This window comes from Vigna umbellata, chromosome 5 (genome assembly GCF_029865625.1).
Source record: "Vigna umbellata cultivar VRB3 chromosome 5, Vumbellata_1.0, whole genome shotgun sequence".
NCBI lineage: Eukaryota > Viridiplantae > Streptophyta > Magnoliopsida > Fabales > Fabaceae > Vigna > Vigna umbellata.
In genome coordinates, this window is record NC_142169.1 from 17,545,725 (window position 1) to 17,617,813 (window position 72,089).

The 72,089-nt window shown below is 32.6% G+C and overlaps 3 protein-coding genes and 1 pseudogene across 5 annotated transcripts in view; 2 read left to right on the top strand and 2 right to left on the bottom strand.

The window, feature by feature from the left end:
* The window catches only part of ACS (acetyl-CoA synthetase), a 7,555-nt gene extending 5,467 nt beyond the window's left edge, over positions 1-2,088 (top strand). The window contains exons 13-17 of the mRNA XM_047305532.2: positions 1-173; positions 351-407; positions 566-656; positions 795-893; positions 1,563-2,088. The exon at positions 1-173 is cut by the window's left edge and continues 3 nt beyond it. Coding sequence (XP_047161488.1) covers positions 1-173; positions 351-407; positions 566-656; positions 795-893; positions 1,563-1,748 — 606 coding nt within the window. The 3' untranslated portion in view covers positions 1,749-2,088. The remainder of the gene's footprint in view (positions 174-350; positions 408-565; positions 657-794; positions 894-1,562) is intronic.
* Positions 2,089-11,470: 9,382 nt separating this feature from the next.
* Positions 11,471-14,287, bottom strand: LOC124831521 (eukaryotic peptide chain release factor subunit 1-3 pseudogene; annotated as a pseudogene). Its single transcript, XR_015786988.1, has 2 exons — positions 13,960-14,287; positions 11,471-12,947 (listed from the first exon to the last, which is right to left on the bottom strand). The product of XR_015786988.1 is annotated as a eukaryotic peptide chain release factor subunit 1-3 pseudogene (transcript).
* A 5,439-nt stretch (positions 14,288-19,726) lies between these two features.
* On the bottom strand, positions 19,727-40,257 carry LOC124831516 (ARM repeat superfamily protein). Of its 2 annotated transcripts, none has more exons than XM_047305529.2 (24): positions 39,731-40,257; positions 39,040-39,138; positions 38,680-38,904; positions 38,458-38,577; positions 38,163-38,246; positions 38,027-38,086; positions 35,554-35,682; positions 35,231-35,292; positions 34,829-34,885; positions 30,991-31,111; positions 30,412-30,546; positions 26,767-26,847; positions 26,460-26,573; positions 26,279-26,358; positions 25,991-26,126; positions 25,535-25,684; positions 24,549-24,634; positions 23,745-23,932; positions 23,569-23,661; positions 23,043-23,230; positions 22,756-22,867; positions 22,190-22,347; positions 21,498-21,614; positions 19,727-20,427 (listed from the first exon to the last, which is right to left on the bottom strand). In XM_047305529.2, the coding sequence occupies exons 1-24, from the start codon at positions 39,944-39,946 to the stop codon at positions 20,203-20,205; spliced, it is 3,036 nt and encodes a 1,011-aa protein (XP_047161485.1). In that variant the 5' UTR covers positions 39,947-40,257; the 3' UTR covers positions 19,727-20,202. The 2 variants fall into 2 exon arrangements, with proteins under 2 accessions (XP_047161485.1, XP_047161484.1); XM_047305528.2 differs by having other exon boundaries at positions 30,400-30,546.
* A 12,581-nt stretch (positions 40,258-52,838) lies between these two features.
* On the top strand, positions 52,839-55,869 carry LOC124831523 (acyltransferase GLAUCE-like). Its single transcript, XM_047305537.2, has 2 exons — positions 52,839-53,290; positions 54,982-55,869. The coding sequence occupies exons 1-2, from the start codon at positions 52,853-52,855 to the stop codon at positions 55,861-55,863; spliced, it is 1,320 nt and encodes a 439-aa protein (XP_047161493.2). The 5' UTR covers positions 52,839-52,852; the 3' UTR covers positions 55,864-55,869.
* Positions 55,870-72,089: the final 16,220 nt, after the last annotated feature.

Consider the following 72,089-nt stretch of genomic DNA (forward strand, 5'->3'; position numbering starts at 1 on the left):
GTCATAGTGGATGAGAATGGTGTTGAAATAGAAGGTGAGTGCAGTGGATATTTGTGTGTTAAAAATTCGTGGCCTGGAGCTTTCAGAACGCTGTATGGTGATCATGAAAGATATGAAACAACATATTTCAAGCCATTTGCGGGATACTATTTCAGTGGTGATGGTTGCAGCAGGTTAGTGTTCTGGTAGCATTATATTCCAGTTTCCACGATTCTAGTCTAATAATCTTTGAATTTGAATTTAGCCTACATGAATTAAATGTCTGTAGTTTTAACTCAAATCAGAAAATACCACCAGAACACGAGACAATGTGTGGGATGATTATAATATGTCCTTTAACTTTGTTTCAGGGATAAAGATGGATACCATTGGCTCACTGGAAGAGTTGATGACGTCATCAATGTCAGGTATTCTTTCAATTTTGAAAGCTCTTTCTGATGATTCCTCGTTCTTACATTCTTCTTCTTTATAGATATAATCACGAAAACATAAATAGACAGGTCTATCCTCCATGAGATTCTAATCTTTTTAGTGTTCTAGTCTCATATAATCGTGTTATATGCAGTGGGCATCGGATTGGCACAGCAGAAGTGGAATCAGCTCTAGTTTCACATCCTAAATGTGCAGAGGCTGCTGTGGTTGGCGTTGAGCACGCGGTATGTATTGAATGTATCATATTCTTTCTGTGTGTGGGTCATCAAGTATGTTTTTGTATGAAAGAAATTAAGTTCAGTCTCTGCATAGCATGCTAATGATTGCTGTTGTATTTGAATCCACCACCGTTACTGCTGTAGGTGAAAGGACAGGGTATCTATGCATTTGTTACAGTGGTGGATGGTGTTCCTTACAGTGAGGAACTACGGAAGGACCTCATACTCATTGTTCGAAAGCAGGTCTGTACTCAAAACTGACAACATGAACTACTGTTGAGTTATTACTCTGTTTTTCTCACTCAATTTTTTGTGGAAAAAAGGATCACATTTGTGTGTACCACAACCAGGTAATGATGGCTTTTGCATAGTACTTTATAAGTGCAAATTTTACTTTATAAGCGCAAATTTTACTTTATAAGCTTGTTTAGTGATAGGTAGAGTTAGACAAGTTCACTTCCTAAGAGTTACATCATTTGAACTCCTTGTAGTATTATCAGTTGTTTAAAACATTTATAGGAATTTTATCATCTCACAATATGTTGTGAACCAAGCTTAAAATAATTAGGAAGTTTATGATTATATTTAAAACAACTTGAAAGATGTATTGAAATCTCCATTTTTTGTTGTTGGTGAGTAATTTGTGAATCCTGTAGTGCCTTAGACAACATTTCAAACCTCTGCTTGAGCTTAACGTGTTCTACGTTACAATTTATCAGCACCAATAATCATCATGCAGCTTTACACGTAGAATACTATTTTGCAGTGCCTGAACTGAATCTCAGTTAATTTTAACCTCTCTATATTTAATCAGGCTGACATGATAGGTCAACCATGAATTCTTACATTTACAGGTCAATTTGTATGAATATTTACAAATGAATGATCACATTCTTTTCTTTGACATTTCAGATAGGAGCCTTTGCAGCACCTGACAAAATCCATTGGGCACCTGGCCTCCCAAAAACAAGGAGTGGAAAGATAATGCGAAGAATTCTGAGAAAAATTGCTTCCAGGCAGTTGGATGAACTTGGAGATACAAGTACCCTTGCAGATCCAAACGTGGTCAATCAACTTATAGAAATTGCTGATTCTTAAAGCCAAAAACTTTGTATTATTATAGGTATGAGAAATGCTAGTATCACACCGTTGCGCACCCTTTATGATTAACTAAAATTTATTGGAAATCAGAACTCCACGAGTTGCCACTTTATTTAATAAACTTGACAAGATTTTGTACCTTCCAATAAATTTTTAACAATAGCAGAGTGTGTATTTGAAATAAGTGTTAGAGGGTGAGTTACTAGTGCTTATCGGAAAGGTACCCTAGCCAGGTGGGAATAGTAAAGGACAAATTTTGCTGTGTATGTGTATTTTTATGGGAACTGTTAGTGCTTGTGAAATAATAAATAAATCATCCATATTTATTTTCTTAAAATTCTCTTCTCTCTATTTATATAAAATAAACAGTTCCAACCTGCATTTTTTTTTCCATAAAGTAAATATTAAATTAGTTAATCGTGGGGGATGAGTAATCGAATTTTGTAATCCTACTCTTGAACCCGTTAAGCATGTTATACTCACCAACTTTACTTCGATTCAACAAATGATGGAGATAGTCAAACCACCTTACGTATAACTTCCTGCACCCTCATAACTACTGCTAAACCCTATACTAATAGCAAAAAGGGTAATTTATAACTTAATCTCAAACCCTAATTCTTCCTCCTACGTTTTCTGCTGGTTGTCACTTCTCTGCTGTTGCTGAGCCTTATTGAGTTGTGCAACTTCTCCATCAAATTTTTCATCTTTCTCTGAAACCACCTCACTATTGCAGGTGTATTTATTTTTCTTTTTTTTACCTTTTGGAGGGCTTAATCCGAAAACCTCTCAGATTTCTCAATTCACAACGTTTATGGATTATGTAATTCGAAAAAGGGAGGTGTTTGTTGAAACGTGTTTTCAATTTGGTCATTTCTGTATAAAACTTTTATAGATTGCTCAATTTAGAACAATGTTGCTTGCTAGCTATAGAATGGAGCTCGACCCATTCAAATGAACTCTCTGACTATTGTTTCTGACAAAGAGCCACTGCTGAAGTATTAAAAGAAACTCTTTTCTGTCACTGTGAAGTTGATGAAGGAGGACTTGATTATTGTGTCGACAACGATGGCAGGTGCCAACAATGGAACTACACCTGTAAAACCAGGAAAAAAAATATAGTTATGGAATAGTGTGTTGAATGATAATTAAGTTAACTATAATAAGAAATTACATATTTTTCAGAAGTGAAGTGTGACATGATTAGAGCTCCTTAACTTTTTCATTATTTACGGTGCAGATTTTCTTGACCATGCCATGCCCATGTGGCTGTGTTTTTTTTTTTCCTTTGTTTATTAAACCATACCTTTACTATGTGATGCAAACTTTTTCTTTGATCTCTTCCATTTTTTTGCTTTTGGCCATGTGGTGCAAGATATAGGTGTAATTCTAGAGCATGAATACAGTTCAGTGCAGTTTTTCTCTGATTCTCTTTCAATTTGCGGTGCAGCTTTGCTTCTTTCAATTACTAAGCTTTTAACATGCGGTGTATGTTGTAGTGTCCTACCTTATTGCTTTGTTGCTGTCATATTTTCTTTGGTTTATGCAGTGCTGCTGCGATGCCTCTTTTTGCTCATGCGGTGCATTATATTATATATTGTTTCGGCCACTGGATTTTGGATGCATGTCTCTGAAAACTTGATGCATTTTTTTCTTTATTTCTGGAAAACTGGTAAAAATTGACGCATGTATTTGTTTTAGCCAGTGCTGGAAATATCTTGTTGTGCAGGGATATTTTTTGGGATGTAGTTTTTCGTGCAGCTTGTATGTTTTCTTCATGCTGGAAAATTCTAAATCGAAATGTGGCACATGATTTTATAAAGTATATTAATCTATGTTGATTGTATTAATGTATATTGATACTTATATGGCATGCTTAGGGATGCAAAAGTAATTTTATTTACTTACTGATGGATATTTGTTATAACGGATAAGAATATTTAATTAGAAGTGAGTATAAGAATTATAATATATAATCTATAAATACTTTTTACTTATTAATTATTGTTATTGAAATTTACTTAAATATTTTAAAAAAATTAAGATAATAAAAAATATAAAATTATTAGTGAACAAAATGTTAATTATTAAATAATAATAAATTTAGAATATATATATATATATATATATATATATATATATATATAAAATATGTCTTAGCAAACATATAATACTTTATATTTTCTATATCCTCTTATGGAGAGTTATCACTTGTATATATAATTTTAATATTGTTTGGGTTATAAATGCTCAAGAAAATTAAAATACTTGTTTAGACGTGTTGTCTAGTGTAACATCCCAAAAATACAGTAATAAAACTATATAATAGAATTAATTACAGTTAATAATATATCAGTCCAGTCTTAACTAAACAACGAAGGGTTACGGCCAAACAGCCTTACATAAGTTACAAACTTAATCTGTTCTAGGTGAAAGGAAACATGACCGAACGATTTACAAAAAATCAAATACTGTACGGTCACATAGAAATAAAAGAGAGGAGGTGACCGAACGATCACCTCACATCAAAAACTACTATAAACTAGCCGAACGCTCCTATGGCTCGACATTCACTTCCACTTCTATCAAATTTTCCTCTTCCAGCGCATCCTCCAACAGCGCGTCTCCATCTGCTCACATCCACACGGATGATCATTGCAATGACAAGACGGACGTACAAGGACGAGACAACACAATAAAACACAGGGTAAGCTTATGTAATTTAATTCAAGCAATAACATACATTTCTCATATTCACACACATCAAGTGCATTTCAACATACGATTCAAACAAGGCCTACTACTAGACTGACTGTCCGGACTGTATGAATTCTGTGTAGCTACGACGTTCGTGCACCCGGGTGATGTAGTAACTGGAATACTCTCATCAGCTGCCACCCGAGGTTAGTCCGTTCCGTCCAAAGTACCCCTAAGGACTAGGACCTCCTGCCGTTCCCACACATGGCCTACCATCCTCTACGTGAGGACGAGTACTCACGGAACATCAGGATGAACCACCAGCTAAGCATTACCACATTCATACTTTACAATTTCAATAGTCATCCATGAGTCGTTCCTCCCCGGAACGCTCGTTCAAAAATCACAACGTTTCCTCCATCTCATATACTCTTCATCATTTATTATCCATCATTCTACTTTCATCTTTATCCTCAATGTTAAGACCATCAAATACCGAACGTTCAGTCCTCACTAAGAACGAGGATGAACACTGTGGGCGAGACCAAGAAGTCGCCCGTTCCATATCAGAATAAGACCGAGAGAATTACGATTAAGTTTAGAAATAAACCGAGTACTATCATATTTTATATGACAAACGTTATTCACTACGTAAATCAGTTGAATGAACTGACTCTCTTGAGTTCAAACCAATACTCAAAGAATAAAATCGAGTATTGAGGCTCTAGGCCGAATCCAATGAATGTAGACACGTCAAGACGTTAACGAATCATATTTAGAGTAATTCACATACAGAAATCCAATGCCAGTAAATGACCGAACATGGTAAAAGGAAAATTCTACTGAAGTTGGACGAACGCTATTTCACCAAGATTGATTTTAAAATAAATGAGTACGAGCGCTTGGTATAAGACCGAGCACTACTCAGCATGAGCGCTAGGTGTAAGACCGAGCACTAATAACTTCTAAAAAAAGGCTTGATAGATATATTAAGGTACTATTGAAGTGGTGTTTACGAACAACAGTAATATACAATTACATAAATATATATTTTGAGTTTATCACAGTAGACTCAGGCACAACTATGCTTGGTCGAACGCTCAATCATAGTATTACCACACGAGGGCACTCGTCCTACCCTAGGATTCTCTCCAAATGAAAGAATCTCATTTTAACTATGTTCACCAGAAAACCGAACGGTCAATGACCGTTCAGTAACGAACGTACTCTATCATAGTAAAAATTTCATATTAAGATCTCATTGATATTTAACTCATTTTTCAATACATCATTTTTGAACCTTATAACTTCACATAAAACATCAATTGACATACTTCGTAAAACCTATATCATGTTAATAAATCATACTCCAAACAATTACTCATATTTACATTCATATACTTCAAACATCTCAACCATCATGCATTATATTCATTCATTCCAATAACGTACGTTCATACAGTACAACAATCATACATATTAAATTAAATAAGCTTCCCTTACCTGGATACGTGATTGAACGTCCTAAGGGTAGGTTTTGGTTCGTCCGACTACAATCTTTCTACCCTCAACGATCAATAACTCTTCAAACTAAACCACACAATATGAAACCGAAAATATCTTAGATTACACGCCCGCATGCAACCAGAACTTGGTTTGCATGTAACAGAAGAACGAACGGCTAAGGAGAAGGAAACTTACTAGTTTCAGAACTCGGAATTGTTCGATTCAGAATGAAGCTTACGACGCCGGGAACGCTTCTACGGTCTCTGAATAATGATCGGAGAAGAGAAAGGGTGAGTTTTCTTAGAGAGAGGATAGAGTTTCTAGTGAGAAGGAGGAGAAAATGAAAAGTTCAGAGTTTGGGAAGGAGGGTGCATGCAGAGGAGAGTGGGACGGAAGTTTTAGAAACAATCATTTTCTTCCCACGTCCAAACGAGCGTCCGCTCTCCTGCCGACACCTGTCTTCCACTATCTGATTTTCTAATCTTCGGTGATTGACACCTGGCGTCCACGCAGAGGGTTTTAGGTGCGTTTTTAATGAGTTTGACAGGAGGGGTTTGGGTGTGTTTAACGAGGCCTGACATCTAGGATGAAACCAAAATTAGTAAGAATATTTATTGTAAATTAGGAGTGGTTAAACTTGGTTTAGTCATGTTGATTAGAAAACCATGAGTGATTAGAATACTTGTTGTAAACCAAGAGTGGTGAGAATACTCACTGAGATCTTAGAGAGACAAAACTCGTGAATATGAAAAGATCAGTTGAACCCTTTAAGAGTTCTTAAAAAAGAACTAGATGTAACTCGTGTTGAGTGGACTAGTATAAAAATTAGTGGTTTGTTGTTTTGCCATTCAAAACATTTTCCATTTACTTATCTCATAAAAATCAGCATCTAAATATCTTACAATTCATATACATTTTCTTTACAAGTCATTAGACACTGCTTTGTGAAAATAATTTCAAAAACAATATTCACCTCCCCTTTAGTGTTTTTTCCTGTGATTTCAGTTGGCATCAAAACTTACCTCACTAGTGAGTTCCTAACATAACTTCAGGAAACAATCCTAATGGACAATGGAAAATTAAGGATATGCTGTCAACATGTCTCCTCTATTCAAGGGGGAAGGTTTGACTATTGGAAGCAAATAATTATTGCATTCTTTGAATACATCGACATGTGTGATGTGGTTAAGAATGGTAACTATATACCTTTTAATAATAAAGGAGAGCCTTATAGAAAAGCTTGTGGTTTGATGAGAAAAAACACATGTATCTCCTTAACTCTAAAACTCAAAATTTGCTAATGTGCACTTTGTCTGAAGAAGAATATAGGAAAGTATATGCATTTAAAGGAGCAAAGGAGATGAGGGATGCTCTAGCTGTCACATATGAAGGCTCAAATGAAGTCAAAAGAAATAAGTTGAGTCTGTTAATGTGTGATTACAAGTTATTCAGCATGTAGACAACGAAAACATCCAAGCCAAGTTCAATTAGTTTCAAACAATCTTAAATGATTTAAGATCGTTGGGTAAGTAAGACTTATGATAATTTTGATAATATTGACAAAATTTTTCATAGTCTTCCCGCTTAATGGAGACCACAAGTCATCGTCCTAAAAACCTCAAAGAATCTTGATAGCATGAGCTTAAAGGTGCTTGTTGGAATCTTAAAAGCACATGAATATGAGTTTCAACAAGATAGAATCATAAATAAAGAAAAGAACATAATGTTGAAAGCTTAGAAGCCTGTCAGAAGGACTTCCACAAAAGTCGTGAAAGTAGAAGAATTTTCAAAAGAGTCAACTAATGAAGAAGACTCCTTGGAAGAAGGAGAAGAAGATGAACTATCGTTAATCTCTAGGAAGATCTACTCAATGTGTAGAAGAAAGAAAAAAGGATGCCCTGGATCAACTACCATAAATGATCAACGAAAAGAAAGTCCTCTCGTATGCTATGAATGTAAGAAATCAAGTCACTTCAAATCTGAGTCTCCTAATCTTGAGAAGAATAAAAGGAAACCTGATTTTTCTAAACAAGGAAAGAAAAAGGAGCTGATGGGTACTTGTGAGGATCTAGACTTCTCAGAATCAGATGAAGAAGACGAGGAAGCCAATCTATGTCTCATGGTAGATGATGAATAATGCTCGTCAAACTACTTTGACAATGAGGTAGATTTCATTGACCTACACTATGTTATTGAAGCTTATCACGTGTTATTTTCAAATTCTTCCAAATTGTCAGAAGCTTTTCCGTTCATAAAAAAAAGATTTCAAAAGAAAATGAAGTTTTAAAAAGTAAACTAACATTGTTTGATGATGATGTTAAGAATTTTCAAAAATAAATTATCCACCTAGAAGGGCAACTAAATGTTCTAAAAAGAGAAAATGAAAAGCTTATTTTAAAAATGAAAAGCTTGTGGAGAATATAATTATTGCTGGAGAAGCTAGGCGTATCGAGCTCCTCAAACATGAAAATGACATTTTTCATAAGGTGCTGAATATTTGAAGGAAATGAACGATTAGGATTTCTAGTAAAAGGAAATGATGTAGACATCCGTTTGACAAATGTGACTTAGAATTTAATGGCAACAACACCTATAGTGAATTCAAGGTTAAGACTGATTATTTTACTAAACCTAAAGAGGAAACTTATAACAATGCTCTAATTCTTGGAAGAAGAAAAATGAATAAGACTAACAAAGTAGGACCCAAAGCAATATGGGTACCAAAAGACAAAATCATCTCTTTTGCATATTTTCTTGATGACAGCAAAGAGACCTCATTCATGGTACCTGGACAGTGGATGCTCATGACGTATGACAGGTCAAAGGTCTATGTTCCAGGACCTCAGGAGCAAGAAGGGAGGAACAATCACATTTAGTGAAAATCAACAAGGTAAAATAATAGGCATTGGAGAGATAGGTATGAACACCTCCCCTTCTATTGATAATGTTTTATTTATAGATGGCCTAAAATATAATCTGCTGAGCATAAGTCAATTGTGTGACAGCGAATACAATGTTACCTTTGAAAATGACCAATGTAAAGTCCTAAACAATAAGGGTTTATTAATATTTATTGTAAATAGACAAGGAATCTTTTACAAGATAAATCTAGGATGAACTACATGCTCAAAGTGTCTCATGCCTGATGTCAATAAAAGAGAATGCAATCTTATGGAATAAGAAATGTGGACATGCAAGTATGAGATTAATCTTAGAACTACAATGCCATGACCTCGTGAGAGGATTACCCAAAGTATCATTCAAAGATACCATCTTTTGTAAAACTTGCACGGAGGTAGACATGTCAAAGAGTCTTTTAAAAGTGAAAACATTGTTTCTACAGAAAGACCTCTTGAGCTATTGCATATAGATTTATTTGGACCTATAAGGACAACATCTATGAGTAGTAAACGTTATAAAGTAGTAGTAGATAACTTTTCTAGATGATCATGGGTTCTACTCTTAGTCCTTAAGGATGAAGCATTTGAGGCCTTTTATAAACATTGTAAAAGGATTGAAAATTAAAAAGATTGTAAGATTATTTCAATCAAAAGTGATAATGGAAGAGAATTTTAAAATAAACAATTTCAAAAATTTTGTCAAAACTATGGCATTAAACATAACTTTTCAACTTCAAGGACATCGCAACAAAACAGAGTCGTTGAGAGAAACAACATATCTTTACAAGAAATGGCCAGATCTATGTTAAATGATTTTAACTCTCTTAAGCACTTTTGGGCTGAAGCAATTAATACGGCTTGTTACATTTAGAATAGAGTTTATATTAGACCTATCTTATGCAAGACGCCATATGAATTATGGAAAAATAGAAAACCTAACATATCTTATTTTCATCCTTTTAGTTGTGAATGTTCCATGCTAAATACCAAAAATAATTTAGAGAAATTTGATTCCAAAAGTGACAAAGGATTATTCTTGGATATTTTGAAACTTAAAGGCATTTAAAGTCTATAACTTGGATATTTTATTACTTTTACTATCTTTGATATTTATTGCTCTTTGATTTAATTGTTTTAATGTTTGCATTAGTTAGAATATCATAATTAAACGTTTAATTGTTGTTTTCATTTCATGATTTTATTATAAGAAAATTATGGTGGACATTAAAAGAATAGAATTCTGAAAAGTTTCATTAAAACTTGAACTAGAACGCGTTTAAAAAATCTGTCAAAGAGCCTACGGCTCAAGCGATAAAATTGGTACTCAAGCCGCCATTCGCGAGTAAGAAACAGTAGGTTTTAAAAATTTGAAACTTTATAAGTTAACCCTTATATTTCTCACCTATTTAAAACCCATTACCTTCTTTGCCACAGCCATCACTCTCAATACACTATAAATTCCATAATTTCTAATCCTTGAATCATAAACCTTCAAACCTTCCATTTTCATTCTCAAGCACTTTCTCTTTCTTTGCAATCACGAGTAAGTAACATCAACTTGTTCATTCATTTTTTTTCGACTTTTTTTTCACTTATTAGGGTTTGCTCAAGTCACATTTACGGCTTAATAATCTCTTTTGGTGAATCTTTGTTTAATTGCGAGATTGTTGTGATTGAATAAGTGATTTTGAATGCTACCTTCATTAATTTCGAGTGTGAGAAATAACCGATCTTGCTATTTTGACGTAAAAACCTTAACTTTGTTCTTGCATGTTTAAATCAAGGAATGTTTCGAAGGTTTTGATGATCTAACTTTGAGAAAAGACAATCAGATGAATGTTTTGCTGTTTAGATCATAGAAATTTATTGTTACATGATGAATTAACTGATAGAGAATAATTTGTTTGCTAAAATTGAAAATTAATGATGTAAATGCAGTTGCATGCGAAAATCTGAGTTTGTGTGCTTGATTGATTGTTACATGGAGGAAATTAATTTCTAGTTCATTGTTGATGTAGAATGGCACCAAAAAGAAAAGTTGTGTATGATATATCTTCTGCAAAGAAGGAAAAGGAGTAGCTGCTTCATCGAAACCGAAAGAAATTGAGCAAGTGGAAGAGCTATCTGATAGCTCTTCAAGCAGTCCTCCAATAACTCAATTGTGAAGAAGGGCGAAACATTTGGCACCTGTTAGAGGAAGGAGAATATTGAGGTCAAGCCATGTAGCATCATCAATTGGCAAAACTACACCCGTCCCTGCATTCACCACTCAATCAACTTCAGAATCCACACCGTAAGAATCATCTTCTACTACTCCACCAACTCAGAGGCAAGAGGTTAGAAAGAAGAAGGAGCTAGCACAACCATCCGCTCAATCGGACAAAATTAGGTTCCAGACCATTTATGCAAGTATGTTTCATCTATCTTAAATTCTACAATTTCTTGTGCAGGGTTGTCTACACTTAACATAACCAAGAACTACACTAAATGTAGATGCCTCCACCCTAAAGACAGGACAACTCATTGAAACATTCATATCTTTGAATTGAATAATGATTTCCAAATGAACATAAAATAATTAACCAAAGGAAGTTAATGAAACATATATGATGCATGTAACAACAAAGGACAAGTTTTAGTATCATAAAATCCAAGTAAATATCCAGGAATTTTTGAAGCGGAGGCTATAGTGCTTCATTCTATTATTGGAAAATCTGATGAAAGCACTACATACTGTATAACAGATGCTTATTCAGAATCCTGGCTCACTTCTCCATCATCAGATAACTCATCAAACGATCTGATGTCAAGCTGGTAGCGTAGGATACCACCAATACCACCAAATCCTCTGCAAAACTGTGATCCCTCTTGGGATTTGTTGGTCACAAATTCCAGTGAGCATCCAAATTTTTTGTACTCATTCGCAAACCACTCAAGCAACGGCATCTTCTCCTGAACTTCTAACTCTGCAGAGGTGACAGGATCTCTGAAATTGCTCTGATTAGCCTCTTGCTCCTTGTTGAAGTGCTTTATGAGAATCTCACCAGTAGAACTATCTTTTTGTACATATCTGTTAATATCCAAATTTTCCCACACAATAAGTATTTCCACAGCACCCATCTCCAGAGCCTTCAATGTGTCATCAACCCCAAACACGTATTTCCCAGTATCCTGGCTGATTTCCTCGAAGTATTTTCCTATCAATCGTTTTTCTTGAATGAATTTCACATTAGATAACAGTTCTGCAGATAACTCAATAGCTTGGTTAAAGCCATTTTCTCCACCATAGGAAACATCAACCACATTCAATATTTTGGCTTGCAATCGAGGATCAAACATATCTGACTGGCTAAGCTCTGTCTTGAAGTCAGCTGAACCAGCAAGTATAAGTCCAGAAACATTGGGTTGACTAGTAGCAGGATTGATGAAAAACTGAGTAGCAAGTTCTGCAGTCTTCCTGACATAATTGTGTCTCTTTTCCATGCGAAGACGAGCAAAACGCAAAGCAGATTGCCCTCCTCTACCGTGTTTCTTTGGTAGATCAACAGTAAATTTATGAAGCACTTCACGTGTATTTCCACTTAGAGTCCCAAAAAGGGTTCCATTTCCATCCATAATAATAAAACCAAACTTGTCATCAGATTCTAAAAGTTCATTAAGAGCTTCTGTGTGAAACTTGTTGTCACAGAGGTAAAGTGACGCATTTATAGGCTTGAAAGGTTCAAAATCAAATGTCACCTTTTTTTCCTTGCCATCGTCTGTGACAATGGTGCCAGTATACAGGACCAAACCATTGGGAGGAACCTTATTATACAGTTTCAACCTCTGTTGAGCAGAAGTAATGGCAGCCAACACTGACTGCCGGTTCACCCTACTTTTGATATTTGAAGCAGTTCCATATTCATCTCCCAACATCTTAGTGACACGAGAAATTTGATCACGAGGAGGCATAATCAGAGAAATCATGCTTGTACCATTTCCTCTTGCAGATTCCAATGCTTTGATCAATTTCTTGATCTTCCATATCTCAATATTCTTGTCTGATTCATGACCATCAGCCATTGTAGGCAATAATAGAAAGAATAGCCTAAAACTGTAACCAAATGGAAGGTGACAATCATATAACCATCACACAAAAACACTTCCAAAATCACAAATAAATTAGTATATTTACTTGTATTATTGAACAATATTAACATAATTAAGAAGGAATATTATTTATATCTGATACGTATGCATGCTTAGTGGATGCTGACAGAATCAAACACCAGTAAATTGATAAAGGATCTTCTTAAATGATTGTAGACCCAAATAAGCATTAGCAGTGAAGCACGTGAGAACAGCAGTGCCTAACCCAAGATCCAACAGAACTCTAGGCACAAGGTGCTCAAAATAATTTATAAATGATATCATAGCTTGAAGAATAATTACATAAGTTCATTACAGTAAACAACCACTTACAGTAAACAACCACCACAACAACTGAACATTACTTTAATACCTGCAAGCTACCATGATTTCATAATTGGTAAAGTAAAGCAAAGTTACAGAGGAACAGTGGTCCCACGAGTAACAAAAACTATGATTAGAACTGTATCAGGATACCGTTGACAGGTGAAAAAATTGAATCCAAAATAAATAAAAATAATTATTACACAAACAGAAATCCGTAAGATTGCCACTTCTGCAAAAAAAAAAAAGTTAACTGCAAACAAAGGAATTCCATTAGTATTGGTTTTAAAGCCTGAAACCTATTAGTCAACCAAAGTTCATATTTTCACACTTCCTTCTCCATTTTCGTTCAAAAGACCCAAACTTAGTTAGAGTCAACTTCAGTATTTTCATTATCTGTATTAACAAAATAAAAATAAAATATATTTTTTAAAGGGTCCAATTTTCAAGTCAAAGCCTGGGAATTTAAAGTCATACTGCAACCCCAGATGGATATCCTGCTATCAACAGTACCCAGAAACAAATCAAACCAAATAAGAAAACTTGCTTCTGAAAAACCATAAATAAATAGAAAAAAGTTGACGAGCAGAAGGTCCAAGTTGTGATTGGAGCAAATCTAGGAAAAAAAATGGAAGTGATGTGTATGTACTCACCTTTGTGTATGTTTGGGTGAGAAATGAGAATCTCTCCGGCTAGGGTTTTGGTGTGCGCTTCTGGAGCAGAAACGATGAAGAGAAGAAGGAGAATTTTTTATGGATTATTAAAACTAATCTTCTCTGCTTTGTTTTATCTTATTGATCGTTCTTTTCTTACATTAAGCTAAATTGTTCTGTTGTGTTGACGTGAATTTGTTAATTTCTTTTCCTAAACATCTATTAATTATTCATAAGATGTAATTAATGTAATAACTATTGTAAAAAACATCTATTGTGGAAAGGCTTGCATGGGTTTAAATGAACGTGAAGAAGAAATGAAACTCATCAAGGCTCACTTTCTAATATTTTTTTATGATAAATTAAAATTTATTAAAAATTACTACATTCATTTCCGTTAATTTACAGAAAAATGAACTTCACAAAAAAATTTAATTAATTAGTTAGTTACAATAAATTTCATTAATATTTTGATCTTATTTTTAAAATATTTTTGTAAAAATATAATTAAAGTAACACTAAATGTCAAACATTAATTAAAGTTAAGGTATTTTAGAAAAAAAAAAGCAAGTAAAAGTAACTAAATTCTTTTATATTTTTAAAAATAGTGATTTATTTTCTTAAAAATGAGGAAAGAGAAAACATAATTTTGATGAGTTTTTCTCATTTAATTATTCTCTTATAAGCAATCAATCGAAATCTAAATTGTTGTTTTTTAAATAATAGATTTCAGCAAATCATAAGACACGACTTAAATAATATAGAAAAATATAACTAACATTCCTCAAATGGAAGACACGACTTAAATAAAAAAAATATACGTGAAAATTATTATTTTATAAATTATTTAAGATATTAACTGTTAAGCAAATATGTATATTTTTGCTAAAGTTAATTATATGATTTCAATTATTGTTTTAATGAAATTATGATTGTAAACAAAAGAGATAGTTTAAACATTATAAAGGTAATAGTTAATTAAAATAATTTGTTAAATATTTTGTTGTTAAACATATTTTTATTCATAGGAATTCGATTGATAGACTCATTGATTGATTATTGAATAAACTTCTAATTTTTGTAAATTTCATACAATAAATAAATATAGTTACAGGAGATACAATTATTTAATATTACAAAGTAAACATTTAATAAATCAAATAACTCACATAATGATTTTGAATAATTAGAAAAAATTTATAACTTCAATTTATTTTATGATGTTTAAAATTAATAGAATTTTTTTTAATAATGGTAATTGATAAATTAGTAGATAATAATGTTAATAAGGTTAATAAGATTAAGAAACATAAATTTTCTTTCTAAACAATAATGAAGGACTCAATTTCAATTCATTTAATAAAATAGTTAATGTCAGTTAGGAAGAATTTAACTTGGTTTTTGTTGCAAACAAAGGGTCAAGAATGTCCATCCTCCACTTTGTAAAATGTTATAGGAAGTAGATATGATGCAACTTCTTCTACTTGCTATTTATAACGTTGTCATGCTTTTGGTAGGGTAACACTTATTAATTTAAGTAATCGACTTGTAGGACTCGTGTTACTTGTGTCCTTGCACCAAAATGGTACTTGCAAAGGCCCTCACGCAACTCACATATGGTGTAGTCAACTTGGTCTATGGTAACACATTTCAATACAAGTCGGTTGCAATCTCTTTTATACAACTCGCCACCTACCAATGTATAGCGAGCAGCTTTTCTAACCATATCTTTATCTTCATCCTTCAGGGTGACCTTCGTCTTGAGGTATCAGAAAAATATACCATCTAGGTTGACTCAGCCTCGTATATAAGCATACATCCATCCATCCTATTCGTGGATGGTGAGGACAATATTTGCTATAAAAGCAAGTGATATCGCTCATTCTTCTTCATACTCGCCAGTTTGGAGAATACATTGGCTCTCATGTTATTTCCTCTAGAGAAATGCTCAAGCTTCACCTCGGCTAAACTATCAATCATGTTTTTGACCAAGTAGTAGTATTACAACAATAAAGCGTCAGTGACTAAATAGTCCCTTGTCAGGTGTCCTATTGTTAGTCAGGAATTAGTTCTCTCCCACTTCTCTTACTAAATTAAGGTTGGTCATGATGTCTTCATATTCAACCTAGTTGTTGGATATCTTGAAGTTGATATGCGACGACTTCTTTATCAATGTAACACCCCAATTGTAAGACCCAAGAATTTATACAATTTTAGGTATAAGTTAATTATTGAAATATTGTATATTAATAAAAATAAGTTATATTTTATACAAATGTGATGAGTCACTATTTTGTCTTATTCACTTAGCTTTCTGTATCAATTTTAATTAGTAAATTGTGCTTAATTGTCGAATATTTTCTCAGTCTTTCTATTTAGGTTTAATTTGACCAATAATTCTTATTTTAATTAATTTGAATTATCTGAGCTTAATTATTTTCATTATTATTTTCAGGACAATTTTAGGAATTGTATTTTGGGATAGAAATTTTTTGTCATTTGAGAATAGGCCCAAAAAAGGGGGCGAGGGGGGGGGGGGTGGCTGACCTAGGTTTTAGTGCCTAGTAGCCACCACCCTTAGTTTTCCTCTCTCATTCTTCAATTTTCGTTTTAGCTTCTAAAGAGAGCTCCCATGAGGTTTTTATTTTGGTTTTATGTATTGAACTCATTTTCATTATAATTCATAGTTGAATTCGTTTCTGCACTTGTGTTTGTTCTCCATCAAGAGGATTGTATTCCCCTATTGCTGTGAGCTAGGAAGAGAACGTGTGTGTTCTAGTGATTAAAGTTGAGATTGTTCTAAGGTTATAGAAAGTTGGGATTGCTTTCTGGGTTGAGATTGTGAGGTGATTCACATATTGTACTATAAGGTATATCAAGTTGGGAAAGGAGAGTATATTGAGAGGGGAGTTCTCTGTATTCTTGCTTGTATAACTCTATCATTATAGTAGTTTCCTTCAACTCTAGATGTTGTAGGCTTGACCAAACCAGTATAAATTTTTATGTTGATCTTTCTATTCCTTATTTTTTATTATTGTTCATATACTTATTTGATTGCATTCCAAGAAAACTTCAAACATTTTGAAAAGCTTTTGAAAGAACAATTTTTTAAAGGGTAAACCAATTCACCTCCCTCTTGGTTGAGATTATTGGTATCACTTTTTCTACAATATTTAATACATGTACAATAAAGTGTTTCAATACCTGTATATCTTATTCTTGATATATGTGCAGATTTTACTAAAACAGAAAGATATGATCAGAATCACTACTTCAAAGAAAAAGATGTTGTGAGAGATGAAGAACATTCTAGAAATATTTTTTTAAGCCTTCTGCTACGTCATATCGTACAAGCTCGATTTTTCTTAAGGTTATGATAAAGTTTTGTACCGCTACAAAGTAGACTAATCTTTGACTTCCCACCTAAACACTTTCTTTATAATATCACCATAACTTGTATCTTTAGCTGAAATATCTTTTTCAAACTCTTCTTCGTTATCAAGCTTTGAAATACCTTTTATAAGGTATTTTTCTTTTTTTGTTATTCTTACATATCATAAATCTTTTTCTTTTTTTTATTCAAGATTCATAAAATATAATATGGATAGATATTCAATATTGAAACAATATTTTATTATACACATAAGTTCTACTAAATAAGAAATGTCTACAATTCTTTTGCATCAAAATTGTCAAGAGACACTTTTCCATTAATTATAACAAAGCATTTGCAGTCAAAGACTCATATATATAATATATTGGGTTTAAAGAGTTTCTTTATAAAATAGGTATAATTAGTACTCTAGAACATAACATTTGTATTTATATCATTCACCATATGTTTTGGAATATAAGATCCATTGACTATGATATCTCAAATATCTCTATCAATTAATTCAATGAAAATTTTCATTTACTTTTGAGAAAGTATAGTTAAGTTTAGAAAAACATTAGTAAGCTCTTAATGAAAAATCTTCAAAAAAAGGTTATTTTCCATTAGCCATTTAAAAAGAAAAAGCCTAAATAATTTTTAAGAACCAATTCTTGATACCAATTTTTGGATAAAAAACTTAATAATAGACAAAGTGCGATTGGATCAAACACTTATTAATAAAACAACACTATAACTAGTTGTCATCACGATTCGATTGTGACTAAATCCACTTAACCTACATTAACCTACATTACAAGATAAGATAATTGATGACACCACTTATGCTAAAACATTTTAGGACCTTCTAAAATGTATTCCCATTGATACTTAAAGAGCTTCTTTTGAGCATCATCTTGTCAAATCACTATTCTCGTATTTTGCCAACGACTCTCAACTCCTTCATCTAGCATTTACTTCTTAACCGTGAGTTTAGCTTCTAAATCTCCTCCTTATTCATAGACGCTATAATGATATTGTCTACTTACTACAAAAGATAAACTTGGGAATTTCCTCCGCCTTTTAACGATAAACAAGAATCATAAGGACTTTTATTATACCCTCAAAAGATGATGAACCCAAAGAATATCTTGTATTGTTAGCTTGGATATTGCTTAAAACCATACAACAATCTCCACAATCTGCAAATCCAATTTTTAGTCTCTCGAAACCTTCAAATTGAGACATTAGAATATCCTCCTAAATGCTCTCATGGCGATCTTAACATCAAGCTACTCTTACTATGACACAAGTACAAACAAAACTCTGATGGACAATTCACCACTCTCTTGGAGTAGATGCTCCATATGCATTTTGAGGTGACTCACTATTGAGGAGGGATCCATCTTTATGTTAGATGTAGACGAGATAACATATAACTTATATTAAGAATTATATAAGGTAAGGTGACTCGAAAAATTTAACTGAGTCTTACATTAAATAGGCATGAAATATTCTTATTGAAATGTGGAGAGTCAAAACATGAGATGTTCATAATGATGAAATCTTCTTAGTGAACTATAAACTCCTTATAGATTAACTTTAATAATAATATTTTTAGAAAATATTTCAAAGTTAATAAAAATTAAAAATAACAATATTATAAGGTGAGAAAAAAAACGATACTTCAATAAAAAAAATTACATATTTGTATGCCTTTCAATATCCCTATTAAGAGTTAAGAAACTGAAAGTATTTGTTAGTTACGCAATTAAGCTGGTGATTCTATTACATTACTAGGATCAATTTTGTTTTTCTATGAAATTCTAATATATTGATTTTTCTGAGAAGTTCAAGAATGAGTAGATACAATTGTAAGGGAAATAAAACTATATATTAAGAATGAAATTATTATTAATAAAATAGTTCATTTATTTTAAAAGAAACTATCATCTATGTCAATATCCGTAGTTACACCCACCATTATGCCATTGCTAGTACAAAAGCTATCAATCTATGCTTCATTTTCAATATTCATTACCACGCCGCCATGCTTGCTAATGAATTCTCAGCATAAATAAATCCCTATATCATAATGTCTTCTCAAAGAACTTTAAATCCCAAATTCTAGACCTCATAATGTTTATTTAATAACAGGGCTAATTAATTGCTTGTTGATTTTGAGTGCGGCCATGAAAAGTGAGAACTAGTGTGGGGAGTTGCTTGCTACTTGTACAGTGTTAAATGAAAAGCTTAAATTGTTCTTTATTACAGTGGGTCTTGAACCATGGAATTATGATTTTTTAATTGCAATACCATGTAATTAGATTTATGAACTTCCAGACACTAAGAAAGCAACTTTAGCAAATAAAAAAGCAATAGTTTAAAGAAAATATATGACAAAGCTTTCATAAATTAATTTATACATATACTAATTGTAAGAATATAAATGTATATCTATGAAGAAGTGTTTTCCTCATAGTACAATGAAATGACTGTAGAATATAAGTGTCATTAATTTTTTTTCCTTCAAAAACCTGCAGTTCCATATGCGGATGATCCTTAATGGATATCCTGTACAATTTGAAAAAAGGGGGCATCTATCCTAACCTGATTCTTAAGGGCCAAAATTGTGGGCATATACTGTACAGTGGACAAAATACAGAAAAATAGTAATGGAATATGGGAAGGCACTTTAGATGGTAGGGCACCACAGTTGACCATACGCGCATCTATACATATCTCATCAATTTACAACAAAATAATACAGGTACCCTTACCATTTGGGGAAGACCAAAGGTGCCTCATCAACTCTTAAACCTGCATGCTGAAACGCATCAGATAAATCCGAAACAAAAATGTTCATCCAGTGCTCAAGTTAAATTTGGAATATTTCGGTGAGCATCAGCAAATTCCCGAACCAGCCGCTTTAGAACTCTGCCACCCTTCCCTTGCATATGTCCGAAATCGCTCTTTAATCCATCAGAATTCTTGCTCTCAAGATAATCAGAGGCTGCATCAGCAAGTGCCTTTGACCAAAGTGGCACTATGGCCTCTGCTTCTCCATGGTTTAGGTATTCAGCAGGAAGAGCCTGAACCTGAAATCATAAATTGTCAATCGAGTAAGCAATTGTTGAAAAGAAATGAAAGTCACAAACTAATAAGACTACAAAGGTAAAATAGACAGTAACGATATACTGTGTATGATAGGTGAAAATATATTACAAAATTAGTTGTTAGTTGGGTTGTTAGGTTGAGTGAGTCTTTCTTTATATAGTGGGGGGTCTTTGCAGGCAGGAGATGTTTTTTGGATGTTTAGAGAATTGTTGACAGGACCATTACCATCCTGTGTGAAGGGAACTTTGTCCCTTGGAGGCATTCTTCCTATTCTGGGTGCCTAGAATCAATAATACCATATCTTTTCAGTGAGTTTTGGTGTTTTACAGTAGTTTGCTTGGGTTCCTCTACCTAGGAACCTAACAGTAACAGGTTTATACCACAATAAACCACTTAAGAAATAACTGGTACAATATACTAATCTAATTAATCCCACCTTCAAATTACATTAACCTATACTTCCAAAACAACACTTAACCACATACTTTTCCAGATTGTCCAAGAGTCCAACATGTTAAGTAATTGAGCTTGAACATTCTCCCATTCTTCCAAATTCAAACTTCATCCTTAACTTTTAGATTATACATTTAAAAAGAAGAATTTGCTTAAACTCGTAATTGAACATTACTAGGCTATATTGCTTGTTTGATGAACTAGAGTTTGGATGAAATAATCCATAAACACCTTATTGTTTGCAGCCAAATCAACTGGCTACAACCTGATGCACCCGGTTATCTTGACCATACGTCACGTGAGAATTTCACAGCCAATTCAAGTCAGATCAAAAGAAGTCAACAAGAACTTAAATTGACAATATGCTCGATCCAACCATTCATAGTCAAAATATAAAATGTTCTAAATGATGTAGGGAGAAAAGAAATCAATGATCACATAAAGCTTTTATAAGGCTCGTGAAAAGAAGAAATTTAAAAAGAAAATCAAACATTAACTACTGGTTTCTTTATATAAGGAAAAACAAACAAATTATCAAATCGTAAAGGTGACATGATAACTAAACATGCAAACAAAAAGGAATGGAAGAGAGAGAGACCGCGTACTGCAGCCAGCCATGAAGTGTTTGCCAGCAAAGTATAGCCTTCCATGTTGTTCTTTCAGATAGTGTGCAAATTGCTGCTAGTTGTTGCAAAATTGTTGCGCACTTATGAACCTATCATGTAAAAAACAATTCTTTTAGCCATGCATCGACCAAAGCTAAAAGCCTTCATGCATTAGGCTAAAAGAACAATTAGGGATTAAACAAACAAATGAAGTTAGGGTGAGGGAAAAGGAGAAACCAATATCAGAAAACTTTCAGATACTTTTAGGTTATTTACGAATATCCGAAGACACCAATACTGCAAGGAAAAAGTCAGTTATATTTTCAATTTTCAAGTGAGGGATGAACTGCAGAATAAAAACCTGACTAAAGCGACTGATGAATGGGGGTCTGAAAACCTATTTTTCAAATGTAAACAGCTTTGCTTAACCTATTACAGCTTTTGTGAATCATAGAAAAACCACAAGAAATTTTGTTTTTTTTCTTTAAAAAAAACAGATGTTTAGCCCATAGTTGACCAAGGTCCTGCACAAAAATGGTAGAACTAAAATAATTTGTGCAGGCAACAAAGACTCTTCTTTTTGCGACACCAAACTTCATCCTACCAGCATCAATTTCTCAAGATTTTGCCATATTTCCTGAGAATATGAAAAAAATTCACATACAAGGATAGTCTAGAAATTTACCCGAGACATTGCAGACACACCCAGTAAAGCATAAACCACATTAGATACAAGCCCCTCACCACTGTGAGATATAACGTGAATGGCTGTGATGTTGAATGATCCCTCAGTAATACAATTCATACATTCTAACAGAGAGAGAAGGCCCACATCTAAAAAACCTGAAGAGTAAGGAAAATGACAGTCAATGAACTACAAAGTACTGAGTAAAAGGAATGAGACATCATCATACACTAAACCATATATGGACAAATAAATCTAGTCAATAGTACACCAAGCTTCATAACACAGACAAATAAAACATCAAAAAATTTAAATTAACATATAAAAAGAAGGCAACTATAAAGTCAAATAAATATCAAAATCACTGTTCTAGAATTTACTAAAATGTTGCAATTTATTCCTAAAGTTGGTTTGGCTACATGATTTTTATAGACATTTCATGATATTTTTCATTTTCTTGCATTCTTATACTTCAATTTTAGTATCATTTCCCCTACACAGAAGAAATGGTTTTACATTTAAAATAAACAAGATCACAACAAAAAAGCAATATAAACTTTTCTTACAAGATAAATATGACATTGCAGCAAGCGCTGCACCACGGTGCATGGCTGTGCAACATATAGCTGCCTTTTGGATAGAAACTTCAAGAAGAGAAGCACATGCTGATAGGGCATCCTGTGATACATCCTCTATCAGGTAAGGACATGGAGAGTTCATTTTTACAACAGCAATTAAATCTAACCAAAATATTAGTAAAACAATTCAAAACAATTTCTTCAACCTCATTGAAAACTCTGGACCCCTACTTCCACGAAAGAAAAAAAAAACAAGCAAACAGAATGAAGAAGACCTTGTTACTGGATCGGATAAATGTTGATGCAAAATTGGTGTAGGCCTCCACTAAGTCAGGTTCTTGGTCACATATGTAGGAGGAAGTTAGGGCCATTACAGAAGCTGCATGAGTAAATCTTTCAAACAAAGTAACAAATAAAGGTCCATACTCCTCTAGGTGACCAAATTCTTCAATGACAATGGAAGCTGAAAATATTGTTTGCATAAGCAAATTAGTAAAGGCTCACTGCACCAACCCAGAAGGTGCCGCACAACATTATCAGAATATGGAAATACACACCAATAAGATTGTTACAGGATTACAGCATCCCAATCATGCTTTCTTGATTCAGAATCACAAAGATACAAGCCTTTAATGTAAATACCAGCTAAAAAAATTATTTTCACAAATTATTCATAAACAGTACTCTGCCAAAGCCATCAAAGATTTAACAAAAGCTTCAACCAGTAGAAAATGACAAAGTATATTGGTCCAGGCAAGATAGGTTATTAAAGAAAAAAGAGATATCATAAAAAATCCATACCAGTTCTTATATAACATTCATGACTTTGGAACAAAACAAAATTTGTTGAAAGCAAGTCCATCACCTTGGGCAGTAATGTCACAAAATGTTGACCTGCACAACATTTAAAAGAATAAATATATTTATCACAAGAGGAACTCTTGAACTCTTAAAATATCTGTCAAAGGTAGGTAAACCTGAAGATTGAACAGCTAGTGAAAGAGCTCGGCAAGCTGCTACAGATAAATTTCCATTCTCCATATGCTCAGAGCCAAAAATTTTCTCCAAGATTGGCCAGAAAACCCTTAGCAGTGAAAGTATTGAGTCATCTGCAGCAGGTTCAGTTGCCACGGATATGGAAAGATGACTGAATACAGTTCCAATTCTGAATTTAAGGGATTATATATGAGAGAAAGAACAAACACAACATTTTTATAGTTTCAAATACAAAAAGACCAAATATTAGTGACAATGGAACAGGTATAACAAGTTATGGAAAAAAATTTAAAGAAACTCAATCTTGCAAGCAAAACTCTCTTCTGTTTGCAAAATGTGGAGCAAAAGCAAGACTTGTAAGATTGACAAATTGATAGTCTCTAGACAAAAGATGTCAATGAAAATAATGTTTCTTCTTCTGCTTTTGCTGAAAGCTTGGAATTTGGAAACATAGAATTGGAAGTGTTTCTATTGACAGGTTGAAAATCATCACCGCACAACCAGAGGGTGAGGGACAGAGTTAATCATGTAGACAAACAATTAAAAAGTACAAGGGGATAGGGAGTGATATCCATAAAAATGAAAGACAAATTTAAAAAGAATAAATACTGATTGAGAACAAGATTTGATATACAAATTCTACACCAGAAACTTGCTTACAAGTCCAAATTTATTTTTTTTCAAAAACATGAGTAAGAAAACCTGAAAACAACCTGTCATCTAGTAAAATTAATTTAACTGGTTCAAGGGTTTAACAATTCTAGACACACTATTCATAAGCATACCTGTGCAACCCTCTAGAGGCAGCATTTAAAACCTGTGTATAAGAAGCAGGGTTCTGTTTAAGAGACAGGCTGATTTCGGGATCAACCTGAAAATGCAAAATGATATCCAAAAATTCAAAGTTCACATACACAGAAAATCCATCAAGAAATTTTATAATGGAAAAAGCCGTTACAGCAGATCATCAAGAAATTTCATTCCCAGAACTGTAATAGGTACAATTTCTTCAACTTGTGCCTATGGTGACAAAAACTTTTGCAGGGAAAGAGAAAGATACAGAAGGATGGGGCAAAAACAGGGTAAGAACAGAATAGAGACAAACAGGAGGTCAAAGAAACTGCACAGCACTTGCTTATCATTTCAATCTTACATACCGTTTTAATTCTGCTCCCTATGATAGAAGCAACCTACCTTATTTATAGACAGCTAACAATGAACAGAAGTTAACTAACATCCTTGCTTTATTTACACTTACATATTATATGGACAATTTAAATGTTCAGCTGGAGAAAGTATCATAATGCTCCTATTTGGCTTTGGAGCGTAAGTGTATAACTCCTTTGTATCAAATAAAACTCTTCCAGTAACTATAGTAGGGTGTTATCAGCTAGCTGTAACTGACTTGATTAGTTTAATCACTTGTACTATTCCATCTATAATAAACATACATTTTCTCTTCATCACTTTGATATCAATAAAAGCTATTTTTTTTTTAAATTTTTCTGTTTTATCAAACTTTATTTTTTCAACTTCATGGCCAAAGTAAAATTGGTTTTCTGCCATAGAAGAAACAGATAATCTGCTGTTAAAAGAGAGGCAAGAAAGTCATGGTTGTCTTCGAAAGCAAAAGTAGGATTGGAACAAAAAAGGTAGTGCTATTTCTTTATAATTATGTTTTTTATGAAAACAATTATCAATAGTGCTGGTAAAAGTAGGTTTCACACAATCAAAATCAATAAACAGACAAGATGGGAAAAGGAAAGCTCACAAGTTTCCCAATAGCTTCATAGCTAGATGAAAGCAATCTAGCCAATAAATTGTTCTTTAGTTCCCGATTGGACACAGAACCAAGAACCAGACTTATTGCATGCATAACTTCTTCCTCATCTTCCAAAGACAAATTCCATTTCTCTAAACCCTACAGCAACAAGATAACTTGAATGTCAATAGTTGAATCCATAGTTCAGCAAGTACGAAAAGGATTCTATGCACTGATCTTGGAAGTTAGAGAAATAGTATAAAACTAAATCCATTAATTTAATGTAAAACAAGATGCTGAGAATCTTTAGCCACATACATTATGCATATATGGTAACAGAAGTGTAACAATTGTAGAGACAAAAAAGGATATTGACAGAAACTCATGCAAACTATGCATCATTGAAGTTAAAACACGGTATCATCATCCATATATTTACTCTTCTGCAAGGACAGAGTAACATACCTCTCCTATCCACATTAAAATTTCTAAATTTGAAGGCTCATAAATTACTACAGAAGCATCTTCACAGACTTTTCGCAAGGCAGATGCACAAGCATTTGAAGATAGAGATTCTGAAATCCCAATAGCAAGAAATAATCTGAAAGTAGAAATGTTTGTAGCACATGAATATGCGAATACCGAATACTGAAAATTTTCCTTCAGCAGTTAGTTATCTAGTTTGACACAAAAAAAAACTTAACCCATTAATCATGAATACCATGGAAAAATGAAGTTTTGTGGTGTACTCACAGCAAGGATCTAAAATTTTCCTTAAAAGCAGATATCCACTTGGAATATGAACCAACAACATCTGCCAGAGATCTGTATACCTATAAATAGAACACCTTTGAACAAACATGAAAAGAGAGGAATACTGCTTAAAAATAAATGCCGCAAATAGAGAGAATGGAAGAGTTCATATATAACTCACAATGCAAATGAAACCCTTCAAGCCATCAGAAGGTTTAATGGATAACATGGTCACCAACTGCATAACTACAGAGAAATCATAACTTTGGCCATCCTGTATGATTACATCAGCCACCTGGAGTAAAGGAAGTGTTGCCTTAAATAACATGTGTATAGAACAACATATGACCACAAACAGTGTTATTTTCCAGGAAAGAAAAGTGTCAACAATGAGATCCAGAATTTATCACTTTCACATTATTTCATGCCAGATAAGTAGTTAAGAGGTCAATAAAGAAACCCAGGTAAATGCAGCAAGTGCTACTCACAGCATTAAGAGCAAATAGTTTGCTTTCCACTTCCTTCCAAGGGATTGATAGATTTTGAGATGCCCACCCACCAATAAAGAGCTGTAAAGACAAAGACATTATTATTGAGAATTGAGAGTTTAGTGACTAAATAAATTGACATGATGCACCAGTGATAATAACCATAATCAATAGTTGTTTGAGAATATAGCCTGAAACTAGGTAACAAACTATTTTCCATTTGAAAACTTAGATGAACAACTCTCTAGTAATTTGCAAATTTTTTCCACCAAATTACATAGGCAATGATTAAACTTTAACACTACTCATATAAAATATACTTTAAAGCTAACTTAACCCTATAAAACTAACAAAGTGAGGTGGGTTTGCACCTACTTATTATAACTTGACCATATTTCAAGTCAATGTTGGATTTCCAATAACTACTAACATGGAAGCACAAGTATTAAACTACGAATGAGTCAGAAGATAGGAACCTGGTTCTGCTTTTGTTGGAAGTCCTACATCGACTAGAGATAAGGCCAATTTAGAGTATATATATGGATGCAAACCTCACCTTACAAGCCGGTTTTGTAAGGTTAAGTTAGGCTTAAAGTCCACTTCTTAACATAGTATCAGAGCCACGGGTTAGAGTCTATCCTAGCGAAATTTATGTTTGTTAGGCATATCATTCCACCTACTATTGGGCCGCTATTGGACCACCCATTAATGTCTTGTTCCACGAACGAGATGTATATACCTCGACGTGAGGGGTGTGTTGGAAGTCCCACATCGACTAGAGATAAAGCCAATTTAGAATATATAAGTGGGTGCAAATCTCACCTTACAAGCACTGATTGGGAGTTTCAATTCAGGATGTTCGTGCAAGGGAAGGCATGTGAGGTCATGTTGATGGGTCCTCCTCTAAACCCACCACCATGGCTGAGTTGGCTACTTGGGAGATGAAGGATGCTCAGGTTCTTTCTTGGCTTTTGGGGCCCATTGAGCCTCTAATGGTCAATAACCTGCATTCATTTTCAACTGCCAAAGACATGTGGAATGATCTCAAATTCGTTTTCAATTAGGAACATTTTGCCAAATACTTTCAGTTGGAATTGGACATAGCCAATTATAGTCAGGCTAATTTCTCTATTCAAGAATATTATTTTGGTTTCCTAATAAGGGTTTCTTCTCAGCATGTCGCTGCCCTTGTTTCTTCTCCATGTCTTTGTCCTTGTTTCTTCTCCATGTCGCTGCCCCACCTTTTCCGCCAAGTCATTTTGCACTCGCGACCCATTATACAAAAAGCAGCCGCCATGGGCTGCCATGAGAAACCCCACATCACCATCGCCTTCTGGTGGCGAAAAGCTTCAAAATCGCCACCGATTTCTTATAACACTAGTTTTGAGAGATCCACATATATTACAGTCCACAGATCCCAAAATAAAACTGTGTTCAGAGTCTAACTTTTACCATTGGGCAATATTTAGATAAGATATCACTAACATCAATTTCCAACTGATCATGAAACCTTGGAGAAGAAACCAAAGTTCACCAGATGTTGCCCAAGCATAATTTTTTTCATTAAGCTAATTGAGAAAAATACAAAAGAATACAAAATGAATTTAAGATAGTGAATTTCCTTGTCTTTGGAAATCGTATTTATAATGACATTGGAGATTCCAGATACAATGAATGAGACGAAGGAGAAGAGATGAAAGATCATATTTATAAACTAGATATAGCACAATGCACACAAAAAGCTGCTCAAAACTATCTATTTAAGATGACTTATTCTAACACTCCCCTCAAGTTGGTGCATACAAATTATATGCGCTAAGTTCGAAACATATAAATTCAATCTGAGTTCCTCTTAGGATTTTGTTAAAACATCTCCAAGTTGATCATTTGATCCAAAAAACTTAGTAACAATTTCTTTGGACATCAATTTTTCTTGAATGAAATGACAATCAACTAATCAACTTCTATGTGTTTAGTCCTCTCCTCGAACACGGGATTGGAAGTAATGAAATAGCAACTTGGCTGTTACAATACATCTTCATTTGTTGAATCTCACAAAAATCTAATTCTTGGAGGCACTATTTTACTCATATAAGCTCGAAGTGAGAGATGTCATTGACCTATCTTCAGCAGTTGATCGGGCAACTTTATTTTTTTCTTGCTTTTGAAAGAGATAATATTCACCTGTCTTGCCATTAATTTCTAATTTAGATCCACAGGACGATCTACTAATTTACAATCAATAATATTTGTCTCTTCTAGAATATCAAGAGCATATTTTTTTTGAGAGGATTGTGAACCCAACCATGGTAGTGTGGAAACCCATGTGCAACACCCACTTCAGAAGTATGATAAAGAGGTTGTGTGGGGAGCATGAGGTAGTTTCTACCTACAAGGCTAGTGGGGTTGGTAGTCCCTTCAAGGGACGTTTGTGATCCAGTTGTCACCAAAACAAAATGTGATGAACAACAATGGAAGATGGCAACCAGTGGCCAAACAACAATTCTTCCTCATGCAACACAATCACAAGTATAGTAGGATTCACATGCTTTAATACCAACTTAAGAAAAATATATTTGAGACAATATTCATATATAGACAAATAGTATGGTTAGCCAGATCCTAAGAACCCCATGTAATAGTCAATGGAATGTTGTGGTATGCATCCTTTGATACAAAAAGAATGCACCAAGTCATAGTTGGTTTGTCATTCTGAAATAGATCGAGTGTATGATCACCATCAGATAGGAGATCTAGTTCAAGATATTATGTTCCATTGGTGGGAACTTCATTTCTTGGAGGAGCAAGAAGCGAAAAATAGTTGCTAAATCCAATGTTGAACCTGAGCATTGAGCTATGGCAAAAGTTCCAAGCATGCTGATATGGCTAGAAAACTTCTCCATTAGTTAATATTTGGATATACACAAGATACTCAAGTAATATATGACAATGAAGCTTGTCATTCACACATCAAGCCCAATCTTTCATGAGAGGACTAAACATTGAAATTTATTGTCATTTTGAGACAAGGTACTCTTTCAAGAAATCATCACTAACTTTGTCAACTGCAATGACCAGCTCGCAGACATGCTCACTAAATGCATGAAGACCTCATATTGAACACATTTGTAACAAGCTTGATTCATGACACATACACTCCAATTTGAGGGGACTAAAAGACATGATTTGGTCTTAGCAATTAAGGAAATATGTAGTACAGCTGATAATTAGGGATATTCTCCAACATTAGTCATTACTAACTTTGCTATATTATACTTTAAATGACTATAAATAAAGCGTTAACAAGTATGATCAAACACACAAAATTCAGAACAGCAAAGAAACTCTTTAGAATGAAATCTTCATTTTTATTTCTCAGTAATAGTAATGTTCATTGATGATATAAAATTTCAAATTTAAAAACACCAAAAGTTTAAATGAAATCTTATTTTATGACTTGTATCTATCACTATAAATAGTATCCATTCACAATCTTCCAATATGATCATACAAATTTAAAATTAGTGATTATCATTGTTATCGTATATTTAGATAATTGATACCAACAATAAGCCTATGACATAAAACCACGCCCAGGAAACCAAGTCAATAAAGAAAGAAAAGAAATCATACTTTCCAAAGCACCTTTTGCATAAACGTAGCAGATCCTAACAGGTGGCATATATCCACCAAAAGTTCTACTAGGTTCATCCTGAAATGGATAAGACCATCAGGCAAATCAACTACTCTTCCGTCATCATTGTATGTACAATCATCCACCTGTTAAGCACCCAGAGGAGAAGAAAAGGCAATTTACTCAAAAGACTCAATCAATACAGGGAAGCTAACAAAGGATAATTAGCGAAGAGATCAACAATTAATTTAAACACTTTAATAGGTTATGCTCACAAACAAGGGGAATACTATAGTAAATATTTGTTTCCATAAGTGGTACGTTGATCTTTTAACTGGGACAGAGATCCAACTTTCATAAAATATAGACTTTAGATTAGAACACAACCAATGTTAGGTGAATTTCCTTCACTCTCTTCTAATTGAAAAAAGAGACAGTTTGAAGATAATTTTTAAAGTAGAAAATCCCATGCTAGAAATGCAAATAGAATCCATCCCTACCCTGCAAGCCCAAAAGCAAGAACAGAAAAGAGAGTAACATTGAATTAATCCATGCCCGTATTGAAAACATGCAAATAGCCAGGAACAAACCTGAGAACGCAATAACAGTGAATCAAGTAATGTTGAGAAGACAGGAGAAAAAATGTCTTCCATATGTTTTCTACTTTTTGCACCATCTTCAATGCCAAGTATATAACCTGCAAGAGTAGACCTGTAACAAGATATGTTGTGCTCATGATAAGTGTGTTACTAAACAACAGCAAAGAAAGAATAAAAAAATAAAGGCTTCTAGTCTCTGCATATCAGCACACAACATAATACCCCATAGTTTTTAGCATAAATAATCAGTAAGAACAGTCTCATAAATCCTAAACATTCCAAAAATATCATTACGCTTAATGAAAGTATACCAACAAAGATGTTACAGAAACACTCGCAGAAAATCCTATAGGAATTGGAATTTACTATAGAAATAGTAGGAAATTCTAGAGAATAATCCTCTTATTACAATAAAATAGTGCAGGAACTTCAGAAACATCACAAATCGCGAATTCGTCCTTGCACCAGCCCCTTACGACCTAGGATGCATCAACCATGGCAAACAATAGGGAAATCCCAATTTCTTTGCAAAACCCTAAAATCGAAAAATCCCAATTTCGTTTTGCTTTTGTTTTGCAATTGTGGAACCACGGGCTGATTCTTCATCACCCACTTTGCGCCACTTAAGTACCACCCTTCGTTCAATCAAAGGCACAGCACAATCCAACCATGGTTCCTTGTGGTGTTCTGGATTTTGCCACCACCACTTGCTTTCATCTTCTATTTTCTTGTGCACAACCACTGGGTCTTTATGCTTTTTTTTTTTGAACCTTCACTATGACTAAACTGTTTAGACCTGTTTTCTCAAAAACTGTCCTAGCTGATTCGACCCTTTGTTCATGGTAGCTATAAAGAATCCCGAAAGTATGCAGGGCCTTCAGGAGTGGCAGTCAGAAATCACGTTTGGTAACAGTTTCCCACCCAAACATAATGAAGTTTTTGGGTTACTGCTATGATGATGTGGAGTTTCTCCTAGTGTATGAATTCAAGCCAAAGAGAAGCTTGGAGACTCATCTATTGTTGGAGAAATAATAACACAGAACCTTTGCCTTGGGACACTCGACTGAAAATAACTATTGGTGTAGCTCAGGGTTTGTCTTATCTTGTTACCAACTATTTGTATCAGTTTCCAGCTACTCAAGGAATTTCACCACCAAACCATGGGTTGAAGGTTGGTCATGGTGTGAGGGGAGTGTGTTTCTAGTGAGATTCAGAATTTCAATCAACAATCTCTCCAGCCCCTTTCAGATGTGTATTGGTTTGTTTTCTCTGAAAATATTGGACTCTTCATTCAGTTACTTTAATGGGTCAATTCCCAATAATTTGGGAAATCTATCAAGTCTTGGACATCCTTCATTATTTTGTCAATCAGTCACATTGTACAATGCAAATCAAAGTCTCTATTGTCACTCAGTAGCCATGTGTGTTACTCATAACAGCATCACTACCAGCACCATAGTCTTCTTCTTCCCTGCATATGGGTTCTCATTGCCTCTCCAATTTTTTCGAACCCTTGCATCTCTTGTGGAGAAGTCTTTTGAAGAACCAGATCTTCCACCTTCACAGTTTGTCATCGGCACGCCATCATTCCCATTGTTCGTAGTGAGGAGGAGTATGTTTCAACCATCACAAGCCCTCATCAGTTACTGATGACAATTTAGTCCCTGTAATTTATCGCTTTCAGTCATTGCAGGCCCCATCCGTTATTGATGGCGATTTAGTCCCTGTAATTTGTCGCTTTTAGCCCTTACTTGGTAGCAATCCAGTCCCTGCAATTTGTCGCTATCCACTAACCACTGTCATTTGTTTGATGCACACTCTTGAAGACATGTCATATATTTCAGGAGGAGTTTCTTTGGCTACGCAAGTTCGTGAGTCCAATTTGGTTTATAAACATTCTCTCTCAATTGTCTAACATGTTTTCTAATTGGCGGCAGGCAGCGATGGACGGTGGTGGGCAACAGCGGACTGTGGCGCCGGACAGATGCTACGAGACAGAAACCAAAGCGGGATCAACCCGTTCTGATACCAACTTGAGAATTGAACTATAAAATAATTCTATAGGGCTTAATTGATCCCTCTCATAATCTTCTATTTATAAGAATAAATTGATACAAGAGTACATGATAAATAAGGTAACCCTAGACACATTATAATCATGATAAATAGGATAACCCTTGACACAATATAATGATGATAAAATAGGATAAATATCCTAACAAGCTACGCAAGTTTGTGAGTCCAATTTGGTTTATAAACATTCTCTTTCAATTGTCTGAAGCATACGTGCATCTTGTTCTAAGTCGAAGTTCCCACTTCTATTGTCTCATTCAAGACAAGTTGATTTTGTTGGATCAAATGACCAACTTACATATGTATTGACCAAGTTCCTAAAGTGATCTCAGATTGAGTTTATCTATTCCAAGCTTGGTTCATTAAATGTTTATGCTCCAACTTGAGAGGGAGTGTTAGAATAATTACCTTGTGTGTGAGTTGTGTATTAGTTGGGTATGAGTTGTGTGTGAGTGTTTTCCATTTTAGTCTTATTTGTCTTCCATTGTCATAATCCAATAAATAAAGGATGAAAAAGAAGGGTGAAATAAGCTCTTCACTTGTCTAATACAGATCCACTTCTCTCTAGTTTTAATCTCAATACTTGGGAAAAAAGGATCTAACATAATTTCCAAGTTGATACGACTCACTCTAGAACTTGAATTTAACTAAGTTCAAGAACCATTTGCTTTAATTTTGACAAATGTGGATAACCCAAGAAATCATGCAAAAGTTTAGTAGGAGTGGCAAGGCATGACAAGATGATTTGGTCTCAATTACAATCCTTTACACTCATGTCCTTTGCCAATTAGTTGACCCATACTATGCTTCTGTATAACAAATGAATTAGCATCAAAGGTTACATATCAGTTTAATGAATTAGTTAATTGATTTAAAGAGATAAGGTTAAAGGGGCATGCACGAACAAACAAAATAGAATTTTAAGTTTAAAGAAGGAGAAAGGGGCATGCACGAACAAACCAAATAGAATTTTAAGTTTAAAGAAGGAGAAAGGGGCATGCACAAGGGATCACCTATGATTTAGGGGGTGTCATATCTAAATTTTTTACTGTTCAGGCATGGATAATAACAGCCAATGGATTCAAGGCAACAAAGGTAGAGACATGGTAGTGATTTCTCTAAAAAACCTAAGTACCAATTGAAGAACAGATGTTCATTTTAGACTAAAATTTGGACAAACTGTAAACCGCATGCATCACACCATTCATCTAGAATATGGTAGTGCTTTCGAAAATATTAGACCCATTATTAACCAAACCATGGCTTGAATTCCTTCAACCTTGTCTTCTGCTTCATCCTCATTTGTAGCTTCTTCGATTTTGCAACCACTAAAGCACAGGACCACACTTTTATTTACAAATTTTGGAGGGCAAACATACAAAACAACTGCTAACAGCACCTAACAAGTGGAACATGATCATTTTGATACTTGTATATACAACACAATATCACTGGTAAAAACTATTCAGAAAGAAGCTCCTTAAGTTTTCTATCCTTGAAGAGAAACACAGTGAACGAGAAAAGAGATGGTGCAGAGAGGGGTCCCACAGTATAATGGTGATCGTGGCAAGGTGAGCAACTCCAGTTAATGGACAGAGCTCAAGGGATATCAGGCGTAACCTAATCCCTAAACAAGGACAGTGAGTGTTCTACCACAAACTAGAGGGGGTGTGCATCATAAGAAAACCTCCTGGATACCTACCTAATGTATTTTTCCCAATAAACAAGTTGTAAAGCCTTACTAAAATTGCATTACCAAAACTGAAGTGTTGAGTCTGCAATCTCCCAATCTTCACTTGAAAATGCCACGCAGCTGTTAGCATATTAAAACAGGTTAATATCAACACCAACCAAATCTATAATAAAATACACACAAGCTGACTAGAAATATGCAAAAAACAATAACATCGTAAGAAAGCATCTTTCCAAGTATGTTAATACAAGATCCCAAATTTTAAATCTTAGTTTGAGTAATTACCAAACACTTGTATACTGTATATTATTGTATTTAAAGAAAGGACATCTTAGATCCACTAACTACACTGCATTAAGAGTTCATATCATATGTAATAAACCCTAAAATCCTAGATCTCTTCAAAACCAAAGAGGAGTAAATTCCTAAAGCAAGTAAAAATTCTAAACAGATTGTTGAGATTACCTCAAGAGGGCATCTGTAAGGGCCAGAGCTTCTGCACTTGCCTCAACAATCAGAGATGGAGCCTAGCATACATTTAACAACTTGTCAAATTGGCACATGAATTGTTTGGTTTGCACATAATGGAAAAATTTAATGAGTGATAATAAGTTAGCAACCATGTGTAATTGAGTTCTCCCTATCTATCAATCATGTAAAATCAAACAAACGATAGCCATCATTAGTATGAGTTTATGTTAACAAAGCCATTTAAATGGACAGGTAGACAGCACATAGAAAAATGTTTGCAGCAAGGATTTTGGAAATCCTAGAGAACTCATACTTACAGCCTGCCCAATTTCTGACAACAAGCACGCGAGGCCACCAATTACTTTCATGTCTCCCCTAGTAAGAGCTGGAAAAAGAAGTACTTCCTTTAAATATTGTACCCTGCATAACAAAATTTGGGGTACTCCCTAAAGAAAACCCAAAAGTCAGAATCAATGGATCGCCCATATAGAAACACTATGCATGGCAATATAAGGTGAGAAAAAATAAACTAGTTTAACTAAGTAAATTCTCCAAATTTAGTTAAATTTATGTAGAAAAAATTACACACATAAATCCAGAAAAGTTCTAGCCTCATGCAATAATAATAGTAATAAAATCATTGTTTTTGTGTGTAGTCTTTATCACCAATGGCATAAAGAAAGCATAGTGGGAACATAATTTTGAATATACCCCTAGCAACACTGAAAGGTGAAGAGAGGCTGGGAAGAGTGATTCAGAAAAGCACGGAAAAAAAAAATCTCAACCAGAGGTATTATCTTTGTAAAAGAAAAACCAACTGGCTGCTCAAAGCAAAGTCTTTTGCTCTCACTGTGTTTTCAGTTGTAAGCTAAAATAACAGTTAAATACACTAATGAAAAGGGCCTATAGTCCAACTGCCTCCCTTATATATGTCATACGATTTCCTGGAAGTTCAACTCAATAAAGAAAGAAAAAGGCATAAAAGTAGGACTCCATTAGCATCCCATTTGAGAGGCACATACATAAAGAGGGAATGAACGAGAGCCAAAATATGAGACTATGACCCAAAATCTAAAATCCCCAAAAAAGTAAGCCAAGAAAATAAAGGATATCCTAATTTTATATAAACCAAGCCTCTGAAATGTGTCAACTCTGTGCCATGATTAGTCAAATCCAATTTTAAATTCTTCCAATGCTACATTGATTATTTTATAGGTCATCACCATGTTTTGAATTTCAGTTCATAATATTGATATTGCATCGTTCATGCTTACACAGCTAATTTGTAAGCATGATCATAAGGTATGCAGTGTAATCTAGAAACTAGAAATGGCTATGAAGCTTCCATGGCAGATTTCAGTGGCAGACTTTCGCTGGCCTTTTCAACATGGTGGTGGCGAACCAGGTCTCACATGATGGCAAATAGCAGCCATGTTAGGTGATGCAGAGTGACAGTTCTGAAAGGCCATGACAGAAACTAAAGACCATGTGGCACTTGTCTGCCTAAGGAAGAGGAAGCCATATGTCAGCATGATGCAACCCAGTGCAAGGCACTTAAAACCCTAATCTTTCAAGAGTTGATTTTGCTGTGAGTTTGTAATTGTAAAGTGTTTTGTGCAAACTTGTTGATAGTGGATCGAGTTATTCTAAGATTAAATAACTGAGACTAGATGTAGGATCAATGGATCTGAAACTGTATAAATATTCTATGGTGTAATTGTTTTTTCTTTATCTTCTTTCCTTGTGTTGCTATCCATTCTTGTATGACTCTTGATTCACAAATTAAATTGCATTTAGTATTTTAAATTAAAAAGAACTTGAAGAAATTTTACAAAGTTTCAAACCCAATTCACCCAGTCTTGGTTTAGTGTAGCCATCAATTCTTTTCTAACAATTTGAATTTCTAGACATGATATTATCATTAACGATATGGTTGTCTTTCATTACTTTTAGCATTACAATTATACTTTTGTATCTTTTTTAATTATCTATAAGTTAATACTGAATTTTCTTCCATGATGCTTCTTCCATATTTCATTACAGTTTCAGGTTTTTCAAATAATGGATTTTTACCTTCTAATATGTTTTCCTCAATTTAAAGCATTACTTGTTTTCTTAACAATCATATAATAATTCATCATTGTTGAAGATCCCAAACTAACTAGAAATATGAGCAAATTATATATATATATATATATATATATATATATATATATATATATATATATATATATATATATATATATATAACTTGATACAAACCTCACCTTTTGGATGGTTGAATTAAGCTTAAACCTCACTTTCTAAGACCCAACTTCCATTATACAATAAGCACCCAAAAAACTATATAAGTGGCCCTTAATGATCAATAATAGCTTGCTAAACTGCCCTAGCATAAGAAACCTTTGTAAATAACCATCAATTTAACTGTTATGATGAACCTCTTAACCCTAAACAAGAAACAGTCCAGGTGCTTGAGTGTTCTATTTGACTATTATAGGCCAATCACACATCCATCCTGAAATACAGATAGTATGAGAGCATAGCTTTAAACTTAAAAAATAGCCAGTGTATTTACGTTTGAGTATTTTAAGGACCTAACAACACTAAAATCTAGTAGAAAACTTTAAGTCTAGAACATATTATAAATTCTACGAGAATGAGAAAGTAAATCAAGAACATACATGTAGACTAGTACAATGACATCTTTAAAATAATTAAAGACATGTACACTTAAGCCAAACAGATTAATACTAATGAAAGATGTTCCAACAAGTTGGGCAACCTTACCTCGTGTTTAGTCACAAGTTCAACAAGAACTTCAATGGCTAGATCAAATGATAATGAAACCTACACAGAATGTGATACAAATTAATCCGATTAGTCATAAATGATCATCTTAAGAATCAAGTGAGAACTGGAATACCTGCAATGAATTGAACAAAAAATTTAGAAGTGGGTGTGCCGGCAATGTTCCAGGAGATATCTCTGAGAAGCAACCTGCTTTAACCTGAACAAATGATGACCATATTAGAATAAACTCGTGACAACAGAAAGTTTTTAGGAAAGATGAATATTCACTTCAAATAAGACAGAAGAGAAGAGAATCAAAGTAAAAGATGTCTTATTGATATAACCATGCTTAAAGCAAAGCAACATAAAAGTATGCACGCACAGAAAAAATGCAAAAACACGAATGAGTCATCAGAACAATGGCGCACCCAACTCAATAAGCAACGTAGAATTTTCCTGTTCCTTTCCTGTTGTTGCACAGAACCATCAAAATTTATTTCAGACTGCTGCAGCAAGAACTCAAGAACCATAGGTGTATGGGAGAGAAGCTGTAAAACAGACATAAGAGTGCAGAAGTCAGAGTTAAAGAGACAGAATGCACACAAAAAAACATGGCATATATGAATGCATCAAAGCAAAAGTTTCTAAACCTCTTGGGTATAGTGGCTTTTGTGTAATGAACTAATTTTAGAGTCGATACGCTGGTTGTCAACAACTTCCTCTGGCAGGACAGTGAGCATCTCAAGGACAGCAATATTGCCATCAACTTGGCTTTGCAGATTCTGCAGACTGTAAAAGAGTTGCTCAATTGGGTTTCCATATGCAGCAACTTGAAGTACAAGTGCAGAGAGTGCAAGACAGATCTGTGTCAAAAGCTGTCATGGTAATAACAAAGAACAAGTTGAAATCAATTTGTTTTTAACACGAAGGGAAGACAGCTGAATGTCTGTACAGCACCTTCCTGAAAAGATTATCAGCAGAATAAAAAACAAAAAGGAAAAATAATGCACCTGAGGTGGACCAGTACTGAATCTTTTGACTGCAAGAAGAAGGGCATTTAATAAAGCATCTTTAACTCCTAACTGCAGTAGATAACCTTCATTTTGAATCTGTAAATTGAACCATGTAACATTCATCGCCAACGAATATTAAATCATATTAAATCGTCAGTCATGAAGATTATTTTATTTCTATTTTTCTTTCTAGAAGTGGTTCTTCATAGGTTAAAAAAATGTCCAGAGCTGAAAGAAATCAAAATCAACCTTAGGACATAAGTTATTGACAGCAGGTTGTCACTCACTGCTCATAGTGACTCGAAAATAAAAACATGATATTAAGTAGAAAACAAAATATCATAAAAGGGTGAAGAAAGCCAAGAAACAAGAACAATAAAAGAAGTCCCGAACTTCAATCTTTCTGCAAGTTTGACCTGTAGTGTAGAGTGTTTTTAGGAGACCTACTAATGGTAAGAAGTTTTTAAGAGACCTACTAATGGTAAGAAAATCGTTCAATATAACATGTCCACATCAACACTTCTATTACCTAACTGAATCACTCGAGTTCTTAATCCACAATAAACACACAACATAGTAATAATTAAGTAAAAGTGGAAATCTTAATTACCAAATCCATAGACATTGAAGAAATTGGAAGCTTTAGAGAGAGAAAGAGAAAAGCAGATTTGAGAGAGAGAGAGAGGACCTTGCGTTTGAGAATCTGCGCTGCAAAGAACTCGACCTCAAAATTGGAGGCGAGGGGGAGGTGGCGATCGGCGGTGAGGATGGCAGTGGCGACATCCCAGGCGGCATGGGTCTGTTGGAACTGAACGAGCCACTGATTGGCTGCGACGCGATTGCAGGATTGGGTATCGTGGTTGAGCACATGGACCGCCTCTGCCACCTTCATTGCCAGTTCCATGACGTTCTTGGCCTTTTAATTTTAGTTTGCTTAGAAAATTGAGGGAATAAGGAAAGAGAAAATGATTTTAGAAAATTAGAAAAAGAAAATTAGGAAAAAAAAGAGGAACAGATGGAAGAGAAACAGGGTGATGATGAGGATGCGACGCCTGGGACAACTGCAACGGATTCAGTTAACAGTTGTTTCCCTTTCATCGGACGGCTACGGGCTATGAGTGAGTGACAGAGCAGTGAAAGACGATTGAGGGTTTGGCTATGCTCCTCTACATCCCACCATACGCAACTCCTCTATTTTATAGATTCTTTTCCTCGTTCCCCCACTCCCCCACTCCCATCCAATTTCCACTACCTCTTTCTCTTTTTATGTTTAATCCTAGAGTAAAAGTAATAACTAGGGAAATTTTATTTGGAAAATAATGTCCTTTATAATTTGTTGTTAAATTTTATTGTAATTTTAAAATACTAAACATTCATTTTTATTCTTAAAAGATAATAGGTAGATTTCCTTAAAAATTTATAATATTTTGGTCCTGTAGTTTTATTACTTGACCACAGGGTCATTTTGATAGGATATATTACAAAATAATAGTGTCATGTGCTCTTATGTTCAAACATGTACAAGCATGTACAAGTACTAGGTTCACATTGAATTCATTAGATTGTACAAGTTGTCTTTTAGAAACAATAAAAAAATAATATAATTGATTACCTTTATTAAGTCAATACAAAATAATTTTTATATAAGGAAATTTGATTTATTATTATTATTATTATTATTTTGAGGACGTATAATTAAAGTTGAATAAAAGAACATATTTTTTTTAGGAGAAAAGCTATTTTGACAACATATTGTTCAAATATTCATGTGACAAAATAAAGAAAGATAATGTAGGAAGAAATTTTGGCTTGAGGTCCTAAGAAAGATTTATTGGAATAGTCGGTCTAGGGGGAGAAGGGGTTGAATAAAGCTTTAGACTCTTTTTTCACATAATTATATTAAATAATTTATTATGAAACATATAAAGCAACACACAAATTTATTTTGTATTATGGTTTATCTTTAATTTTTGGATTATGTTTAATTCTCTTTTAAAAAGTCTCACTACTAGACATATAATTCAATGGATCATCTTGGTAAGTTAAGATGAAAATATTCTCACAACACCTTAAATCAAATAATATTGAAACTTTATTCTGACGAATACACCTTTTGAATGTTAGTTTTCGTTTTGAAGAACTTATTTATTTTTATTTTGTTGAACTTGTTTGTTATTTTTTTTGTTTAAGAATTTTTTTAATTCGACATAAATTTAACGTCTCCTGATATGATGTTATTCGCGAATTCACGATTTTTGTACTAGTGAAATGTGTTGAAAAGTTTTTTTTATGCAAACAACCTCTTTGAAAAAGCAAAATGTCAATGTTGCAAATTTAGCAAGTTGCCTGAAGCCTTGTATTTTGCTATAAAAAAAAAGGAGAAAGAAGTCACACACATTCAATATTATGTCAATAGCATTCAATGCTTCTTGAAGCCTAAAAATTAGACATAAGAAGAAGTAATGCAAATGATGACCATCATAGTGGATACAAAAGTGTGCAATGATTATTTTTGTTCTTAAGCTTTTTACATAGAAACTTGTTTTGTTAATAAGGAAGGTTGAACTAATGAATGACAAATAAAGTCTTCAAATAAGAACATGCACAAGATGTTAAGATGTTAAGCTTGCAAGTCTTATAGTTGCGAGAAAGAATATTGTTGTGTTCACTAACAAACTAAAAGTTTTGTTTAACCTTGTAAACTTCAAAAGACGCAACCCTTTTATATTATACGTACCTCAAGTTCTTTTGAATGCAACCGAAACAATTTCTTTGTTTTAGCTAGGAGTAGCTTATTGTTAAAGAGTACTTGTGTTAGCTAGGAGTGATTATGAGCCAAAAAAATACTTGTTTATATCTTACAACAATAGTCTGCACAGTGGAACTCAATCAAGTGATTAAGAAGTGAATGTAACTTACGTTTTAAGATGAGCGAGTATAAACATATCTTGAGTAATTTCTTCATTTCCTTAACTTTGTATATTATATCTTATATTTATTGCTCTAACTTAAGAAAGTGAATTTTTCAAACTCAATTTTTGAAAATATTTGTCATTTGTCTAACGAGTATAAACTCATCATTTGGTTGCATATATTCAAATGACACATGCAAAAAAAAATTAAAACACAATTCAATCATCCCTTCTTACGTTTTACCTATTTTCATAGTCTGCATGTTTATTTTTTGAGAAGCAAAGTCTTGATTAGACAAGGCAAAAACTATGAGATGTTATATCATTTCTCAAATGAAGCACTAACATCTTGCATGATCTTCTTTGTACATAAAACACATTGTTTGACATATGTGATATATTCATGTTTTATACTTTATTGTGAAAAACATTTCTTTTAAGAAAAACTAGTATTTTTAGACTTTACTAATGTTGTCAAAACGGGTCACCCGACTCACCACATGTTGGTCACTTAGTAAGTCAATCCAACCTAGTTCACTTATTACCGAGTCAAAAAAATGTGAACTTAACCCGACCACGATTTGGTGGTTAAATAAGTTGACTCACTAGCTTACTTAATTACAAGTTTTTTTTCTTTAATTCCAAAAAAATTAACAACTTTTTTCAAATTCAAATATAAATAAACTTTAGTCCAAAATTATGTTAAACTTCAGAAACAATTCAAAATAAATAAAAATATACAATATAATTCGAAATCATCTCAAATTTCAAATACAATCTAAAACCAAGCATAAAAGGCAAAACAAATAAGTATCAATCAAGACATAATGAAAATATTAACAAACCCAAAAAGCTTGTTACTGATATAATCAATCAAGACTTAGTGAAAATATTTACTTACTCGAGTGATACCAAATTGTTAATGATGTGCAAAGACGACATAAAAGATGAAATATCAATCCAAAAGACTCCCCTTGAGCAACAAATATAGGAGGTTACTCCATATAAATCTATTCTTGCAAATTGTCGATGAGGAATGCATATTGACATCAAGTTGATCAAGAATGCGAATAGAGGTTGAGGAACAACTAACAACAGTTGTGGAGAATATTGGACAACGGTGGACTACCCAAAACTTCAACTATGATGACTTTGACAAATAAAATTACCATCAATAGTGAATGACGACCAGTAGTTGCGGACAACGACAAACTATAGGGACTAGAATGCCATTAGTAACTGATATGGGCCTTTAATGGCAGACAATAACAAACTGTAGGGACTAGATTGTCGTCAATAATAGATGGTGGCTTATAGTGACTGACAACAATAGACTGCATGGATTAAATTGGACCACAGAGAAATAGACTCCCCCTTACGGTGAACAAAAAAAATGTCAACGCGTCGATGATAAATATTGAAGGTGGAAAATCTGACTCTTTAAAAGAATGAGTTCCTTTATTCATCAAATCACCTAGAAACAAACTCCCCCTACGAGAGACGTCGGTGGACAAAGGCAACAAACAGTAGAAATAGTGATAAAGATACTATAGAGAACTCAAATTAGGAGAGAAAGAATGAGGTACTCAGACACAGGTGTTGAAAGACAAAGACCAACTAAGACGATCAAAATAGTGTTGCTAGTGGTCAAAATTGGAACTCCAACAATGGCAACGGTAAAGACCGAGACCACCGACAGCGACTATAGATACCACGTTAAGAAATGAACTTTAAGCCTAATTCAATCTCAAAAAACCGACTTTTGAGGCGAGGTGTGCACTCATATATATATATATATATATATATATATATATATATATATATATATATATATATATATATATATATATATATATATATATATATATTCTAAATTGGTTTTATCTCTAGTTGACATGGGACTTGTAAAATATTATCAAAGCAAAATGTGATTTGTACATCACGCGACTATCATTTTATTCAAGATTAAAACAAAATATAACTTCCATAAGTCATAATTTGTGCACAAAATATATGTATAAAAGCAAAACATAATTCTTTTATGTGTAATAGACTATGAACAAAAACTTATGTGTATCAAAGCGTGAATAATAACTTATCAGATTATAGATAAACACTTATGTGTATCAGAGTGGAAATAAGCATAAATAACCAAATTCTTTTATTCTTGTATATGAGAAAAAAAAATTCATACATGTATCAAGGCACAAATCTTAGCTCTAAGTCATACACCAGAATATGTTATTTAAGGATATGTATATCAGAGCAAGACAAAGCATATCAGACATGAATTTTTCAAGCATAAATATTAATTTATGTATTAGAGCAAACATATATCAAATCATATGTATATCAAAGCAAACACTTTGTAGGATTCAAGGAATGTTTTATATTTAGATAGAAATATACTCCCACTGATTCTAACAATCTATTAATGTTTATATCAAAGTAATCAATCATTCAATCAATATCATGTTAGAGTAATCACCAATGTAATCAAGACAAGCACATCAAGGCATAAGATCATTTGTGCTTATCAAGCAAGTATGGATTTGTGACTTCTATAAGTCAACATCATCAGATAAAAACTATTGTGAAGCAAGGAAATATATGACCATTAATGAATTATGAAGAATCCAAAGTAATTATTCAAAGAATTAATTACAAAAATGAAATATGATGCATGCATGCAGAGTTTCCAAAGTTTAACATATTCTTCTTCCCCTTATTTGATAAACATCAAGAAAGGGAGAAGAGACAATCACTGCCCAAAGAAGCTTATCAAATAACACTCAACAAAATACTGCATATAGAGAACCATCTAAGGAAAGAAAATGTTTTTCAAAATATATCACCTAATAGACAATACAAGTAACAAACAACTAAATGTCTAAAAGGTCAACTAACCACAAAAAGAATCTTATTGAGAGAAGCGTCTCTTTGTGACTCAAACAACGTCTTTATCTAAGTAGAAGTCTTATGAAACAAATGTTAAACGATATTTTGGAAAACATATGAAAACATCTAATCAATAGAATGTCTAAGGAAAAAGTCTAAAGCATTACTCAGATTAGTGCTAAGTGATAGGGAACCTCTAATAAGAGTATCCTAACATCTAAGCATTATAAAAAATTTAAAAAATATTTAAAGCAATAAGCGTTTAATGAAGATAACATCTAAAACCAAGTTTATATAAGTAATGTTTTCTCAATCAGGTTGTCTAAATAAATTAGAAAATCATAAACAACATCTGATAGAAAGTATCTCTCTTTGAAATCATATGGTAGACTATATTGTACAAAAAGGTATCTTTGTGCTTGCATGTTTTGTTCTCGTTATCTATGCAGGAAATGACAACACAAAGCTTTATCAAAAAACTCTAAACAAAGAGACATTGAGAAACATGGATACCTATTCAAGGACACTAATCTAGAAGGATCGTACAAGTTATCTTTGTGAAAAAGCACTATTGGCCTACACAATATACTTGAGTTTGATCAAGCTACCTAATAAGGGAAATAAAGCCTATTCTAAAATCAACTCTTTATCCAATGGTCATCTCTCAAGAAAGCCTATATAAAGAAGATTAACTGAAGAAAAGGGGTTGTTGAAGAAGATATGAAAATATGTGAGAAATGTGAAAGAAAAAAAGAGAGTAAGCTCAAGAAAGATTATAGAATATCAACTGTACTCTATCCCAATTCTTATATCGTCTGATGATCTTTAACCCAAAGAAAAATGATGAAAGTAAGCTCAAGTAAAGAAAAACAAAGAAAAACAAAGAAAAAACTATCAACATATCTCACTTTCAATTACATCTTCAAGCCTATGGTATTTGAATCTTTCATAATGAAAGGAAAAGTAGAAGCAGAAGACAAAAGAGAAGAGAAGAAAAGAGATAAGGAACTTCATGAGCTTATATCATCTAATTCTCTTCAATATAAGAGAAGGAGTCTCATGAGTTCACAAATTGTTTTATATTGTATTAATCCTTTCCATGAGAACTTATACAATTTGTAATTGTAATCAAACACTAATTGTGTTTGTATTGAAACATTTGTACTAAATTTGTGTACTAGGCAGGTTAAACTAGGGAACTAGTTTGGTTGACAATACTTATGTTTTAGGAGTGGTAATACTTAAAAACCAAGAGTAGGTAAACTCGAACTAGTCATGTTGACTAGGTGAACCAGTAGTGGTGTAGGAATACTCGAACTAGTCGTATTGACTGGGTCAACCAGGAGTGGTGTAAGAATACTCAGACTAGTCATGTTGACTAAGGGAACCAAAAGTGGTGTAAGAATACTCATACTAGTCGTGTTGACTAGGGAAACCAATAGTGGTTTATAATATTCGGACTAGTCAGGACTGACTAGGGAACCAGAAGTGATAAAAATACTTGTAACCGAGCTAAACGTGTTGTAATATTTGGTAAGATTAAAAGAACCCCTTAAGAGTTTTTAAAGAAGAACTGGACATAACTCAGGTTGAGTAAACCAGTATAAAAATTATGCTTTATTGTTTTCATTCTTTCAAAACTTTATTAAATTTTCTTTGACATCGTATGAAAAATATCTTTATCCTTCGAAAACTCATTAGACACCCTTTACAAAAAGTTTTAGAAAAGACTCCTATATATTTCATTATAACGTTAAACACATTTTCATCAAACATTGTTTATAACATTTTATATAAGCTTATCATAAATGATTCGCTTATGTCGTTAGACACTATTTTTAGCAAAGATATCCTTCATACAATTTAATCAATAAAAGCTATTTTCTTAAGTATTCATTTGTTAAAAAGTCTTATTTAAATAATACTTGTATTACCATCTTTATAATAGGTTGGATATAAGTATATTTATGGACATAATCTATTTAAATAATACGCTCTAACTAGTTTTCTTAGTGACACTTAAATGTAATTATATGATTTACACTACCTTTATATATTAATAAGTTGATTAAATATATGTATGACTACACACATCATTATAAATTTATTATTTAATACTTTTAAAATTATTTAAATACAAAATCTTAAAAACGTAATTTTAAGAATATGTAATCCGACGTGTCATCTTATATTGTATGTTATTATTTAAAATAACTCTAATAAATGAATCTTAAAAACTCGTATATATATGGATAAATAAATTTTAAAATATTTTATCTAAATATATTGTTTAGTATTTATAAACCATTTAAATATAACAAACTTAGAAAATAATTTTTTTAAAATATATGTATGACTGCATAGTCATCTTATATACAATCCTTAATAATTTAAAAATAATTCATGTATAATAATATTTTATTTAAATATGTACTTCTCTACAATATTACCCTGTATACTAATTCGTGGTTTTGAGTTACAAGTCTCTCATTACTGTCTTATATTGTAAATATATAACGTGAATTATATAAAATATAAAACTTTGTTAATATACTAAAAAATATTAAAAAAATTATAAATAACAATTCTCACAGATATTTTTACATATAATTACGTAACTTTGGTTTTTCATTAATGTAACAATAAGGTCAATTCTTATTAGATCAAATAAAATGCTTTTATAATTTTTTAGAAAAACTAATTAGTTAAAAATAATTTAATATTATATATATATTTATTTAATTTTAGGAAAAAAATTAAATATAAAAGGATTTATATTAAATTTGCACATTTATTTAAAAAGTAATAATCCTAGAGCGAATGTCATGGGTGCTCACAACTGTGCATAATAGATTTCTAAATCTAAATTTAATTTCAAAGACTGTATTTTTTTAATTTCTTTTATAATTTTCATCAACAAACTATCTACCGTAAAATCCGGAAAAATGTAATAATTAGGGAATAAAAATGGTTTTGAAATTTGAGTATTTTATTTGATAATTGATGTTTAATGTTTACATGATTCTTAGAGTTATAATTGATATGTTAATTATTTTATGTTATTATTAATAAAGTGCAATATATGATTGAAATGTTGATAATTGGGTGATTTGTGTATGTGATATTATTAATGTGATGTGCTACTTGTTAATGGAAGGATGATTTAAGATTGAATAAGCGTGGGTTAAATTCTAGGGAGGAAGGGAGTTAAGGAAAACTTTTATTTTATTTGTATTTTTGCTTAGGAGGAAAATGATCTATTACCTTTATTTAATTGGTGTAGAAATTAAATTAGGAGGTGTAGGAAGTAAAAGGGTGTGAATTAAATAAAATAAAATAAAAAGGTAGATAATGAACTTGAGATAAAACGAAGATAAAGATTTAGATATATTTGGTTTTTAAAATATATTATTATGAGTGAGGAAATATTAGAGATAGAGTTGGGTTGATTTATAAATGTTAAGATATAGAGAGAGGGGTGATATTAATGTTTTAAAAACCCTATATAGTCTACATCAAAGAAAGAAAATAGAGAAAGAGAGGAGAGTGGTGTTTTGGGAGAATAAGAGAGAGAGACAACAAAAGAAACTCTTAGTGCAAAGGAAGATTGATGGTATTTTGAGGTTGTAGATAAAGCTCTAATATTGGCCAAGGTATAGGGAAACTTACTTTTGTTTTCTTGATTTTCTTGTATGGAAATCCTTATTTTGATACATGTTTATGTGATTATGATTATCTGTTGTTGATGTTGGGTAAGGGCTTGTGTATGTATGATGGTAGGGTTTATATAATGTTTGTGTTACGTTTTTCCTATGAAAGTATGTATGTTTTGTGTTGGGTTATCCCATAATAGTATGTATTGATGCTAAGAGAGAACAAATGTATGTTGTTGGGGGTTTTATCATAAAAATCATATGTTCTAAAGAGTGGTATGATGATCATTTTGGGTTTATTTTGGGTTATAATCTACATAATGATGGGTTTCGGTTGATTCAAGTGATGTAATGGATGTATTAGGGTTTGTTCATAAGAGTATATAAGGTTTGAATATATGCATGATGTACTGTATATGTTTCATTGTGATTTAAGGTTGATGTATGTGTATTTTGAACACTTGAATTCTATCCAAGATGTTTCTCCTTTCGGTAATAATCGATTATCATTAGTTATAGTCAATTATTTAGACATTGGTTATGAGTTGTGTTGCGAGAGTAATCGATTATCTGGGATGATAATCAATTATCCCTTCATGTGTGACAAATTTAGGAATTTCTACTCATATAATTGATTATCTTAAGTGAGAATCGATTATCACAGTGTATTTTGTGTAAAAATGGTTGTTTTGAGAATAATCGGCTATCACTTATGGTAATAGATTATTCCAGAGTAATTTTACTAGAAAAGTGCATTTTGATGAAGAATGAAAGTGGATCAAGCTTGAGGAGTTATGGAATGTGATAATAATCAGAGAATGAGATTAGTGGTTATGTTTAGGGTCAGTTTTGACTTGTGGTTGAGATTGAAGCATGAGTGGTGTTGGGGTGTACCTGAGTATGTGGTTGATTAGCATGAAAGAGGAGGATAGATCTACTAGCTATACCTAGTAAATCTTGGTTCTATTTGCGGATAGATGCTTCCTTTTGCCTTGTGTGAATAGGAAGGGTTGTTTAAGTATTGAACATTCCTTGTGTAGGGGTGATGGTGGTTTCCTTGTTCTTGTGTGGCATGTTTACATGTTCTTTAGCTGGATGGCGGGATTACTCAAGCATATTTGTATGAGAAGCTACAAATTGGTTTGTGGGAGTGGCTACAAGCGGGTGAGGTAAGGTATAAAGTGAGATTGACTCTTTCCACTATGGTGATCATGGTATGATGATGCTCGTAGTGTTGTACATGACTAGGATAATCATGATGGTTGTTAGAAGTGGGCTTTAAGCCTAACTCAACCCCACAAAACAGGCTTGTAAGGTGAGGTTTGCACCTCACTTATATATTATAATTTGGCCTTATCTCTAGTCGATGTGGGACTTCCAACACATCCCTTTCACGCCGAGGTATAAACATCTCGTGCGTGATAGTAGAAATTGGATGGTCCGATAACGGTCCGATAGCGGGTGGAATAGAAGAATAGAATGCCCACTTAGAACTCGCTAGAATAGGCTCTAACCATGGCTCTGATACCATATTAGAAAGTGGATTTTAAGCCTAACTCAACCCCACAAAACCGGCTTGTAAGGTGAGGTTTGCACCTCACTTATATATTATAATTTGGCCTTATCTCTAGTCGATGTGAGACTTCCAACAATGGTGGTGTATTTATGATGATGATCATGAATTTGTGGTGCTCTAGGTGATGCTATGTTGATAGTAGTGTTACTATGATGGCTATGCTAAATGGTTAGCACATGTGTTAATGAGTGGATAGAACAAGGGTTTATGTGTGAGATGTTAGTAATGACATCAAGGGCCGAGGAATCAAGGATCGGGGATTGAGAGTAATTCATTGTGATTAAGTTGTTATGCTAGAAGATTAAGAATATTATAGTTATTACCATTGGGTATGGGGTGGTTTATGGTTGATATATATATTCAATGTGTTTATATCTTATTATTATGATGATTATTTTATCTATCTTATTATTATGAGCTTACCCCATACGTGTTTGTGTTTGTGTGTTGTGAACGAAATTATCAACGATAATCGTATAATGTGTTATACGTGAGTAGATGATGTTGCACATGGTGCTGAAGCATGATAGATTCGAGAGATGACAAAAAACAAACTCATGATTTTTAATGAAAGCTATTTTTGTTAAATTTAAAACAATATGTTGGAGTTATTTTTATTTATTCATTATTTCCATTATTTGAATAATGTAATTGGACAAGTCTTTCGAAACTAATATATTTTGAATAATTCATGGATGTTTAAATGTTATCGTTTTGAAAAATTCGTTTCCGTGTTATATGAAAGTTTTGAAATGTATGGTTTTAAATAACCCGTGACACTCTAGAAATTGAGGAGTTACATTCTTTGTCTTTAACATAAACTAAACAATTATCATCACGTTATTCTAGAGTTATTTATCAACAAATACTTTTTCATATAATTTCTTTGTAAATAAGAATAGAAAAAAGTGTAAACAAATACTAAAAAAATGGATGAGATTTATACTCCTGTTTTACTAGATAAAAGAAATAAACATTTTTTTTCTTAATTATTCGGGTAGTCCCCACTTTCGAGGAATCGTGTTTATTTGGTCTATGTTTTTAAAACCGTGTCAATTTCTTCTTAAATGTGTTAATGTACATTAATCAATGTCCATTGTGTTAATTTTCCAAAAACGGTATCAACTATGTGGTGATGTTACAAGACATGTTTACAACGAGTCAAAATGTGTAAATGTATTGTGGAATGATGTTCTTCACATGTCCTTTTAATGGAGAAGTTTGTAGCTTGCCCTAAGTGAAGCTTGAACACCAAATGAAGTTTGAAGTTTGGCCTAGTCTCCATTGTGCTCTTTTTTTTGTTGCGAGTTGCTTCATGAAGTGTGTTCCCGAATAGGTGCAATGTCATGCAATCAGTGTTGTTCGTCTTGCTCATGGGGGACACACATAATCATATATATTCAATACATACGCACCTTCGATCTTCAATGGAACCTACTATGCTGTAAAAGAAAGTTTGATTTTCCACTTTCACTTGATCGTTAATGAAATCCCCAATTTCGGTTCTCTTATTCGTAGTTGGAATCCCCAATTGGTAAAGGTTCACTAACTATTTGTTTTTTCTAAACTCTAACCCCAGTTTTTCACTCCAAAAGGCCTAAAATAGACACACAATCATATATATTCAACCCATACGGACCTTCAATCTCTAATGGAACCCACTTCACTGTCAAAAAAAGCTTGATTTTTCACTTTCACTTTGCCATCAATGAAATCTCCAAAAAATCTTCTTTTCTTCACAGTTGGAATCCCTAATTCGCAAACTTTCATCGACTAATTTTTTTCCTAAACCCTAATCCCAAATTTTCATATCAAAAAGCCCAAAGTAGATACAGACAATCATATATATTCAAGACACATGCACCTTCAATCTTCAATTGGATACCACTTCACTATCAAAGAAAACTCAATTTTGCACTCACTTTATCATTAATGAAATCCTCAATTTCCTTTCTTTTTCGCTGTTGGAATCTCAAGTGTTCACGGATTAATTTTTTTATAAACCTTAATCTCAAATTTCTATATCCTAAAGCTCTTACCCTCTATGGGCAGAAAACAAATGTTACCACACCACAAAATTCTCATCCTAGCATGGCTAATAAGTCAATATTAAATATTTAAATACCGCAAACAAAAATAAGCTTAACTAATGCATACTAACGCGTATGAAAACTAAACTTACTATTTTTTTTTTAAAGCAGAGAACAAATAAACACACCAGGAAGCATTGTTTAAATAGAACCTAATATAATGATGATTTTCGACTAAAGTCTCTTCTCATAATATTATGAGACTGTCATAATGATGAAAGACCCTTCAATTATTTTATTTTAGTTATATATTCTACAAATAATAATATAATATTAATAATAAAATAAATAATAGAGTAATAATATTTTAAAAATAAAACATTTTAAAAATAATTTATTTTATTTTACTTGTTTCCAATTTAATAACTTTCATTTTATTGTACTTCATTTACTTTTAAACTTATCTATTTTTTCGGCTTCAGCGTTTTTCCTTTGTACTTACCAAATACGAAACGCGATAATGATTTTCTGCCATTAGACATGGTTTAACAATCTGAACCTCCGGTGAATTCAATGCTCATAAAAGCACGTTATGGTACATGATGAATGGTGTGCACGTTGCATGCTTCCGCAAAGATGATGCCCACTACGTGTTTGTGTATATATAAGGTCAAGGCCAAAACCACAACACACATACTCACTGCATAAGAACACTACACACTTTGGTTCAGTTTTTCAAACATGGGAACCTCTTGCCTAAAATCTGCATCACTTCTTCATGATCTGAAGGTGACAATCCACAAAACTTCAACCATATTTCCATCCAAAGAAATGGAGAAGAAGTCCTTGTTCCTAACAAACATAGACAGAGTAGTAAACTTTGATGTGGACACGCTTCACTTCTTCGCAGCAAACAAAGCTTTTTCATTCCAAAAGGTGGCTGAGAAGTTGAAGAAGGCCCTGGAGGATGCTCTTGTGCATTATTCCTTCTTAGCCGGAAGGTTGAGACAGAATCCTGAAACCAAGAGATTAGAGATAGATTGCAACGAAAAAGGTGCTGAGTTTGTAGTGGCTTCAAGTAAGCACAAGTTAACTGAGATTGGAGACTTGGCTTATCCCAATCCAGCTTATGCACAATTGGTTCACAAGAGTAAGGATCTTCCACTATGCGCTGTGCAGGTAACTACAGTTTATCTTTGGGTGGCCAAAATGCAACATAGTTTGAATAACTGCAGTTGTTTGCCCTATATGTGTTCGACTTTATTATCATCATATGTATCAAATTGCTACCTTTTATTTAAGAAAACACAAATACTGAGTGAATAGAAAATACTATTATATATTTTTTTAATTAAAAGGTATAATGATGAAAGTGATTTTGGATATATATGATTATATCAGTACTTTATTCAGTTTTGTTTGCATCATCAGCTTTCTTTACCTATTTCAATCCTTCAGAAATTTTTTGTGGGCTCCTGCAATTGTTTCCTTCACTTTTCCTGGAAATAATTTAACAGAAAATATACTTCCTTAGTTAAAATTTTTTTTCAAAATTTTGGTGACTTCAGTATTTATATATATACATATATATAACCTCTAACTTTAATAGGTTAGTCAAATTATATCCTTAATAAGTTCTTATAATCTAACTTTAATAAATCTAACCCATGAATTGTATTAAATATATAATTGAACTAAATTTTATATTTAATGTAAAAACATCATAATTCATATATATTTTCTACATTTTCAAAAATGATATCCTTATGTGTAACTGAACAATGAAGACTAATTTTAAATGGATAATTAATAACTCTAGTTTTTATTAGATGATAAACTGAAACATTCGTACTAAGGAGGAGTTCAATCATTTACTAAAAACGACCAAGGTTTTAACTAATGACAAAGAGGAAATGTGGTTTTCTGAAGGTACGGATACAGTAGGAAATAATACAAAGAAAATCATTTTTTCAGGCTGAAAACAGATTTAAATGATAACAATTGTGGCAATTTAATTTAACTTTATATAAATTAAATATATCTTAATTTCAGTATGGCAGAGTATTATACTATTTCAAAGTTATTAACATCCCCTCTTTTAGGATTGATTTTACGCATAGTATTAGCATCCACTCTTGACAAATTAAATTTTTAAAAGAATAATTTTGATAGTTGATGTCACTATGAAATATTTTAAATAACATTTTGTAGTATATTTGATCATTTCTCTATCTAAACTCATGTCAGTAATTCTTCAATTTTTTTTAACCCTTTATCAAGACGTCGAGAAATAACTACTCTTTCTATCATTTGTATGTCTTCTAAATTTTTATATAAGACTAAATATAGTAATTTTTTTTTTCGTAATAAATAGTTATGAAAATTTTCAATTTTTACATTACATTCATTTTGAATTTTAAACGCAACAAATAAATAAATAAATAAAATGTTTTTAAAAATTTCACAATTAAAATGTAATTAAGAGATTAATTAGACCATGTTGGCCCATACTTGCTAGGTAGCCGAAAAATCAGTCTTGATAATTAAAGATTATATTACATCAACTATATAATTGCTCAAGCATTTGTGGCTTAGTTTTATTTCAATGAAATCACGCATTAAATTTAAAGTAGGACAATCTCCAATGTTCACAGAATTTAGTCCATATAAATCAATCACACTTCAGAAAGAAAATATCAAAAGTATTAATACAATATTGTCTCCCAATATATTATGAAAAACCTAAACGTTAGAAAGTATAACATCACATAAGCCTAATATTCACATCATCATTAAGCATTGAATTTCAAGCACGAGTACAACGTTAAAACAATAATTAATGAATTGATGATGTTACATTCACTTTACAGCTGACATCCTTTGACTGTGGTGGCTTCGCAATGGGCTTCACAACCAGCCACGCAGCCTTTGACGGACTTAGCTTCAAAACCTTCTTGGACAACCTTGCGGCACTGGCTGCTAATAAACCTTTGGCTGTGATACCCTGCCACGACAGGCACCTCCTGGCCGCACGATCACCACCACGTGTAACCTTCCCGAACCCCGAGTTGATCGAACTCGATCAGTCACCAGTTATTGAGTCCAGCGTCTTTGATGCTTCCAAAGAAGAAGTCGACTTTAGGATTTTGAAACTAACCTCAAAAGACATCCTGAGCCTCAAGGAGAAAGCAAAGGGAAGCACCAACGCCAGCAACACCGGGTTTAACGTTATCACCGCCCATATATGGCGGTGCAAGGCCTTATCAGCACCGTATGACCCTGCTGGATCCTCGACCGTACTATTCGCCGTGGACATACGTTCGAAACTGAACCCTCCGTTGCCGGAAGGCTTCGCTGGCAACGCCGTGTTAACGGCATTTGCTTCGGCGAAATACGAGGAGTTGGAGAAGGGTGAGTTTTCAAGGTTGGTGGAGATGGTGAAAGAGGGAGCAGAGAGAATGAGTGATGAGTATGTGAGGTCTGTTATAGACCGGGGAGAGCTGGGTGATGGGTTTCCTCGTGGGGATGTTTTGGTGTCTTCGTGGTGGAGATTAGGGTTTGAAAAGGTGGAGTATCCATGGGGGAAGCCAAAGTATTGTTGCCCTCTGGTGCATCATCGGAAGGATATTATTCTGTTGTTTCCTCCCTTTGGCGCAGGTGGTGATGATGGGATCAACATTATAGTGGCTCTTCCTCCCAAGGAAATGGAAAAATTCGAGAGCCTCTTTCACATGTTCTTGCATTCAGTTTAATCGATGTTTTCTTCATATGGTCATCAACATGTTTAATTATATATATATATATATATATATATATATATATATATATATATATGTATATGTATGGTGCAATAAGTGGTGACCGGAATATTCCGATATATGGATACTTTACTAGTGAGTGGCGATTTTCAGGTGATATGATGGCTGTTCGATCATTTCTTTGTTTCATAAGAATAGATTGAATTTCACCTGCAACTCAGTCCCATGTTAATTCGGTGTACTTTAAATATACAAAATAAAAGGGTTTTCTACCTCTTTTCTTTATATATTATTTGTTAGGAGTTAAATACAAAAAGAATTCAACCTTGTTTATTAGATGTGAGAACATTAAAACTTAACCACGATATGGAGCAGCTTAAAAAACTCTGTAAGATTTGTAACATTGTCGTGATAAGCATACGACGTCTATTGCCGCAGGGATATGATAGTCTATTTCTCCTTTCAAAAGATTTCATTAAGAAAAATGATATTTTGGCATACATAATTATTTTATTTATTTAATATTATTCTTTCTTACTTTTTATTTTTTCTTTTTTTAAAAATTACAAAAATTTATTTTTTATGACCATTTTACCGTGGTTAAGTATGTCAAATAAATGCAAATGTATGTTATCCTATCATTACTATTTGAGTAATCTACTATATGTTCTTAAACATAATAGAAGAATTTAACCAAAAACTAATTAATTAGGTAGAAAAATATTTTTTTTAGTAAAATCTCTATCCTTAAATAACACCTCTCAAGTAATTTATTTAATCTAAATGAATATTAAGTACATTCTAAAAAAAACTTTATGAGAACATAAACAAGATTAATTTCCTAAGATGTGGATGATTACTAGCCTTTGGGATTTATTCGCATTATGTTATTTAAGCCCTTTAAGATATAATAGAAACTACTTGACATTAAGGAACATAAAATTAGCAAGTATAAGCTCGTAAGAGCAAAGAACCCTGGATAAGAAAAGATAGAAGATAAGATAGTGAGTAAAGATATGATTTGGAGGATAAGAGAGTGAGTAAAGGTGTGATTTGGAGGATAGGAGTGTGAGTAAAGGTGTGATTTGGAGGAGAGGAAGTGATATGATCATACATAGGGCAATGATGAAGAGTTTAAAGAGTGACAAGAAGAATAAAAAGAAATAGCATAGGATTTCTTAGGCTTGTATTTTTCCTATTCTAATATCTAATTTCTTTCTCTTAGTTTGGTTGTAAAACACTTATATATTCTTATTTTCTTTAAGGTGTAAGCAATGTGGAACTTCACATAGCTTGGACTTAAAAGAAAGAAGAATAAATAAGTCTCTTCTTTTACTTGTAATGCATGTTATCTCACGTATAGTTTTAGTTTTGATCTTTAAACTAGTTAGGTAACTTATATACCTTTAGAAGGTTGTAAAATAAGAGATGTAGGACTTAAAACATCCTTGTGAGCTGTTTGTTCAGACTTGTAGGCCTCCAATCCTTTAGTTTTCTCCACCTACTTCATCTCCTAGTGTTACATAAGCAACCTAAGGTTTCCTTTGTACATACACCTTGAACACCTTCAAATTTGAATATAAAGAGTGTTTTGCATTCAATTGCATTACTTCTTTGAGATAAAATTATGTCTCTTAGTCTAAATTAGGGTCTTATCTTGTGAACAACAAGTGGTGATCCTCCTTGGTATTTATCTTAGATCCTTTCAAGTGGCATGCCTTCCGAATCATAAGTTTCCTCTCATTTCTCTCTTATATTTTGTCTTTTTAATTTCATTTCTTTATTGTTTTAGTTTAGTTCTTAGCTTATTTCTATCTGGACATGTTGTTCCATATCATGTGGTATCTAGAGCCTTAGGTTTGATCAATTTAAGAATGCATATTAGATAGAAAAAGCCTTTGTTTTCCTTCTGCTAGCGCCCAATGCAACTTCCAGGCACCCAACGTAGACATGATTGTGGTCAACAATGTTTGTGTCATAACCTGTGCGTTTCAACTCTGATTTGAGTGAAATTTTTTTCTATAGTTTTGTTTACATATGTTAGGAACAATATCCAATTATTATTTCACTTTAATTCCATCGTTCACTTTGTTCATTTGGTGTTAATTCATCCAACACTTCATTGTTGTGCTTGTTGTTTGGTTATTCCTTTTAAATTGGATATTAATTGCTTGTTATTTGTGTGTTTGATGGATGGTTTGTTTCCTCTAGATGTTATACTTCATCAAGGGCACCTTAAGAGTGATCTAAATAATCTAATTAAGTGCCTAGAAGTGGTCCAAAAGCTACTGTACAGAGTCTACAATCAGAACCTTCCAACACAAGCAACAAACACCTTTTAGAAGTCTTCAACAAGTAGGCTTCTAAATTCCTTTTGTTTGCTTTTCTAGTTATTTTTTCTTGTCTTAGCTGGTTTGTATTGAGTCTTTATTCTATGTTTAGCCTTTGATTTGAGTCATATATGGTTCCTCTTTAAGAGTTTTCTAGAAATTTCTTCTTGAATTGGATTTGCTAGAGTTCTTTGCACCATTACTCTTGTATGTTGAATTGAGATAGACCACCTTAGGATTTAAGTGTGTATGATTTGCTTGTATGTTCTTCACTATTAGAGGTATTAAACAAACCAAATTTCAGCTTTGATCAAACACACATAATCAAATTATCCATGCTTGGCCAAGACTAGCTAGATGCACAATTTCATAATCCAAAAACCAAATTTGTTTTGATTGAGTTGCTTGGTCTGGATGAGTATTTTCTCCACTACTTTTGTTTGTTTTACATCTTAATTTGAGTCTCTATTATCATCATTTTACAAAACATATGGGTTTGAGGTATGCCAAATATTTCCACTCATTCTTCATGTATGCATAAAGTTTTTGGTGTGGTTGCCTCTTGTTTGTGTATATTCTTCTGCTGCAGTATTTTCAAATGTGCTTTTTTTTTTATTCTTCATTTTCCTTGTTGTTTTGTCTCTTTTAGTATTTTAGTTTGCTGTCATTTTTCTGTGCCAATTTTTCTTGCTTTACTAGGTTCTTTTCACATAATTTGTCTAGTAGTTTTCAGTTGATTTTTTGGCCTCTTGAAGTGCATGTCTCTTAGATTATGTCCTTGAACATACACCTTGAACACCTTCAAATTTGAATATAAAGAGTGTTTTGCATTCAATTGCATTACTTCTTTGAGATATAATTATGTCTCTTAATCTAAATTTGGGTCTTATCTTGTGAAGAACAAGTGACGATCCACCTTGACATTTATCTTGGATCCTTTCAAGTGGCATGTCTTCTAAATCATAATTTTCCTCTCCTTTCTCTCTTACATTTTTAGTCTTTTTAATTCCATTTCTTAATTCTTTTAGTTTAGTACTTAGCTTATTTCTATCTAGGCATGTTGTTCCATATTAGGAAGACACCTACTTATAGGTGGAGGATACTTGACGTACACGGTCATAGACCCCTGATTGAGGAATAACAGAAGGATATGTCAACCATTCTAAAAATGAGATAGGTGACATGTGACAACGCTCATTTATCGATTTGCGGAGGGGCAAAATTCATGGACTGAGTCATTGGGAAAGAGAGGCATGACGTCGATCAATTCTAGATCTTTTGCAATACTTTGTTTTCATAACAATCCCCATCGTGCAGTGCATCACTGGAAAAGACAGGCACGACATGGTTCAATTCTAGATCTTTTGCAATACTTTGTTTTCATAACAATCCCCACGCATTACAAAAGACAAAAGATAGAAGGAATGAAAGAAAAAAATCATGGATCTAATATAAGATGTAATGCATTAGAGTTGGTAAAGTAAATTATATGAACCAATCTTAGATTGAGAAACTTAACAAATAGTGTAGTTGGCATAACAAGTTATATGAAGAGAAAATACTTGGTATATGTTAAGACAAAATCGTTTATGCGCCTAAATACACTCATGTTTTGAAGTTTAACCAAATAATATTAAACGGAATAATAATCTGAAAACAACATAGGATGAAAATATAAAGACTTAGAACCAAAATCCCCAACATAGAAAACCTTAGAAAAACACTTAGGATTTTAGGAAACAAAAAAATAACTAAGCCAAACACCCAGACACAATGATAAAAGAAGTCAAAGCCATCTAAGAGAGTTGAAGCTAAAAGCGTAAAACTTATCATACCTAAATGGTATTTGACAAAACAAAGCCATACGACTAAAACTTAAAGCACAAACAAAACTAAACATTGTCTGTCTGTAAAGGCAAAATAACAAAAGCGTTTACTTTGCCTAAACGATACCATAAGCCAAAAGGTTACTTCGTTAGACAGTGAAGTCCTTAATCAGTGTTTGGTATCTTTGGAAGAAAAGCTTAATTGACAAACATTACCTCAATGGTAGGAAATCAAAAAACACTTTGTTGTTCTGAACAAACATTAATTGACATTAAATGTTCAACATTCAAAAACAACAAAAGTGATAAGAAAATATATATATATATATATATATATATATATATATATATATATATATATATATATATCTGTTGCATGCACAATTTATTGTATTCTTTGGAGATAAACTATTCTACATGCATCCACAAAACCTCAAATCAAAATATCAGAAGTGGATGTTAGAGACAAAAGATATTAACAGAATGTTCTTCACTTGAAGCCATGTCTAAAAGAATGTACAACCTACTTCAAGAAAAGGACTTAAAAAGCATGACTGCTCTGACAAGTTGACTTTATCCAAAGGTTGCTTTACACAAAGAAAGAGAAAGCACAAGAATCAAAGCCAAAAGCTTAGTCTAATGGACATTTACCCAAAAGCCTATAAATACAAGAGCTTTCAAATTAAAAAAAAGAGAGGATTGCTAAAGAAAAGAAAAGCATACAACGAAATATTGATCCTAAGAAGTGTTCAAAAAGAAAAGAAAGAGCTCAAGAAAAAGAATACATATGAGCAAAAAAAGAGAAGAAAATAAAAACTCTTGAGCTTCATTGTCATACTGCTTACTATTTGTAAGAAAGAAAGAAAGAGAAAAGAGAGGAACACCTGCGAGTGTTAAGACTGCATTGTATTGTAATTACATCCTCTTTGTGAGAGTAATAGTCTAAAAGACTTGTAAGCAATCTTCGATTACAATTCTAAAGAGAATTAAAACACTTGTTAAACTCAGTTGAGTTAAAGGAAATCTAGGCAATGTTGCTTAATACCAGGAGTGGTGCAAATACTCCTCCAAGTCTAGGGTAACAATTGATTATTCACTAACTGGGGAGAGTAGGAGTGGTGAGAATACTCATCCAAGTCTAGGGTAACATGTAGTTATTCGTTGACTGTGGAGACTAGGAGTGGTGAGAATACTCATCCAAGTCTAGGGATGACTTTAAGAGTAACTGGTATAGAAAAATGACTTTCTATACTTGCTCTAAGTGAAATTGGTATAAAAATCTTTATAATTTATTACACTTTTGTCACTACACCACTTTCTATATCTATTCTCAATGAAATGAGTATAGAAAAACTTGTCATATTTACAAAAGTGTCATTGCACCACTTTCTATACTTGATAAATTTTAATCGATATAAAAAGTCGCTATAAAAAATATATTTTGAAGTGGTTTAAAAAAACTAAATATGCAATAAATTTTTTTTACTTAGAATAAATGCCAAGGAAATATTGGTTATTTTGTTTCATATTTGAGTCACCATAAATATCAGATAGAAACAAAACTAATTCACGTTGTTCCGAGAAGTTATCTTAATCGAAATTTAGAATTATTAATTATCCGTTATGAGATCTACTCAATTTTCATGTTAAGTGTCCTTGGTGTGAACAGAGGATATAGGATCTCAAAAGTATTGGTCAATTACATTGGATCAATTTCCATAAGTATACTAACCTTTTTGTGGCGAGTAATCCAATCGAAAGATAAATTAACCGATCTTCATTTGTATTTTGTTCATGTTAGCCCTGTGGCCAATAATCCAATGAAAATGATAAACTAACCAATCTTCTTTATGTACACTCTTGGAATTGGGGATACGAAAATTTTCTAAAATGATTTATAGTGTTCTCGAAATGTATTTTCAAGCTTGTTGGAGTTTTATATCAAGACAAAATTAACTTGTCAGCAGTTACTGTCCAAGCAGGGTGGAACGCTTCTAATTGGTAATATTTCTTATGTTATTACAAGTTTATGTGATTTGTCTAATTTGATAGTGTTTAATGATATAGATGTTCCTAACTGAATGTTGAAGTATTTTGGTGATTTATCACAAAAAGCTGGTTGGAAATTTCTTTTCTTTTCTTCTACTGAAGTTGATTGGGGCAATATGTTGTGAGATGCTTCTATTCCTATTGCTAAGCCTCGTATTTTGGAAACTAATGCATTGAAGATTGTCGGATGATAATCTTGTGCAGAGTACGAAGATTAATTTATGTTTTATGTGTTCTGGGATGTATGATGAATCTCTTATGCATCTTTTCTAACTATTTGGATTTAGTTGAGGCAACGGTTTGCTGATTTGAATATTGACTCATTTTTGTTCATTATTTCTTTTCTTAAAGTAAGAAGCACTTATATGGTGTGTTTGATAAGGCTTGCGGTGATTATTATTGCAGGATAATCTGAATAATGAAGAATTATGCAAGGTTTCAAAAGTCTTTTAATATGTGTTTTCCTATTCTATCCATCTAGAATTTGTGAAAATGGCTTGTTATTCTTTTTCTTCTAAGTCTATATATAATAATATATAAGATTTTAAGGTTCAAAATCTATGTATAATAACATATAAGACTTTAAGGTGTTAACATTTTTTTGTTTTATACAAACCTGGACTCATGCCCCTTCTTATGTAATCCAATTGATTTGGGAATTTTCAAAAGTTTATTAAATCAAAGTGAATACTAATGCAACGAAAGATTGTCGATGCTTTGTTCCTTGTGGTGGTCTTTTTAGACAAAGGAAAATATATTGACAATGTTTTTTGGTTTTCTAGACCTAAAAAATTCACTTTAGAACTTATTGCAAAGTTTTTTCTTTTCAAAATATAATTTTTTGAATTCTTAAAAAGAAGATAGAAGAAATCGTTTAACTCTTTGTAAATAGATGAAGTTTAAAGTTTTACGTATTTTTAAAAAATTAAATTATATATTATACCGATAAATTGATTAATATTGGTATGATAAATAGAAAATATTTTAAATAATATTTTGTTTTACCCTATAGCATTAGTTTGGATTATTTTCATAATTGATATTTAATTAGGTTTTGTTAAAAGCTTGTCATGTATTATTTGTTCATGAATTTGGTTTGATCCATATATATATATATATATATATATATATATAATATTTTTTTATACGATGATAAATGATAAATATATTTTAAAGTATCAACATATTTGGGAGTTTTTTTTTATAAAAGACAAGATATTTTGCATTTTGTTCAACCATAACTTTTATTTACCTTTGTGATATCTTTTAAAAGAGAAACTAAAGTGGATTTGAGTTTACATGCGTTGGTGATGCATCTATGCGTGGCTGCCTCACGCTAATTCAATAAATTGAATTTTTTGTTTTTCTACTCTTAATTTGCATATTCGTTTCGTCCCTCATGAGTAGTCTTTGAATTCAGTTATCTACAAGCATAAAATGAAAGTTGGACAGACAAAAATAACCATATTTTATTCATATGGATAAATATCCATACATCATAAATTATAATGCACATCTGATTAAAATATTAATTAAAAAGTGCATTGATGAAGTGGCATGATACGTTCCTCTTTTCTTACAATTTTTTTGAGAGTTGTTGTTTTAAGTTCAATTTTACAGAAATTTTATGTAATTTAATAGATCAGTAAATGATTGTATTCTTTATTTTTTATTGAGTTATTTAATATATAATCTCTAAAGAAATACAATATGATTTCACGGTTAACAAAAGCTAATTGCTTAATGTTGTCGTTAGATTTAATCTCTCTACACGTGTACGAAAAATAAATGAACTACTTTTTCAGGGTTTTTGTTTAATCATACATTTTTAATATTTTAAATGTGTTGTTTTGATATATTCTTTCAATTACGTGAATATATTTAATCAATTTTTAAAATTAAATAGTTTCAATTCGTATGTAAGTTAATCACCCATCATTAGTTGACTTTGGCATTTAGGATAATGACTTGGTGTTCTGATTTCAGAATGATAGCATATTATCTATGTTAATACGAATATGACATGTACTTTTACATTAGCATCAAGTAACTTTAAAGCTTCACGTTATAGTAAGTCTAGTTGTCAAAATTAACTAATGGCCGATGAATTTTAAAGCAACAAATTATCAAAAGTACTTAGCTTTAAAAATTCAGAGGTTAAATTTATAAAATTTTAGAAACAAAATCGAAATTGCAATTAGAATACAGGGAAACAAAATAAATTAAGTTTTTCCTTTCTAATTTTTTTTATTACAGACTTTTGGAGTAGGGTTTATTTTATAAGTTATTTTCGACTATTTGCAACGGTTAATGAATAAAGATATATTTAGTCGAGGTAAAAAAGGGTAGTTTTTTTGTCTCAATTAAGAATCGACACAAAAAGGTTTATTGCCTTGATTGCTTTGAACTGAGACAATAAAGGGAGGTTTTGACAACGGTTCTATTTGGAACTGAGGCGGTAGAGTATAATTTATATTTAATTTTTTATTTATTTTTCGTTTACTACTTCGGTTCTCTCTTCAACAGCTGCCATTTCGTTTTGATTTATTATCTCGGTTGTTACCAGAACCGATGCCTTAGAGCCTATTTTGCCTTGGTTATACCACAATCGTTGCCTATAATCTGTTTTTTTTAAAAGATTGGTCTGTTTATGTAACATCTCTTATCATAGAAAAAAACCTACATATAAAAGAGGGTCATCAACACATAAATGCAGTCCAGAATATTATTTTCAATGAAAAATAGAATTATAACTATAAATCTCAATGTACATAGAATTATAACCATAAATCAACTTTGTATTGATATGCTAATGTACAACTTATTATATCCTAATAACTACGTACTATATATCCAAATAACTATATACTATTGTAGACTTGAATTACATATTTTGCAAGTGTTTTTCTTATGTAATTAAGGGACTTCTCAGGAATTGGAAGAGGAGAATTGAATCTCTACACAAGACATAATGATTTGAATTAGTGTATATGAATTCCACATAATAGAGACTTAAGGGTTCCATGCAAGCTTTTTAGCCATAGCTATTGATTTTCGTGACAACATCATTTGTGTTGCAATTGAACTACGAAAAAAATGATTTAGGATACACTTATATAACATTGAGGTTCTTACCAATCTACTACTTGTCTAAGATGTTTGGGAGGAGACTTGTGTAATGAGCAAAACCGCACAACAATATCCGATAAGGAAACCACAAGTAGTTGTCAATGGTGCCTGAAGTTAGTAATAACTTAATTGCTATATATTAAAATCACAAATGAAACTTTCAAGTTAACAAACTTCACTTACCCAACTATATAAGGGACAAAATATAGTTCTTTCCCATTGCAAAACAGTTGGTGACATATGATTGGATGTCATCAAATTTATACCCTTCGTTAGTAAGGTAGGGGTCAATGAACCCATATACATCATTGAACCACATTTTGTTAGTTACACCAAACATATACCTGAAATCAAAAATGAATTTGACATACGTAACTTGATAAATTAGTTTTATATAAATAATTGTTCATAGACTTACATCATCCATAATTGAACGAGGGTAATATTCAACTCTTCTTTCTCCGACGCAAGCTCCAAGACATCTTGCTTATACAAGTATAATGGGATCTCAGAGTCTCTTCCAAATATAGTAGAATCCTATGGAACCGTCATTGGCTCATATGCAATGATGTTAGAAAGCTCGTGTAATGCACCAAGAGGGTCATTCTCAAATAAATGAATCTTCTTAGGTGTAGCACTTTCCTCTTGACGCGTTTGCTGTTACATGAAAAAATATTTAAGTTTGGACGTTAATAACATGTAAAGTTTAAAATTGAGAAGTATATAGTAAAACTCTATACCGTAGTAAAACTCTATACCGAGAGGTCAAAAATAGAGCCAACCAAATGTCTAGGCCATACGAGAAATGATTGAAATGTCTATGCCACAATGACAATTTCATCTGTTGGTACAAGAACTATCACATATGGTATGAAAATTTCATCTACTGTGACCTTGACCTCATCTTCTGATAGCTTCATGCCATAAACTACAATGCCTGCCTCAAACATTGTGCCACGAGTCACTAACATCGTCCCGGTACCATCTAAAACATATAGCTGACATGGACGAGTGTCGTCCATGTCGTCCCCTAGGACGCCTAGAGCTGAACAACTAACTTTAACGCTTTTACCTGTCAGAGTCAGTCTTAGCTTATACAATAAGTAAATTATTGAACAAAAATGATTATTAATTTTACCCGTGGGAAGCACAACATGTTCCATTATAGGAGATGGCTACGAACGCATCCCATAACTATCAAATTGCTACTGAAACTGGTGCATAACCTTTTCAGACACATATGAAGTGACTTCATCATACAACTATGCTTGATCTTCTTACTGATCTCCTTCATCAGCCTTTCGTCATACTCTTGACTGGGTGTGTATGAAGTGTAATGTGAGGAGCTCCCAAAATAATGCATAATACCTATGCCAAATCCATCAACACACACTCGTTCAGGGTGCTCAGGTCGTCCAATTGTAGTAGCAAGAATATCCTAAAGACTTTCTTCAGTGAATTGACCTTGGGGGTTCTACTCGACTAAGGAGTCATGTAACATAAATAAACACTATTATTATTTAAAAGGTCTATGTAATTTATATAATGAAAATATTCCCAAAATAAGAGAAATGATATCTTACAATTCTTTTTATATTTCTCTTGCACTTTCAGAAGTGTAGGAGCCCGATGATCGTAGACGTGCTAAGTTCCACTTCTCATGCCGAGATGGTGGTGAAGGAGGATGGGGACTACCACCCTTAGAAAGTGGGGGCCTACTGTCTGACTTTTGCTTGATGATTTTCTCTTCAAGCTTTCTATACCCACCACGAGATAATAAGTGTGGATTTTTATTTTTAGAACTTATACCTTATGCTTTTGTCCTTTGTTTCATGTGACATAATAAATTAGTTCTTATGATATAAAATTATGAATGAGCAATTGAATGATTTCAACTACACTTACCTACTATGCCTCTAATGTACGAATCCCTACAAATTGACGCCAAGTCTTTTCGTCAATTGTCTTATATTTGGCACATGGAGTTTCATTTTTTATTGCTCCGAAGATATATATCAATGTCAATTTCGTCTTAAAACCCCGAAATCTTTTGGCAATCAAAGATAAACACCATGCACACCACGTTCACAAAGTTGTTGGCCAACGACCTTAAGATTTTCTCAACATCCTACAACTAACATTTCTCCATTTCTATTGAGCTGGTTCAACACAATTTCTATTGAGTGACTTACTCAAATACTCCTTTAGTTTCCTTCATCTTCATGCTCTCCAATTCACACCTAAGTGTTTGAAGTTGTACTTGCTTCACTCGATTGTCTCCCTTGTATGCCTTCTTCAGGATGTCCCATGCTTCTTTTGAAAGTTTTTCACTCGCTATCTTCTCATGGCTGAACTCATTAACAACTCGATACAATACATACATGGTTGCCTTGTCATTCATATACACTACTTTCAACAAATTATTTTGGGCTTTTAAAATCCCCTTATGCTTTATACTTTTAAGAAATCATCTTCAACTACCTCCCAATTATCTTGGGAACCGAGAAAAGCCTTTATTTAGATATTTCAATTATCATAGTTGTCTGTTTTTGTAAACCTAAGCAGGGCAACACTATTTATAAGGTTGAAAATCTCACTCAAACTCTTAAAAATACTTAGACATTCAAGCTCTTAAGCTTTGATACCAATTTCTTGACAACAAGTCAATTTGTATGAATAATTTTGATTCACTTTTGTTCTGTAATTCATGCAATCAACAATATAATTTATAGACTCACATTTGATTTCCAAGCTTAATTAATGGCTAGAAGTTTCAATTTAGCCTACCTCATAAGGTTTGGCCACAACCCACCTAAGTTAGGGTCGAAAAATCTCACAGGGCCAAAAAGCCCCATAAGTCATGTGGGTTAAGCAACCCCTTGGGCTTTCTTTATAAACATGAAAAAAGTATTACTTTTTTAGGTTGATCTGTCTTGACTTTCAGTCTAGATAGGTCTGTCCCAAGTTTTAGTCAAACCGGCAAGGGTTGACCTTCAGATTGGGTCTGCCATCTCGATTGTCAACTTGAGTTGAGATTGACTTGAAAAAGACTTAGCGAAATTTGGCCAAACTTTGGTTGGGGCTAATTGAGTTGAATTTGGCCAAATATCAATAAAGATTGACAAAATATTTTGGTTGAGGTCCACTGAGTTGAATTTGGCCAAATTTTGGTTAGGGATAACTCGGTCGAACTTTGGTTGTGACCCTTTGTCATATTTTACCGAATTTTGGTGGGGGTGACTCAATCGAATTCGACGAAATTTTAGTCAAGGTTGTTTCGATCAAATTCAACCAAACTTTGCATAGAGTCCACTTAATTGAATTTGACCAAATTTCAATCGTGGCCAAATCAGTTAAATTTGACAAAATCAGTCAGTGTCATCTCGGTCGAATTTGGCCAAATTTCGGTTTGGGTCAACTAAGTTGAATTAGGCCAAATTTCAGTCGGGGTTGACTGCGTCAAATTCGGCTGAATTTCAGTTGCGTCCAACTCGATCAAATTCAGATAAATTTCACTAATTGCATCAAATTCAGATGAATTTTGGTTAGGGTTGACTTCGTCAAATTTTGATCGAATTTCAATTGTGGACAACTTGATCGAATTTGGCTGAATTACAACCGAAGCCAATTTTGTCAAATTCGGCCATCTCGACTTTCAACTTGGCTTGCCCATCTTAGACTTTGATTCGAGATGACTCGGCTCGATCTTTGACTAAAACTCAAAATATTGTTTTTAATAGTAAAAAATTTCTTTTAATAGACCCAGTCTATTTTAACCATTATCATAAACTAATTTGAAGAATGGAGTTTTTTTTTCACCACTTATTTAAAAAGTTCCTAAAAGGAAAACCTTTACTCTAAATCTTTGTTTCCAAAAAAAATTTCAGTAAAACTCCCTTTTAAGTATATTCAAGTTAATTTTATTCCAACATAATCTCGAAATGGGATATTATGATCTTTGAAAAGCAAAAACTACAACCGTTTAATTATTGTAGTGTGATAATCAAAGTTTGAGATACCATAGGATAATGCCCGGAGGAGACATTTTGCTATACAACAGTTGAAACTAAACCGTTTAAATTTGACCACCTAGCAATGTATGTTAAAAGCTTCACAAAATTAAACACAAAAGAGAATTTGCTGCAAAATGTATCTCTTCTCTACGGAAATGCCACCAACTAAGCCTAAGCTTTTGATTTTCAAATGAAAATGACACATCCAAACAATTGATTAGCTCTAATAGAAAACATTTGGTATCGAAGAATAATTCTGTTATCTTAAGCACACCAGTTATTGGTTGGAAACTCATCTTTGCATTATGTCCTCAATTTGTTTATTCACCAATATAGATAAGGAATCTCACATTATGTTGAAGATAAAACAGAGAGACAATTATGCATATGATGTTTGACGAACCTTATCGTCCATTGTAACACTTTAATTTGATTTCCCTTTCGGTTGGAAACTCAGCTTTGCCCAGAACCATGCTCGAATATTTTGAAAGCAGATTGGGTTTGATGGTGCCCATTACCCAGTTCATCTCATTGGAACCTTATGACGCAATACCGTTCCTAAAATGAGAAAATAAAATACGAACACGATGATTTTTTTTTTAATTTTTTATTTACTGTTAAAAATAATGTTATCTTGTTTATATATTCTTATCATATTATAGAAGGAAAACAAAAGTTATAAATAAGACTTTTGTTTATATCTTTTTGTGCATATTATAAAAGAAACAAATAATTAAAATAATGAAATTGTTTAGTCATAAGAAGAGCCGTATCAATTAAAAAGTGAATATAGATCAAAGAATACTTTATAACAAAACAACTGAATACTAAGAAATGAGAACAGTCTTTTATTGTTTGACAGAGTCGTAATTTATCCTTCAGTTTTTGGGTGGCACCTGTCAGCACCAGAAGCACTGTCATTTCAGATTAAAATTAGACCAAGTAACCAATCAGATGTCGACAACTTGATTTATGTAGGATCTGGTTTGTCGAAGTTTACTAAAACGATTAATTGATACATTTTAAAATATTATTTAAATAAAGAGCTCTTCTTAAACTTTTTAAAAAACTATTTAACCTAATTAATATATATATATATATATATATATATATATATATATATATATATATCTAATTGTATAAAATTATTTATCGAAAAATAAATTATCAATAAAATAAAATTTGTTAGCAAATTTTACTAATAAATTTTAATGAATATTTTCACCGAGAATAGATTGGTCAATAAAATTATTCATAAATTATAATATTTATTATAATGGTATTTAAAATTTTATTAAACATATTTTTTTCATTGTTAAAATAGATATCAAATTTTTTTGATTTGTAATCGCTGATAAATCTATTTATAATTGATTTTTTATAAATTGAATGCAATGAATTTTTTTAAAATCCATTGATAATTTAATATTTTTGGAAATTAATCGATAATTGGATTTTATTAAAATAAATGAATGTTAAATTTTCTTGTCAAATTTGATGCGTATTTGTTATATTATAATTGAACATGAGAAGAAGAAAATGAAAGAAAATAAATGAGAGAAAAACTTATTCTATTCGCGAAAGGGAGAAGAAGAATAGTACAGTTAAGTAAATAATCGAAGCAATATACACCTTACTGTCTCAGTTATTTAAGCAACTGATGCTTAAACTATTCAAAATAAAATATGAAAAAAATTATATTCAACCAATGCGCTTCAGATTGCGGTTAAAACTAAGCATATAATGTTTATAGACTCGGTTATGGCAGAACCAAAGCAAAAGGAGTTGACAAAACACATTAAAAAGTTCAGTTTCAGAATTGGTCAGGACATTATGCCTCAGTTCCCTGACTAACTGAGGCAGTATCTCCTATAGACTTGCCATGTCAACAAATTTGTAGAGTTGTAGAGGAATTCTGATGGGCTTTATGCCTTGGTTCTCTGACTAACTGAGGTAGTTTGTCCTCCAGACCTGCCATGTCAGTGAATTTGCAGAGCTGCAAAGGTATTCTGATGGACTTTATGCATCGGTTCTCTCATTAACCGAGACAATATCTCATCCTAGAAAAAGTGTTAGGCGAAAAGTCTGTTTTGTAGGGGGAGCAGGTGGATTGAAGCAGGGTTTTACGCTTCGGTTGCTTCATAACCAAGGTAATAGAGGCGTTTATGCCTACAAAAATGCCACCGCATTTTATTATGCTTTAGTTTTCTGAAAACCAAAATGTATTGTGTGAATTAGAAAGCCTTTTTTTACTAGTGAGAGGATGAGAAAGAAGAGGAGCAAAAGGAAAGAGTGACAATAATGGAATAATATTGCAAGTCATGGTGATAACAATGCAACAAGTGAAAGAGGAGAAAGAAAAGAAGAAAAAGAAGAAAAAAAAAACAAATTTATAAAATATCTAAGAAATTTTGTCCTCGATGATATTGTATATATGATGTGATAAGTTAATAAAATATATGAAAGATAAAAGAAAAGCAAGTTTAATAGGAATATATAAAATGAAGATGTATATTTATCATCGTTCTTAAATTTATTAAAATATAGAACACATAACATTTGCAAGTTCTTAAATTTATTAAAATATAGAACACATAACATTTGCAAGTTTCATTGTCCGTAGTAGTAATTTATGAATTTTCAATTACTAAAATAAGCTTGCAAAGAATAAATGAACTTGAAGAAAAGTAAATTTCAATAAAAAAAACAACCACATTATGTGAAAAATATTTATATATTCATTGTCAAAATAACTTCATTTTTTTTACTAAGGCACCACAAAAGACTTCTACATGTTTTAATGTTTTTCTCTTCTTATTTTAAGCTTAAAAGATTTGCAAAAACTTGAGAAAAAACTTGAGAATAACATAAAC

What these genes read in the sequence shown, in the direction of transcription:
- LOC124831516 (XM_047305528.2), bottom strand. Translation starts at nt 39,946, where the DNA reads ATGGAACTGGCAATGAAGGTGGCAGAGGCGGTCCATGTGCTCAACCAC. An exon ending in GACTCAACACTTCAGTTTTG is followed by an intron (nt 31,112 to 34,828) that starts GTAATGCAATTT and finishes ATCTTGTTACAG; the next exon opens with GTCTACTCTTGCAGGTTATA. An exon ending in TTTTAATGTGGATAGGAGAG is followed by an intron (nt 25,685 to 25,990) that starts GTATGTTACTCT and finishes TTGTTGCTGTAG; the next exon opens with GGTTTAGAGAAATGGAATTT.
- LOC124831523 (XM_047305537.2), top strand. Translation starts at nt 52,853, where the DNA reads ATGGGAACCTCTTGCCTAAAATCTGCATCACTTCTTCATGATCTGAAG. An exon ending in TTCCACTATGCGCTGTGCAG is followed by an intron (nt 53,291 to 54,981) that starts GTAACTACAGTT and finishes TTCACTTTACAG; the next exon opens with CTGACATCCTTTGACTGTGG.